This window comes from Artemia sp. Qi Xiang Cuo, chromosome 6 (genome assembly GCF_049724085.1).
Source record: "Artemia sp. Qi Xiang Cuo chromosome 6, ASM4972408v1, whole genome shotgun sequence".
NCBI lineage: Eukaryota > Metazoa > Arthropoda > Branchiopoda > Anostraca > Artemiidae > Artemia > Artemia sp. Qi Xiang Cuo.
In genome coordinates, this window is record NC_142799.1 from 51,189,536 (window position 1) to 51,261,624 (window position 72,089).

Sequence of the window (72,089 nt, forward strand, 5' to 3'; positions counted from 1 at the left end):
AATAGATAGCTCTTTTGAAACTACTAAAAAATACTTTAGCGGAAAGGGCTAGGTATTGACTAGGGGGTGAACCCCCTCATATACGTAATAATTTCTGTTTGTTTTAAGTTTTAATGTTGCTCCTTACTTTCACTTAAAAAAACTAGTTTTTTTTATTTAATTTCTGATTGTTTTTTAAATAATGCTGGGAAATCCGGCGCCCCCTTCATAGAAATGTCCCTTCCCCCAAGGAAACATCCTCCATGGAAGGATCCTCACCCGTAACCCCCTCCTCCAACACCCCCGCCCCTCATAAAAAAATCCCTCCTGAAACGTCTTTATACTTCCCATTAACCAATACTATATTTAAAAAATGGGCAAAGTTCATAACTTCCAGCCCTTCCTCCGGCAACTGTGGGGGATTAAGTCATCCTCAAAGACATATTTATTAGATTTTCGACTATGCTGAACAAAATGGTTATCTCAAAATTTTTATTGGGTGACTTTGGAAAAAAAATTAACGTGGGAGGGGGCCAAGCTATCCTCCTATTTTTTTGGTCACTTAAAAAGGGCACTAGAACTTTTAACTTTCGTTCAAATAAGCCCTCTTACGATATTCTAGGACTACTCGATCGATACGATCACCCCTTGGAAAATAAAAAAAACAGCAAACAAACAAACATAAAACAAAAAAAAACAAATAAAGACGCATCCGTGATATTTCTTACGGCAAAAAAATACAAAATTCCACGATTATGAAGATAGAGTCTGGAAATTTCTACAATATGGCCTTAAAATATTTCAAATCTGATGGTATTATTTACGTTAAAGTTCTATAACTTTTAGAGGTTGTTTCCCCCTTTTTTCGAAAATAAGTCTCGTATCCTCTGGCGCCTAACTTTTGATGGGCGAGACTAAACATGATAAAACTTTAATATATATTTGATGGATTATGATCTATGATATATTATAAACATAATTATATATTTGAAATCAGCATAAAAATATGATTCTATTGATGTATCTATGGGTATCAAAATTCCGGTTTTTTGAGTTTCGGTTACTATTGAGCCGCTTAATCAGATTATCATACTTCCTTTCATTGCTGTCGACGTTTCTTAGTTATCAACAATTATATTTTTATTTAATAATGCAACCAATGACTCAGGCAAAACTCGTTTAAAAATAGCTTTTTTCATACTTTTGGCTAGGACAAATTTATATTGGGCTAGGGCTACTATCATCTCTTCCGCCCCTCACCCTTACAAAATTTAGCAAGTAGTCTTTAGCAGATTGTCTACCTTCTTACCCTTTTTGAAATAGAAAACATTATGGGATAGTAATTTACCTGATTCAGCGCTATTTCAATCCTCTTTTCGATACATTTTGTTTTATTTCACCAAAATGTTCTTCTTTCCTGTCAGCCCACACGTATTTCCAAAAATTTTAGTTTGTGATGATAATGACTGTTACTCTTTAAGAAGAAAGAAATGATGCTATAAGAATTTAACACAGCAACAAGCCATCACAGACCAACACAGCTATGCACGCTCCTCTTCCACCAAAATCTAGTCACAGCTTCATTCATTTTAATCACAATGAAAGTGACTTAGTCCTATGTAATGAGCAACATTAAAAATTGAAAAAAAGACAGATAATTCCGTATATGAGGTGGGGGGTTCTGCCTCGTCCTCAACGCCTCGCTATCTTTACGCTAAAGTTTTGTAGTGCTTTAAAAAAGCTTCTTATTCCAGTTAAACGGCCCTTGGGTTTCAGGAGATTTTCTAAAGAATTAGGACAAAAAGTCAAATTTTAGCGTATAGAGGTAGGAATCCCCCGGGGAAACAAAATTGCCCCCGGACAATTCCTTCTAGAAAATTCTCCTTACTTTCATTTAAAAAAAAGTTTTTAATTAGGCTAATTTCTGGTCATTTTTCAAATCATACCGGAAATCCCACCTCCGTGGAAAATCCCTCCATAGAATTCTTCCAGCGGAAAATTCTCCCATGAAAAATTGATCCCTGGAAAATACCCCATCACCACTGGAAAATGAGCCCAGACAATTCCCTCCCCGCTGAAAATGTTTCCCCAGGGCATTCCCCAAAACATTCTCTTCACATGACCAGCCAAAGAGACAGTAAGACAAATAGAAAGAATTCAGAAATTCACAGAAAATTTCCTCCCTACGGATAATTCGCCCCGTGGAGAATCCCCACAAATGATATAACGTATAGTCCTTTGCCCAGGTGCTGTGGGGGTTATGTCATCTCCAGAGGCATAGTTATTGGACCTTTAAACTATGCTGAACCAAATGGCTTTCTCAAAATTTGATTGGACATCTTTGGAAAAAAAGGAACTCGGCAGGGGGCTAGTTGCCCTCCAATCTTTTTGGTAACTTACAAAGGGCACTAGAACTTTTAATTTCCGTTCGAATGGGCCCTCTCCCGATCTTACAAGACCATTGGTTCAATACTATAGTCCCTTGGAGAAAAAATAAACACACGCATCCGTGATATTTTTTCTGGCAAAAAAAAAAAAAAAAAAAAAAAAAAAAAAAAAAAAAACTACATTATTTATCTACAGCTTCAAACTGTCTACATTAGGGTTCTCTTATATACTGAATTTTCATGGCGTGATCTTCATTAAGATCGCTTCACTATTTGGGGATTATTGCAAGAGGTAATCCTAGTGAAAGGTTATCCTTTCACTAAGTAATTTAGTCGAACCAATGCATGGATTTGAGTCAAGCTCAGTCTGTCTGTAAGCCTTTTCCACTTGGGAAACATTATCCATTATCATTTTAATTTATGAATTTTGCAAGCGTTTCTAATGAGATATACTAGAAAACAAGAAACATGATTCCTAATTTTACCACAATTTAGTAATGTACAAAATTAACCCATAGCTAGTTCTCAAAGCCAGGCCAAAACCTTTGAAAACGCATTGACCACCGTAAAGATTTCGGCACGCCGGCATGTGGCCTAAAGGCTTGACAGCAAAGGCCCGCAGGAAAATTGCTGTGCCGAATATTTTTATGTTGGTAGCTTCACTATACAAGAAGGATTTTTCATAATATTTCTTCTATGCATAACATATTTCTTATATAGCTTTCAGTAGCTTACAAACTAACTGATTTGAAAAACACACAAAATGCGATGCTTTAAGTTTTATCCAAGTTCAAGAGAGTTGCTCGGAATACTGCTATTTGAGTTGTAGCTAATAACTAAGGTACTGCAGCTAATGCAGGCTTAGTAGTTTACCATTTAAAACCTAGGCATACGCATAGAATTTTCTCCTACAAAACTAGCTTTTTAAAAGATTCTTTCCACGTATGATATTTCGTGCAAATAAATCGCAAAAAAAACATTTAGTTTGTTGTCGGTCAATAATTTAATATGTCGATATGTCTACTAATCTTTACAGACTTTTCATTTATTAGAATATATTTCCTTTATAAAGGATATTTGTACTAAAAGCAATTATGCACTATGAAACATCCTTATATTTAGAACATATGCCTTCTTAAACAGTGTAATTAAGGTCCAATAAAAGATATTTTTATGGCTATTACTTTGGTTAAAATCTGCTAAAGAAAATAAGATTAAAACAATTAAATAAATAAACATTCTAGTCTCTTTTGTAGAAAAATTAATGAAGTTCTATCTACATAAACTTCTTCGGTGCCACCTCTTCGAGGTCTACGCGTGAAGTTATTTGCTTCAAAGACGGTCAGTATTCTACAGTGGTTGGAAACATCATTCAGAAACACACAAAACGCCATAATTACTATTTAAAAAAAGGAATGTCAAGGAAAATTGCAAAGTTTCAGGAATCCTGACGAAAAATTAATTGAAAACTTCAAATTAAAAGAAAACACAGAAGTTAGGGTAATACACTGCCATCTTGTGAACTCACTTCAGCATTAGAATCTCTACTATAACAACGGTACTTGAAGTCATTAGCACCTTTTTCAATTGGTTTTTCATCTCTTTTCTCCGAAAAACTTTCATTAGGCGCTGAAGGTCTTTATACAATTTAGAGCAGATAGTTATTAATCGGGTAGCTATATTTTTCTTCAAAAAAGGTGGTGTGAAAACCAAAAGGTGCTGTGAGACATCACTCAGAAACGTATGTTTCATTGATTTCATTGGTCGTATATATATTCTTGCATAAAAAAAAATGAGATTAACGATTTTGGGTAATTTCCACCGACACTGGGTTTCATGGCTCCTTTAAAAAGAAAGCAAGAAAGCCTGGATTTGAAGATGTTCATCCTATCTCCTCTACTACTATTAATCTGAGAGAATTCGGGAGCCTAAATTCACATAAATTTCTGGTTATCTTGTTACCTCGCTAACCTCGCTTGTTACCATCGATCTCCAAAAGCATTTGACCCGCTAGTAAAACTGGTTACCTCTTTCTTACCAATAAAAAAATAAACAAGTTTTTTCAACTGAAAGTAAGGAGCAATATTCAAAACTTTAAACACACAGAAATTATGCCGTATATGTGGGGGACTGTCCCTTTCTCAACCCTCGCTGAAGTCTTAAAGTTCTTTAAAAATATTTCTCATTCAAATTCAACAGGCCCTATGTTTGAGCAATATTTTTGAAAAATTGTGACAAAAAGTCAAACTTTATCGTAAACAGCGAAGGTTGAGGAAGGGGAATCTCCCCTCACATATGGAATAATTTCTGTATGTTTAAGTTTTGATGCTGCTCCTTATTATCAGTTGGGAAAAACTTGTATCTTTTTATTTAATTTCTGACTGTTTTTCAAATCATGTCAGGAAATCCCCCCCGGGTAAAATTTCCCCTGCAAAATTCCTTCCTGAAACTCTCCTTCAATAGAAAATACCTCCCCCCCCCCAAAAAAAAAAAATTGGTGAATTATGGAACTTAGTCCTCCCCCCAGGGACTATGGGGGTCATGCCATTCCCAACGGCATAGTTATTGGATCTCAAGCCTATTACCTCCAACTAATTATGTATTCATGACTACACATATTATGCTACTATGGCGAGACAACTTAGCTAGGAAGAGGTTTTTCAGCCCACTGAAACAAACGAAACCCAGCAGAAATTATCCATTCCTGAGAATCCAGTGCAAATGCTGTTTACTAGGCTATAATTTCTTAGAGGGGCACCACTTTTCAAGGTCACTCTTCAATTTCTCAGCCTACACCTATCTTGTCCCCTCCCCCTTGTTAATTTACTTCAAAATATAAAAAAAATTTATCTGCTACATTACCAAAAAATCCCCTAAATAACCTCCCTAGTTATAAACTATGCCAGCTCCCTCGTTTGCTTCGTTTTTGAGTTTATTGGCTTATTTAACTTCTTTATGAATTTTACTAGTTTTACTTGTTTCTAATCTTTTTGCCGTGCTATGACTTGCTTTTTATTTACCTAACTTAACAGAAGAGAATTATCTAATATTTAACGAACGACTAATCATTCTGTCTTGTAAACTGTTATTTTATTCTTTGGCCCATCTTATACGATTTTTTGCTTTAAACTATTTTATGCTTTCTGACGTCAAATTGTATTCCCCTTCTTCTCAAGCTAATCGTCTGTTTTTGTTTTTTCATTTGAAAATGCAAAGCCAGCTTATCTGGGCGTGTGATAGTCTTTTTTAATATCCTACAGCGTCTCCCAAACAGCACCCTGAAATAATCTGTAATAACCCTTGTTTTTTTTTTTGAAAAATGCGGAAATATTTATTGAAAAACAACAATATATACAAGAAACATAAATTGATCGTTTTTGCAATCCAGTAAACTAGAACTCTACACGCTATAACAAAATTACATGTCTGTTCAAGATATGGACTAGTTAAACTTCCCTTCATTCAAACATAAAACAACCCTTATGACCTTTAATGCTGGACTCCCCTTCTTCGTCCTCTTATTTGTCTCTGATTTCAAGTCTGATACATAACAACTGGTAGATCACAATTGAGACGAGGATAGGGATAACGAACTTTGCCCTGAAAAAGATCAATTAAAATCAAACGATTATAATCAGGAACCCTTTTTGTACAATCAACAAAAGGACAGTCTACGTCTTTTGGACCCATCAAGGGTACGAAAAAAAAACGAACAGTGCCTAGCAAAAATTTTATATCAAACAAACGTAGTGTCTTCCGCATGTAAATGCAGGATGGTGAACTCTTCAGACAGACAATAGTTCCGATTTTAACCACCAGTTGCCAGTCGCCTGAGACCAGTTATCAGTGATAGCTAGCAATTCGCTTAAAGCCGGTGAACAGTGGACTAAAAACAATGTATTTATTGTTCACAGTCCCATGGAAATTTTGAACCTAATATTTGTGCATGGTTTCTACAAAAAAAGTACAACACATCAAATAAATCTGCTCGTAAGCTATTCCAGCCTGACTGTTAAACAGGAAATTTATTGAATGACTCAAAAGTACCCAAGTTAAAGCTCTATGGCATTTGTGTTGAATTGCTGAACTATTTTTGGACTAATTTTCAAAATATGATTTTATCTTCAGGTTAAGTAAAACCACACGGTTTACTACAAAAGTAGATTTATAACCGGCAATTTGCATCTTTCAGTCCTGAACTTCCTTTTCGCTTCCCTTATTTTTCTAGGATATGGAGAAAACTTTAAAGATTTATGGAACTTATAATTACCGTAAAATGCTGGTTCTCTTAGATCGTAGTTAGATGCTATCAAAATAGGATAAAGTGTTCAGTCATTTTGGTTCCTTGGGATCATTATTCTTGAGATGTTGTTCTTTTTTGCAAAGATTCGGATTATTTGCTCGGAAACTTGCTCCTAATTTTGGCTGCCTTTATAGATTAAAGTATGTATTCCCTTGCTTCGTTATTAAACTCTTGTATCATTCCCTCGTTGAATCTTAAATAATTCCCTCGTTGAATCGAGACATATCTTAAACATTGTCCCATAATTTTTCTAAAAACATTTGTGGTTCACTTACAACCCCTACAGATAATCCAGAATAAGACAGTAAACAATTCGTGGGTCCTTTATTCTTCGCCATACATAGCTTCAAAATCTATTGGAAAGCCAAACCCTCTTTTTTAATTTCTTTATATTCTTTTTCTCAAAGAACCAAAGATTTACACTAATGTGATATTATGACACTCAATCCCCAACAAATTGTTTCTATGATACGGCTATTCTTAGGGTCCCCGTCTCTTCTGTAAATATTAAATCCAAGAAACTTCATTTTCCTCAATTAAATTAGAAAGGGCTAGAATTTCATTCAGGAATTAGATCCCCAATGTTGTAAATAAATTTAATCTGCCTGATATAATTCCAAAGAATCGTTCATCAATGAAGAAATACGTTTCGAAAATTATTTCTTGTCGAGGTTTGGGGACAAACGAATGACTGATTTAGTTTTTCACAGGAAAAGGGGCAACCACACCTTCAATTGATGCCTTTGCTTAATACTAACAATTCCCGAAGAGCTTTGAAATCCAAAACGTCACTATTCAATTTGATTCTAGGAATTCCGAATTAACTCCGAAAGTGAATTAACTAATTTTTACATACTTAGTAAACAAGAAGATAGTTTATCTTCCTAGTGAAAATGCTATTTTGTGACAACCTTACAACTGTAAATAGTTCCAAAAAGACAAGATAACGTTATTAGATTCACTAGCTTCAGAACTATTCACTCACCAAGTCAGAAGCCTGATATTGCTCAGGATTTTTCATAAAGAAAGACTAGAGAAGTTTTATTCCTATTTTGCATATATCTGATATATCTGGCATTTTTCAATCTAGAAAAAAATTCAAACCAAATTTCAAAAAATATAATTTGGTAAATAGACAAAACTGAGACAAAACTGAGACAAACTTGACAAACTAACAAACTATTGACAAACAAATAGACAAACTTGATAAATAGACAAATCGAATGATTACAAAAATGGTGTCGCATGTTCAAACAATAAACCATAGGCTGCACAAAATAACATACCAAAACTTACGCAAGGACCTGTTATAGAAACAGAAGTTTCTATATCAATATGATAATAACACCAGTACTACGTGTTTCCCCCACCAACACAGTGGCAAACAGTCTTTTACCAGTAAAACTTCCTTAGAGTTTCGACATTGACCCCCAACAAGAAATACCCAAAAGCTCTGTTTTGTTTTTTAAATATCTTCCTGATTTGGATCACCCGACCTTTATTTCTAAAGAAATAGAAAATAAATTCAAAACAGGAACCTGAAGTTTGAAACACACAGTACTGAGAGCGTTTTTTCGACTGTTATTGTGTTGTCTTACGGAAGGTGTTCATTTTTCGGTGATTGGTATTCATAAATCGTTCTGTACATAAGCAATGTATTTGCCAGCTGTATATCTACATTTTTTTTTTAATTAGTAACTAGACATAAAAAATAAAAAGTAGCATTTTAACAGTACCATTGCCTTCTTGGAGGCAATGGGCCTTGAAAATTTGAGCCTCGATCCAGGGGTAGTAGGTGCACCCCCCTCATAATAATAACAATAGTTCCTTAAAAAGTAGTTCAATTCTAAATAGAAAAGGTAGACTTGAAAAACTCTATACCAGCTTTCAGAGGCTACTGCCTCAGCTCCTTAGTGATTTAAGCTTAGCCCCTTACGACTTTGAAGAAGGCACACTGTCTGGCGAAACCAGAGAAAGATGTTTATGGTCGTTATTCTTTTCTTCTTAAATTCAGTGGAGAAATGAAGCCAACATATCACAAATACTATATTTGAAAGTTTTAAAGGATAATCCTATAAAGATGAAAAATTTAGAAAATCAACAAACAAGGTAAACAGGAATATTTAAACAGGATAAAATAGATTCAGAGTAGGGATTTCTTAGCCCCCCCCTTCCAAGAAATTAAACTAACGTTTTAAAATTGTTTTTAAAGTAAAGATTGCCCCCCTCCAGGATTTTGAATATCCTCTTTTTTTGTTTTCATTGAAAAACACCTTTTTTAAAGTATTTCCATTGAAAAAAAAGAAATCACCCCCTTCTAAGATTTTGAAAAATACATTCCCCCCCCCCCCCTACACTTTCCTGGACACACCCGAGAGGTAGCCTGGAATTTTTAACACATATTATCAACTGCCTGGTTGAATTGTCTCATGTAAAACAGTATGACAAATTGACCAGTATGTCACTAGCCACTTTCAGACTTTTCAACAGCCACATCAACCGCATGTAGTCGGTAGATACTACAGCAATTTCATCAACAGACAAAAGTTCTCAGATGAGATCTTAGTTCTCTTTGGGTATCTAGTAGTTTTCTTGCATAATACTGCCATTCATTTCAACTCAAGACGCCCCTTTTTTATTTTGTTTGACCTTCGTGTTTATTAAGTAATGCAGTTTGAGCTGCATGCAGAGGAACAATAAGAGCAAGCACATTTTAGCTGTCTATAATTGCGAAGTTTTATACACATCCTTTTTGAGCTGAAACACCGTATATTGCTATCAGCCCCACTTTTTTGATTGCTGGCGTCTGATCCCCTAAATTTTGACCTTGTTGAAGGTGAAAAATGCATATGTTAAAGGCTTGACAAGCTCATAGAAGTATTCGAAGATGTGAGGACATCTCATAAGTAGACGTCCAAGTAAGAAGACGAAGATGTCTTTCTTTGATGAATGACTACTAACGCCTCCTTTTCAAATCGTCCTGATTCAGAGCTAACAACGGAGCGTCATTTTCCATATAGTCCAGTAAGATCACACTACAACTGCACAAAACGTGTTTTAAAACTTGAGTTTTTTTACTTTCGGGCGGCAGAGATATGCCATAAGAAAATTATGCTATTAAAATCTATAAAGTTTAAGTAGCTGCTTGTTCTATTCCCTTCTGTTTTATGAGACCATGGGATCTTGCACAAGATGATGTAATAATTTTTTTTTGTGATTCAAATAAAACAAATAATAATGTACGATTATTAATCCTGTTCTGTTGATTGGTTGCGTCTGCGAATTCCTTAGGCGTTTTTTTTTACATTTTTCAAAAACTAAGTATTTATTTTCAATTTCTTTTGATCTCAGCCAGTAGGACTACCTTCATTTGCTAAACAGTCGCTTTTTGTGGGAACCTAATTCATTATGAACGATTGAAGAAGAGAATGTGCCCAAGAAGAAAAACATGAACAATGAACAAACTAAAAACAAACAAACCTGGGGCCGCAATCTTCTTTGACTGACTCTCCTCAACCTAGGCTTTTTCCCACTCTGCAGTTCTTCAACGTAAAATTCGTGAGCCAGATCATCATCTTCATCAAGGAACATTGACCTGCAAAAACAGGACAACTAATAATTTAGTACCAAAGCAATAGTAGTAAAAAGTGATATTCTATTATGCTAATTCTCTCCAGTCTGGCTTGTAAAAATGTAATTTGGACACTGGATTTTTAAAACAAATATCTGAGTTAAATCACCATGACTAACCTTTTTTTCCAGACAATTTCATGCATTATCCTGAGAAAAAGCATTAGGATACTTTACAGCCTTCATACATAAAAGCTCGCAATTTGAAACAAAGCCCAAATCGGAGGATTTTTTTTCCAAGAAAGCAGAGGAATGTAGAAAAAAAAAGAAATGAAACAATACAAAAAAATGAAGTCTCGATTTTTGGTGGAAGGTCCTTCACACAAATCCTTGGGCAAATCCCCTGGCACACCTATTTACAATGACAGTTAAACAGGCTACTGCAAGTAGAAGTTTCAAATGCTATGTTCTTTTTTTAGCGATTGTTGTCGTCATATGAAGCAATTTTTTTTTTCAATTTAACAGTTTTATACTTTAGCCATATTTAAAAAGCAATCAAAAACCTAGTAATAGCCTTCTCGGCAACACCGTTCCAATACTATGACTTTCAAAATATTGAAAAGGTGAAACTTTTCCCGCATACTTTCACCATAGGATGAATTTAAAGTCAGAACATAGCAAATATAGAGCTGCCCCAATTCTCATGGCACTTTTTTGGCGAAAAGAAATACCCTACCAAACCAAAGAGAAAGTATAAAAATCAATGACACAGTCCTTCCAACTGGAATGATTAACAGCAATCTTAGGAATAATGAACACAATCTTCAGCCTGCTGAATAGATTTTGAGCTTCAGTTTAGGTTAATTACATCTTTAATCAAATGTATAACTTAAAGGGACATCTTATGGTTCTATTTGAGGCAAGCAGCCAATCCCCCTATCATGCACTTTGGTGCAGATATAGTACAATTCCTTTCTATCAAGTTCTATCCATTAAATAATATCTCAGAGCCCAATAAAATTATGTAAACTAATATATTGCTCATTTAATCTTAAACTGATAATTTTAAGTAAAGAGACACTTACCCTGAGCGAAATAGTATAAAGGGATTTGTCAATAGAGAAGGTGAAGTTTCAAAATCTGCAGGATAATCCTTTTTTGATGGAGGCGATCTAGACCATAAATTGCCCATCTTCAATTAGATTGAAAACCATCTGAAGGAAACTGAAATAAGAAAATATTAGCCTATAATATGCAGTACAACAAAAATATGTGGTAGGCAGGATGTAATGACAGTGGGAATAGAGGAAATTCCTCTCTAACATCAGTTCTAAAGACTCCTTCTTAGAGAATATGAGAAATCGGGGGCAAAATGGATTTTTTTTTTGCTTTGAATTTCCCCTTTCCACAAGGCTCAGATCTATGCATATGTACCTAAATAAGAAAAAATGTGTCTGGCAAAGAAACAGATGCATCTTGTTTTGGACTAAAATACTAGAGTCAATAACATAAAAGCTGGTACAGTGTTGTGTAGCTAGCTCCTTATATTGCCCCTTCTAACTTATGGGTACAATTACTAAGCAAACCTGGAATGTTTGTAGCTTTTTTCCCTTAATCATCTTTATCCAAGGAATATAAGAAAAAAAGGCACTTGAAGTCTAAAAATAGTCTCCTTCTGGCTTCATACAAAAAACTTTCCCTTGTTTATTTGCTTCTAATATATTTCTTCTTCCTTCTAATTATAGTTACAATTCCTCATACTGAAACAGGTTTCAGGGTCAGGGCAACCATTACCAAACTACAATATTGTACCTATTAGGCTTATGCTAGAGTTCCAAATGACACGTTCATCCTTACAGCAGAACTAAGGCTATAATTAAAGTTCCAAAATGTTATTAATAAAGAGCCCCTTGATTCTAAGAAGTTGATCTTGCTCACAGTCTCAAAGACTCTAATTCTGCCTTACAGCTCATTAGCCAAGTCCATAGGTCAGTCAAAAACTCTTCCATCACAAAGGAATTAAAGACAACAAAGCAGCCGATTTACTTGCAAACAAAACAACTGACATCCACATAGACCCATCATAAATTAAAACTCTATTCAATACAATTCAGGGAAGAATTCCCAATGAGAATCCACCACAGCTGGTACTCATTTTCCCATCACATGAAAAAAATACCCTATACTTCAGGATTCTAGCTCGTAAATGATGCATTGATCCTCAGAAAAGAGGAGTTTACTTGGCAAAACAAGCAGATCCATACAGCAGATTTTGCAACTCTACTCCAGATTCCCTGAACAACTTGATTTTGAATTTCTTTTCACCCAGCAAGGTGTAGTCAATATTAAGAAAGTCTTCAGTAAGGCAAACCTCCAGCCTAACTTCAATGTGTTGCTGCTCTCAAGCCTACCAGCTAACACTGAGAGTCAACTAAACAGAAGCAGACCTATCTTTAATTTCTTGCAACATAATAATATTTTTGAGTAGATTAGACAGATAATAGAAAGATTCCTGATCCATCATCACCTGCAGATGGAAAATTGTCGTGAAGTCAAAAGGAGACCAAAGTAGACTCTAGAAGGCTTGGTCATTTCAAGAAGAAGTATCTAAATAAACAAATATTCTCCTGGAATGTTATTTCTTCATTTCCTAGCAGCTTGATATCAAGTACAATTGTGCCTGGCTTTATTTTTAGTCTTGATAAAATATTTCCTCTTCTTTTTGTGGACCTTTCAATACTATTGCAGCTAAAGATGAGGTGTGGTAAAGTCTTGGAGACTGAAGATCAAAATCTACAATTTGAATCTCCTCTTTTTCCAATTGTATTCTTCTTTCCTAAGTCTTAATGAATCACTTTAAAGTAAATCACAAAATCACTTTAAAGTAAATCAATAAATTAGGCTAGACATTCGCTTTACATTAGTTTTAAAAGCTAATGTTGAAATAAATCAATAAATTAGGCTAGACATTAGTTTTACATTAGTTTTACAAGCTAATGTTGAAGTAAATCAATAAATTAGGCTAGACATTAGTTTTACAAGTTAATATTGAAGTAAATCAATAAATTAGGTTAGACGTTAGTTTTGCAAGCTAATGCTGAAGTGAATCAATAAATTAGGCTAGACATTAGTTTTACAAGCTAATGTTGAAGTAAATCAATAAATTCGGCTAGACATTAGTTTTACAAGCTAATGTTGAGTTATATTAAATAAGTAAACCAAAAAGTCTTCGGTATAACTTTGTTCATACTTCTCAATAATAATATAATGTATTAAAAGTCACACGGAAAACATATCATACTCCATGTTTAAGGAAACACAATTAATTAACTTCATTTTTATTTTTCTGGCCTCCCCCAGGCCATTCAGTGTTTCCCCAGGTGGCGATAGGGGAACACCCTACAGATATGTAGGGTACCTCCACAGGAGGCACGCACCAAGGGGGTATCATGTCCCTGGGGATCCATAATAGAAACTGGGGCACCCTCGACGGGGTCATAAATACAGGCGAAGGAGGAAGAAGGCCCCTCAAATGTACACTCAAAAGGGCCCAGTGGTTTGTCCACAAGTCCCATGAGTTACAAACCTTCTCCCAGTAATGGGTTAAATTGCATGGTGATGCAGAACACCATCGCGGGAGGATCCTCTATAGGAGGACAACTTTGGCAGGGTGTAAGATCCACATCTATGGACAACGGCCTCTGCAAAGGGCTGCCTCGACCCTTTTGGGGTACCTGCAAGACAGGGGACCTTGCAGTCAACTCTACTCCCACTTGAGGAGTGGCGCCCCTCAAGGAAATTATAGCCTAGTAAACAACACAGCATTTACACGGGATTCTGACTAATGGATAATTCTTCTAGGCTTAGTATGTTTTGACGGGCGTCTTTGGGCTGAAAAATCTCTTCCTAGGTAATTTATCTATTATGGGCTGCCTCCCCATAGTACCATAATATTTGTAGGCATGAATATATAATGAGTTGAAGGTAATAGGCTTGAGATTGTCTGTGCAGGATTTTGACTCTTGTTGATAGAAGAGCATTGCCAAGTGCTGAAAATCATGTTGTGACCAAGATGGGCCCAGGATTGCACAAAGCCTCCAATCATGGAGGTCCCAGGGAATTCTTGCTGTCCGGTTCTAAGCCGGCTTAAGCACTTTGGTGTAGACTTGAGAAAATATGTGATCTCTGTCCTGCACTGGTATCTGGGATCATTGCTTTTCTTGAGTCAAAAATAGTTTCAATGATTTAAAGAACATGAAAATTGGAACTTGGAATGTTATGATGTTAAAAAATGACTATCGTATCGACATTTTGACTGACGAATTCAGACGATTCAAACTGGATTTATTGGGAGTTTCAGAAACTCATATCTCAGGGGTAGGAAGCATGAAATTAGGTGATATAGAATTTTTTTACCCAGGTAAGAAGGATGGGGAACATAGACGGGGAGTAGGGTTCATGATGAATATAGATGCTGTTTAGTCTTATTTAAAATGGGAGGGTATTGATAATAGAATAATAATTGCTCATTTTATGACTAGAAAGTTCAGGGTATCAGTTACAGTAGTATATGCCCCTGTAGAACCGACTGACGGAGATACTAGTGACTCAGATGATTTTACTTACAGTTACAGGAGCAAATAGACAGGGTCCCAGGTAGAAATATGATGTTTTTACTAGGAGATGTAAACGCACAGGTTGGTAGAAATAGGGATAGATGGTATCCTAGCATTGGTAAGTTTGGTGTAGGAAAAGGAAACAGTAATGGATACAGACTTTTGCAATTTTTAGGCATAACAATCTAGTAGTAACCAATACGGTGTTTGGTCATAAAATGGCTCCTAAGTTAACATGGTATTCACTTGATGGTAAGATAGCAAACCTTATTGATTATGTTATAGTAAACCAAAGACTGGCAGGATCAATACAAGATACTAGGGTATATAGAAGTGCTGTTATTGATGTTAAAAGTAAAGATCACCATCTAGTAGTGTCTAGGGTTAATTTAAAGCTGAAATATTGGAAGGGTAACTACCTGCAGGGAAGTTATGATGTAGGTAGACTCCAGGATGAGAATTTGAGAGAAACTTTCCAGGAACAGTTGAATACTAAACTTCAGAGTTTAAAATTTGATAATGTGGAAGATGGTTGAATGCTGCAGCTAAGAATATTAGCAAAAAAGCTTTATGTTTAATAGAAAGGAGAAAGTACAAGAATTATCTGAGTGATAGATCATATAAAAACAAAAGTAATGTAAAGAAAGTGGAGAAAGCATTAAAATATGAACTAAGGAGGTGTGAAGTGGAGGCCATGGATAAAATTGCCAAGGATCTGGAAGATGCAGCTAGATGGCATAGTAATAAAATATTGTACTGGCATGTTAACAAATTGAGAGGGAGTAGTCAATCCGGACTTGGCCCAGTTAAAGATAGGAATGGGGCCGCAATTAGCGATAAGGAAAAAACTAAAGAGAAATGGGCCGAACATTTTGAGAATTTGCTTAACTAAGATAGAGTTGCAGGAAAAGATATAGAGGAAAATGAAAAATATATGATACCTTGGATGTGGAAAAAGATTTGTTTTGTGAAGAAAAATTAGCAACAATACTAAAAGGATTAAATAATAATAAGGCTCCAGGTGCTGATAGTGTGGTAAATGAGTTTCTTAAATATGGTGGCTCTGAGGTTAGAAATATGTTACTGAAGATTATGAATATGGTTTTTGAAAAAGGGGAACTGTCTAACAATTTTAAGAAAACCTTAATTAAGGCACTTTATAAGAAAGTTGATAAAAGTGAGTGTGGTAATTATCAAGGCATTTGTCTGGTCTCTGTAGGTAGTAAATTAAAGAGCAATATTATACTTTTTAAACTGAGAGATGCCATAGACAAAGTTTTAAGAGAAGGACAGTGCGGTTTTAGAAAAGATAGAGGATGTATTGACCAAATTTTCACTCTTAGGCTAATTGAGAAGTGCCTGAGTTTTCAAACACCTTTGGTCCTCAGTTTTATAGATTATGAGCAAGCATTTGATTCTATTGATAGAAGAGCTTTAGTAAAGGTTTTATACTTGTATGGTATACCCAACAAAGACATTTAAGTGATTAGTGCTGTTTATGAGAATAACACTACTGTGGTTAAGGTAGGAAATGAGGTTAGCAGCTGGTTTTGTATTAAATCAGGAGTTAAGTAGGGTTGTGTTCTATCCCCCTTTATATGGATTATTTTGATGGACTTTCTTTTAAGGAGTACATGAAAGACAATGGGAGAACACAGAATCAAATAAGGAGAAAAAAGTCTCCAGGAATTAGATTTTACTGATGATCTAAGCGTCCTGAAATAAACTATGAGCAAAATGAATGAACTTTTTGAGGATTTGTGAGTTCAGGGTGAATAATTAAGCACAAAAAATAATACTAAAAAGACTTTAGTCACTCAGACTAAGAATAAGTGAAGGTGAAAGGGTGATATTGGGAAAAAAAAAGATTGATCAGGTGGGCAGTTTCACTTACCTTGGTAGTATCATTAGTAAAGACGGTGGGAGCAGTGAAGATGTTAACAGTAGAACAACCAAGGCTAATGATGTTTTTTCACAGCTTAAACACGCTTGGAAGAATAGGTATATAAATGTGCAAACCAAGATCCGAATATTGGAATCTAACGGAACGACTGTGGTTACATATAGCTCTTAAGCCTGGGCGCTCCGAAAAGCCGATGAAGATTTGCTAAATGTTTTCCAGTATAATTGCTTAAGGATTGTTCTGGGTACCAGGCTGACTGACTGTATTTCAAACAATATGCTATACAAAAAATGTGGTTCAATACTGCTCTCTAGGGCTATAATGAAAGAAATGTTGAGGTGGCTAGAGCACATTGTGTGGATGAAGGATGACAGATTGCCAAAGATTGTCCTTTTTGGCCAACTGTCTATGGCTAAACAGAAAGCAGGTTGTCCTTGTCTGGGGTGGGAGGATGTCATAAAGAAAGATTTAAAGGAAATGGGAACTTCCTGGATGGGTGTAAAAAGGGAGGCTTTGAATAGATTGGGATGGAGGGGGAAGAGCGTGCATAGCTGTGTTGGCCTCAGGCGACTTGGTGCTGGAGTGAGTTGTTAGTAGTAGTAGTTTAAATTTTGAGTAGCACCAATAGTACCAATTCTATAACTGTTTTAAGTGGTGTTCCCCAGGGGACCATTCTTGGGCAAAGTCTCTTACAACTTCTATATAAATGATGCGCCTAATCTCCTCTTGAACCTACTCATTCTTTATGCTGATGATTCAAAACTTGTTGGTAAAGCAGCTACACCCTCTGACCTGCAGTCTATCCAAAAGGACCTTGAAATTCTTGAGACTTGGGCTGATACATGGCTACTCTCTTTAAATGCTGACAAATACTATTGAATCTCCTTTGGTAATCATGATCCATATTAGCTATATCCTCTCCAAGGTAACCCCCTTTTTGCAGTCTCTGAAGAAACTGATCTTGGAGTCATTGTTGATTTTCAACTTAAGTTCAGCACCAATGCAAAATCTGTATTGTCGTCTCCCCTCCAATCTCTTGGAATGATCAAAACTCTGTTTTTAGAGTTTCAGTTACTATTGAGATGGGTTGCTCCTTTCTTACAGTTTGTTACCATTAACTGTTTGCCATTGGTATCAGAGTTATGTTTTTAAGAGTCTTGGTTGCTATTGAGATGCACCACTCCTTATTACCTACATGAGGGGAGGGGGAGGATAGCCCCTTCCTCAACACCTCAGTTTTTATGCTAAAGTTTCTTAGCTCTTAAAAAAAATAAATCTTTTTGTTCTTTTCAAGTGTTTATGAAGCTCTTCAAGGCACTATTTTGTCTGCACCTAGAGGTTTGAATGTCCCTGGTGTCACCCTATTTCAAGAAGGACAAAGAAATTCTACAAAGAGCAACCAAAATGGTTGAATGCCTCAAACAAATGCCATACAAACACCATTTATGTCACTTGAAGCTTCCTACTCTCACATACCAGAGGAAACATGGCAACATGATTATGGCCCACAAAATTATTTCCAAAAATATTCTCCCTGCTCTCCTTCTCCCCCCCCCAGAACATTATTTGGTTTTTCCAACAAAATCTTCAAGAAATCTCTGGCCAGCAAGTAATAAACTTGTTTAATCAACTCTCTGAAGATACAGTGGCTGCTGATTTGATGAGTGCATTCAAGCAAAATCTTGACAAAGAATGGCTACAGCAAGATTTCCTGTACAACTGGGAAGCTGTTGAGTCCTCAACCCAAGTGTAGCAAGCAACCAAACCAAACAACCTACAGAAGTCATAACAAAGCATTACTACTACTACTACTAACAACTCACCACAGCACCAAGCTGCCTTAAGCCAATAGATATACGCATGACTCTCCTCCGTCCCAATGTATTCAAAGCCTTCATTTTTACATCCACCCACAACGTTCCTATCTCCTTTAAAGCTTTCTTTATGACGTCGTCCCACCCCAAACGGGGACGACCTGTTTTCTTTTTAACCCTAGATAGCTAGCTGAAAAGAACAATCTTCGGCAATCTGTCATCCTTCATCCGCACAACATGCCCTAGCCACCTCAACCTTTCTTTCATTATAGACCTAAAGAGTGGTATTGAACCGCTTTTTTCGTATAGCCTATTGTTTGAATTACGGTCAGTCAGCCAGGTACCCAGAACAATCCTTAAGCAATTTCTCTGGAAAACATCTAGCAAATCTTCATCCGCCTTTCAGAGTGTCCATGCTTCAGAGCCATATCTGACCACTGTCAGCACTATAGCTTCGAATATTCTAATCTTGGTTTGAAGACTTATCTTCCTATTCTTCTAGACTTTTTTTAACTGTGAAAAAACACCCTGAGCCTTCGCTATTCTAATTTTAACATCTTCACTGCTCCCACCTTCTTTTCTAACAATACAAACAAGGTAAGTGAAGCTGCTCACTTGATCAATCTTTTCCTTACTCAATGTCACCTTTTCATCATCACTTATTCCTAGCCATAGTGACTTGGTCTTCTTAACATTAATTTTTAAACCAATTCTTACACCCTCAACTTGCAAAACCTCTAAAACTTCATTCATTTTGCTCACACTTTCATCTAGGATGCTTAAATCATCAGCATAATCCAAGTCCAGGAGACTTTTTCCTCCCCATTTGATTCCATGGGCTCCCATTGCCTTTTCTGTGCTCCTTAAAACAAAGTCCATCAAAATAATCCATATAAAGGGGGATAGAACACAACCCTGCTTAACTCCTGATTTAATACAAAACCAGCTGCTAACCTCATTTCCTACCTTAACCATAGCAGTGTTATTCTCGTACATAGCACTAATCACTTTAATGTATATGTCTGGTATACCATACAAGGATAAAACCTTTGCTAAAGCTCTTCTATCAACAGAATTGAACGCTTGCTCATAATCTATAAAACTGAGGACCAAAGGTGTTTGAAAACTCAGGCACTTCTCAATTATTAGCCTAAGAGTAAAAATTTGGTTGACACATCCTCTACCTTTTCTAAAACCGCACTGCTCTTCTCTTAAAAATTTGTTTAAATTTGCTACCTACATAGACCAGACTAACGCCTCAATAATTAACAAATTCATTCTGGTAACCCTTATGATAAAATCGCCTAACGTAAACTTTCCAACAGTCATCAGGTGCTTATCCTTTTTCAAAAATCATATTCAATATCATGAGTGAATTGTTTAGAAAACAAGTGCTACCAAGTGTATAGGGCTCATTTACCAGTTTATTAGCACCTGGGGCCTTATTACTCTATAATTCTTTTTAGTACTGTTGCTAATTCCTCCTCACAAAACAAATCTTCCTTCACATCAAAGGTATCACAAACTTTTTCATTTTCCTCTATATTTTTTCCTGCAACTCTATCTTGGTTAAGCAAGTTCTCAAAATGTTCGACCCATCTTCTCTTTTAGTTTTTTCCTAAGTCCGGATTGACTACTCCCTCTCAATTTGTTAGAGTGCCAGTACAGTATTTTACTATTATGGCGTCCAGCTGCATCTTCCAGATCCTCGGCAATTTTATCCATGGCCTCCACTTCACACCTCCTCAGTTCATATTTTAATGCTTTCTCCACTTTCTTTACATTCCTTTTGTTTTCATACGATCTATCACTCAGATAATTCTTGTACAAGTCCTTTCTCCTTTCTATTAAAAATAAAGCTTTTTCACTAATATTCTTATCTGCAGTTATATCTTTCTTCCCTAATAAACCTTCAGCAACTTCACAAATTATTTTTCTAAAATTATTCAAACCATCTTCCACATTATCAAATTTTAAACTCTCAAGTTTAGTATTCAACTGTTCCTGGAAAGTTTCTCTCAAATTTTCATCCTGGAGTCTAACAACATCATAACTTCCCGTGGAGGTAGTTACCCTTCCAATATTTCAGCTTTAAATTAACCCTTGACACTACTAAAAGGTGATCTTTACTTTTAACATCAATAACAGCACTCCTATATACCCTAGTATCTCGCATTGATCCTGCCAGTCTTCGGTTTACTATAACACACTCAATAAGGTTTTCTGTCTTACCATCATGTGAATACCATATTAACTTATGGGCTATTTTACGACCAGACACCGAGTTGGTTATAACTAGATTATTATACCTGTAAAATTGCCAAAGTTTGTAGCCATTACAGTTTTCTTTTCCTACACCAAATTTAACTAGGCTAGGATGCCATATATCCCTATCTCCACCATCCTGGGCGTTAATATCTCCCAGTAGTAACATCATATTTCTGCTTGGGACCTTGTCTATTTGCTCCTGTTACTGTAAGTAAAATTCATCTGAGTCACTAGTATCTCCGTCAGTCGGTTCTACAGGGGCGTATACTACTATAACTGATACCCTGAACTTTCTTGTCATAAAATAAGCAATTAGTGTTCTATTATTAACAGCTTCCCAGCCTAAACAAGACTTAGCAGCTTCTTTATTGATCATGAGCCATACTCCCTGTCTATGCACCCCAACCTCCCTGCCAGGGTAAACAAATTCTATATCAACTAATTTCATACTTCCTACCCTTGGAATATGAGTGTCTGAAACTCCTAATAAATTCAGTTCGAATCATCCAAATACATAATTCAAAATGTCGATACGATAGTCATTTTTTAATGTTGTAACATTCCAAGTTTCAATTTTCATGTTCTTTAAATCATTGAAATTATTTTGGCCTCAGGAAAAGCAATGATCCCAGATACCAGTGCACGAAAGGGATCACATATCATCTCAAGTCTACAGCAAAGTGCTTAAGCCAGCTTAGAACCAGACTGCAAGAATTCCCTTGGACCTCCAATTGAATTGATGTTTTGTGGATTCCTGGAGCCATATTGTCACAACATAGTTTTCAGCAATTGGCGATGTTCTTCTATCAACAAGAGTCAAGATCATGCAGAGACAATATCAAACCTATTACCTTTAACTCATTATATATTCATGTCTACAAATATTATGTTGCTATAGGGAGGCAGCCCATAACAGACAACTTAACTATGAAGAGGTTTTTCAGCCCGAAAACTCCTGCCAAAACAGACTAAGCCTAGAAGAATTATCAATTAATCATAATCCCATGCGAATGCTGTGTCGTTTACTAGGCTAAAATTTCCTTAAGGGGCACCACTCTTCCAGTGGTAATAGAGTTGACCACAAGATCTCCGGTCTCGCAGGTTCCCCAAAAAGGTCGAGGCAGCCCTTTGCAGAGGCCGTTGTCCATAGATCTGGATCTTATGCCCTGCCAAAGTCGTCCTCCTATAGAGAACAAGGACAAGGACATTACAAGGATGGAAAATCCTTAGATTCTCTCCAAGCTGCAATTTAAGGTAAGGTAATAGGTTCCATATTTTGTACTGTTTTCCAATACAATAGTCATTACCCTGACAATACACCCAGCCTCACCCCTGATGGTTCCACATATATCTCTAACAATATATTGCTCTATTGTTTTGAATATCTCCTTTGTTAAAATAGGTTTGTTGTATTTTTGACTTGATTAAATTGAGTTATGCCTGAGTGATTGATTCCAATATTGAATAAAAATATTAGTTGAAATTATTTTAAATATTAGTTGAAATGAATAAAAATATTAGTTGAAATGTTGATAAGAATCAAAAACCTTCATTGTTTTGGTATTTTCTTTTAGTTGTGTAGGTGAGAGGGGGGCAAAACCATACACATCAATATTTTTGATCCCTACAAGGCATACTTCAGAAGATACAAACTTCCTTTTTACATGTATAGATAGCTTAATTATTCACATTTCTTGGAGATTTTTTTCAATGACTTCCATCAGGTTGTTTCTTGGTGAGACCCAAAAATGTATGACCTTTTCAAGTGTCCAAAGTCATCCCAACCACAGGGTGTATTTACTTGATACACACATGGGGCATTACCAGATATTCATTTATTAATGCTTTTAATAATGTATTCAGATAATATTAATATTTAATTCAGATAATATACAAGTTAAATGTAATATTTAATTTATTTTATGGGAAATTAAGCTAAATACAAGAGCTTTGACAGTTCACCCAAATCCTCCTACTGAAACCAGTGCAGGAAACTTCATGATAATTTCTTGAAAGGCAGTTTCTGTACAATCTCAACATTCCAAGAAGATGAACTTCCCACCAGACTTGTATAGGTAATTTATTTTTGCTACTCTGCCACTTATTTTTTCAATTTCACCAACATAGTAAACAGCAGAGTTTTGCTTCTTTCCCACCATTAATTTCACAAATACAAAATTTCCATGAGAAAGTTTTTATCAGTCTCAAGCTCACTGATACTTCCACTATGGAAAGACTTGCCATCCAACTAGTTGTTGACATGTATATCTATGTTTGTAATACTGTCTCTAGTTTTTGTAAGTAATGAATGAAAACTGAACTTTTTTTAGTGTCTTTTTCCATTTCTTAGCAAGCCTTAGCTTAGTATCTGCTTGTAATGTTTTTTTTTCTGGCCTTTCTGTCAGAGTTATACTTATGCCTTTCCTGCAACTTTTGCACAAACCCATTTACACTTTTTCTTTGGATATTCTCAGATTCTTTCAGGAGTTATGGCCCTAAGAAATTTTGGTGTTAACTGCTGTTGATCCATCAAGACAGGAGATGAAATATGAACTGAACCAGGGTGAAGAACATCTGTATTGGAAGGATCATGGGCATTCTGTTAAGCTAGGTCTGGGTAGTTTGTCACTTCAGCTGGCAGAAAATCAGCTTCTGTGAAATCATTCAAATTTATAGACCAAATTCCTGTCTTCTAAAAACCAAATGTGATGTTTTGAGAATTCAGCTTTTCCAGAAAGGGATGCTTGCACAACTTTGATATTTCATGAATTGAAATTCTCAGGACTGGGTTATCCAACAGTCAAATACTCCCTGATGGCATGTTTCAATGGTGCATACACTGAAAATTTGGGGGTTGGAGATGATGGGTACAATGGGGAGGAAAAGTTAGGGGGTGGATGACATTACCTTTGCACAACGAAACTACTTATACTGAAATATGACTTTTAGGGTTGTCAAACAAGAGTAAAACAGGGTCTTTTTGCTGAGGGTGACTTCTTTTAGAAAGCATTCCATAGAACAGAGGACATTTCGTAGATCATCCATCCACTGCAATGGACTAAGTCAGTGCATTCTGGTGGTCCATCTCAATACATCCTCTCTGGAACTTTGACTCTTGAAAAAACAGACAATGGTGGAATCATCTGATCAGATGCAGATACAAAGCATTACAGGGACTCCACCCTTTGACTATTGGAAAAAATTAGTTCAAGTAAATAGTCTTGAAGCCACAGAACTAAGTCTTCTCCTTGCCTAAGATTGTAAAGCACACTTATAGAAGGAGAAGACTTTTAGTTCTGTGGCTTCAAGACTATTTACTCCTGAATTCAGTTTGTTTGATTTTCCTTAGCTGTAGTGCATTTGATAAAAGCACATACTGCCAATTTTTGTCAGACTGGGAATGGTATGTTTTTTGTTTTCTCTTTATGTCAAGTCATTAGCTAAGAAATTATTCTGAGGAAAAGTTACTTGCCAAATAGATGGCTAACAAAAGTGTTTATAGGGTAAGTTTATTTCTAGCTAGTTGGATAAAGAAAGTATTGTTGGGGAAAAGTTGCTAGTCAACTAGTTGGAAAATAAATTGTTTTCTGGGGCAATGTTTGTTTCCAGCTAGTTGGCAAAATTAAGTGTTGCTGGAGAGAAGTCATTGGTCAACTAGTTGGAAAAAAAAAGTTTTGCTGAGCAGAAGTTACTAGTCAACTAGTTGGAAAATGAATTGTTTTCAAGAGCAATTTTTGTTTCCAGCTAGTTGGAAAAATAAAGTTTTGCTGGGGAGAAGTTATTAGTCAACTAGTTGGAAAAGGAAAGTTTTACTGGGGCAATATTTATTGTCAACTAGTTGGCAAATTTAGCTGTTGCTGCAGAGAAGTTATTAGTCAACTAGTTGGAAAAATTAAGTTTTGCTGGGGAGAAGTTATTAGTCAACTAGTTGGAAAAATTAATTATACATTCTAAAAATGAGACAAAAATATTCCTCCAGAAATAAACAAAGACAAATAAATGAAGGAACATATACAATTTATATCCATTAAATGTAAGATAGAAATGAACAGAAATTCAAATATTTAATCCATTTTCCTTAAACAGACATGAGGAATAACCCTCCAAGCTTAGACAAATTCAATCTCACTTTTAGGACCAGGTATAAGACTAATTATCCTGGGAATTAAAACAAAAAATCCCTAGCTTCAAAAACCAATAGATAACTCAAAATATATATCCCATTAAGAGGTAGACAGGGAGAGAGATGGAAGTTTTAACACAATAGTAATAATAGTGATAATTAAGTTTGAAAAAAACCTATATTACTAACATATTTTATACTATTCAGAATAAATTCTAACTATTATTACCTTAATTACCTTAAATCACAGCTTGGAGTGAAATAAGGACTTTCGATCCTGTTGAATCACTCCTTATGATGACTGTTGTAGTTGGTTAAGTTCTGGTGGAAGATTCTGGTGCTTCCCAGTCAATCTTCCATGGTGTATCTTTCCACTCAGCATCCAGATGGCGTTTGAAAGCATCTGTTGATTCAGCAGCCACAGTGTCCTCCTTGAGGTTATTCCAGAGGTTCTCGATCCGATTCGAGAAGAAATTGCATCTTGCTCCAGTTGTAGCGTGATGTTTGCGGATTTGTCTAGGGTGTCCTTGTGTTTTGTGGGAGGTGTCAATCTCCACGATCTCATTTTCTTAATTGGTTGAGAGGAGTTTGTGCGCCTGGATCATGTCTCCCCGTTTCCGTCTATATACTAAGGAGGGGAGGTTGAGTTCCTTCAGCCGTTCACTGTATGTCTTGTTTTCCATGCCGACAATCATCTTAGTGGCCCTTCGTTGGATTTGCTCAAGAACTGCCTTGTCCTTTTTGAATCGAGGGGTGGCCAGTATCATCCCCACCTCCAGTCTAGGTCTTACTAATCCCTTATAGAGTTTGGTGATTACGTGTTTACTCCTACTGGTGATGCTGTGTTTGATGATGCCTAGGGCTCTACTAGCATTGGTTGAGATTTTCTGTGAGTGGGAGCTGAATTTCAACTGGGAGTCAACGATGATGCCAAGGTCACTCTCCTCCTGGACAGGCTCAATTGTGTGGTGACTTCCAGAATTTTGGGTCATGAGGTACTGATGTTTGGGGTTTTTGTGTCCGAAGTGTATGACCTTGCATTTTTCTGCGTTGAATTCCAGCAGCCATCTTTTGACCCAGGAGCAAATGTGGTTGAGATCAGTTTGGAGGGATTGGATGGAAGAAGAGGTGTTGGCAGGACCTATGAGTTTCGAATCATCCACATATAGGGTGGTTTTGTTGCTGGTGATGAGGGGTAGCTCATTTATGTAGATGTTGAACAGGGTGGGGCCCAGGACGCTGCCCTGGGGAACCCCACTAGTGACTTTGATTTCGTCAGAAAGGACATGGCTATTTGGTCCAGTTATCACTTTCACTTGCTGTGTTCTGTCCCTCAGAAAGTCCTCTGTCCAACTGACCACTTGTGGACTAACAGATAGAGTAAGTAGCCTGTGAATGAGGTATCGGTGACAAACCTTGTCAAATGCTTTGGCTAAGTCTAACAATATAATATCCACAGGTAATCCTCTCTCTAGTAGGTCAGTTACAAGACTATATGACTCAAGAAGGTTTGTGTCCACCGATCTCTTTGAGCGAAAACCATGCTGACTACTGCTGATAAGTGAGTTGGCCTCAAGATGATTAATGATACGCTTGTTTATGATTCTCTCCATGACCTTGCATGCCACACATGTAAGGCTGATAGGTCTGTAATTTGCTACAGAAGTTTTGCTACCCTTCTTGTGAATTGGGATGACTATTCCCTTCTTCCAGTCCCCAGGAAGCTTTCCTTGTGCAAGCGACAGATTAAATAGTTTTACCAGTGGGGCTGATATTACAGGGCTTAATTCCTTCATCAGTCGTGGGCTGAGACCATCAGGTCCCGTCAATTTATTGGGATCGAGGTCCTTAAGCTGTTTGGTTACTTCTTCGATTGTGACTGGTGAGTGTACCATCGGGAAGGGAGTGTGAGCCTGTTCTGCTGGTGGGGGGTTGATTGGGGGTCATCCAGGGAGAACACTGAGGCAAACTGCTGATTAAGCAGGTTTGCTTTTTCAGAGGGGCAAGAGGATATAGAGTTGGTGTTGACCGGGTCTGGTACGGTGTGTCTGCCTGGCTTCTTATGAGAGATGTATTTCCAGAATAATTTTGGGTTTTCCTTGACGTTTTTGGCCAGTCGTTCTTCGTAGTTTGAGGTCAGTTTTCTAGTTTCTTTTCTGAGGAGGTTCCTTGCAGTTTTGTACTGCTCGTACAAAGCTGTAGTCTTTTGTTTCATGTACGTCTCCCAAAGTTTTTTCTTCCTGTTGCGTAGTTTCTTGATTTTTGGGGTGAGGAAAGGTAGAGTTTTGGGTTTCTTTTTCCATGTTACGCTGGTGTGTTTGGCTTGGCTCTCTAATAAGGTCTTTTTTAGAGTTAGCCATGAGGCTTCGACATCTTCTGATATAAGTGTTTCCAGGTTAGCATCTAACAGCTCTTCCACCATCATCTTGTAATTTGTAAAGGATTGCTTGGTATATTTTGATGGTTTGGAGTTGAGTTGAATGGATGAAAGAACTGGCATGTGGTCACTTGAGCCAATTGGACTGAGAGTGTGTGTGTTGTTCACCTTTTCTGGGTCATTTGTTATGACTAGGTCGAGTATGGAGGGATTTTGTCCTGGGCGCATTCTTGTGGGCATAGTTACTGTTTGGTCCAGAAAGTTGTCGGAGAGGGCTTGTACTAATGGGTTTTGTTCAAGGCTTGACTTGGTCATACCTTGGCCATCTACCCAAGACACATTTGGGAGGTTGAAGTCCCCTGTCATGAGCAGGGTTGCCTTTGGGTAATTGCATAGTATGAATTGCGTCATTTCGGCAATTGCTGTTTCAGAGGACAGCTGGCATGGGCTGCTGGGGCTCCTGTAAATTGAGCTTAGGACAAACATTTCGTTAGGTAGGGACAGGGAGACCCATGTAGCTTCAACCCAAGGTAAGTAATAATTTGGGACAGAAATTTCTTTTACCTGGAATTCCTTGGAAGCTAGAACAGCCACTCCTCTTCTGCAGTTTGGATCAGACAGATTGCTGAAGATGTTGTATCCAGAGGGGCAGAATGAGTCTTCTGTCATTTGAAATCTTGAGTTCTTGGGGCAAATTTCTGTCAGAGTTGCAATGTCTATCTGACTTAGTTGGAGCACTGTTGCCAGTTCCGGCATCTTGTTGGTAATAACATCAACGTTTGCCGTCATAATGTTCACAAGTTTTTGGGTGTGTCTGGGCGAGTTTTTATTCTGCTCACTAATATTCTCGCTTTCGGTTGAAGTGGGTGAATTGCAGTTTAGGTACACAAAGCTGCTAATGAGAGACAAGGCAGAATGGCATGGGGATGTAATTGTTAATTCATTGTTCATACATTTACACAAACTTGCGTTTAAATTATTATTATCACTAACACATGAACAATTTACAAGGGGGATGAGACAGTTGGAGGTAGTGGTTATTTTTGCATTCTCGAGCATCTCTCCATCGGAATTGCTCGAGTTTGACCGTTTTTTGTGATTTTGCCCTTTCTTATTACTAGGTCTGTTTCTCCGTTTGCCTGTCTTTTTTTCATTTCTTCCAACAAGGCTTTTCTAGCGTTGCGATCTTCTTTGGAGCTGTCGCCATAGAATCGAATCGGGTCTTTAAGCTGGTAGGACGCATCCAGGATATGCTTCTTGTCTGTGAAGCTGGCTACCGTGAACAGGACTGGTGGGTGTCGCAGTGGTTGTCCGGCCGTGGGGGCCGAGGCTGTTAGTCTTTTCACGTTGAAGACTTTGGTCGCTAGTTTGTAGTTGTCCTTGAAATATTTAGCAAGGAAGTCTTCGTCACTTGCTTGGATCGGAATCCCGTATCCGACGACGTTAAGTTTGCGTCTCTGCCTGTCTTGCTCACTTCTGACTGTACGGCGTATATGTTCGTCAAGTGCTTCTGGTGCAAGCCCTGTCACTTGAGCAGTAATTGCCGATTCAACAATTGCTTTTACCTCGAGAATTAGTCAACTAGTTGAAAAATAAATTGTTTTCTGGGGCAATGTTTGTTTCAGCTAGTTGGCAAAATTAAGTTTTGCTGGGAAGAAGTTATTAGTCAACTAGTTGGCAAAATTATGTTTTTTTCTGGGGAGAAGTTATTAGTCAACTAGTTGGAAAATGAAAGTTTTGCTGGGGCAACATTTATTGTCAACTAGTTAGCAAATTTAGATTTTTCCTATAGCCTACAGATAGGCCAAATTTTTGGTAAATATATACCAAATCATATTATTGAGTTAGGAATAAAGTGAATACACTATTTGATGCCTTTTTGTATGCTGATTACTAATATAATAATCATTTCTATTGGAAATAAATTTCATCCCCCCCCCCTATATATGCCAATTTAGGGTATATATTTCTACATTAGGGGGTGGGGTGGGGTGAAGTTTAAACTTACCTCCCATTTACATCAGAAACAAAATTTGCCCCCACCCCACCTAATGTAGAAATATATACCCTGAGTTGGCATATATAGGGGGGGGGGCTGAAATTCATTTCCAATAGAAATGATTATTATATTTGTAATCAGCATAAAAAAGGCATCAAATGGTGTATTCACTTTATTCCTAACTTAATAATATGATTTGGAATATATTTACCAAATTTTCCAACTAGATGAGTAAAATGTTTTTAATTATAAGGAGATTGGATAGTACCATTCTATATAAGCTTATAAACTAATTTTAACCAATAGTCAAAGAGTGGATATCCAGCATTACATTGTGGTATTTTCCCCTCTTTCTTCCAACATGTTCTGTGCCACCTGTGCAAGGTTTAACTTTATAACACAGATTTCTAAAGGTCATCAAAGGTCAGGACCAACTAGAGGGCAGAGGAGAGGAGGCAGGTACTTTAAAATACCTTACCTGGACATAGCCTACTTTAGCCTTTAGATCCATCCCTGAAAGATTCATTTTCCTAACCTAACCCCTTTCCAAGATAGCCAAAAGTAGCTTAAGTAGAATTTTACCCCAAAATTTAAATCATCTCAAAATAGTAGGCCTATATCATCCAAATTCCATTGTTATCATTCGCACATAATTATGTTTCATTAAGTAAAGGCTGAAGCTAGGCTACCTGTTTATTTAGTGCATCATGAGATGAAAAACAATAAAGATATATATTATTATGGCTATATATGGGCCAATAAGAGTGAGGTGCATTGTCAGAAATGTAAGTAGGCTATGATGTTGAAAAAGAAAATGAAACAGGGCTATTTTTATTAAGATGTCCTTCTTGTGGAGCTGCTTCTATATTGGTACCTTACTGGTAAATATATAGGCCTACCAAATCATATTAGCCTATTGAGTTAGGAATAAAATGAATACACCATTCAATGCCTTTTTATATGCTGATTACAAATATAATAATCATTTCTATCAGAAATGAATTTCAGCCCCCCCTTTATATGCCAATTCAGGGCATAGCCTATATTTCTACATTAGGGGGGGGCAAACTTTATTTCTGGTGTAAATGGGAGGTAAATTTAAACTTTACCTCCACCCCCCTAATGTAAAAATATATACCCTGAATTGGCATATATAGGGGGGGGCTAACATTCATTTCTGATAGAAATGATTAGGCCTATTAGCCTATATTCATAATCAGCATAAAAAAAGGCATCAAATGGTGTATTCACTTTATTCCTAACTCAATAATTTGATTTGGTAAATATTTACCACCTTACTTTTGATTAAGAGACATTTCCGTAAAGGGCTATAGGTCTGGAGGAAAAACAAATTCTCTAAACTCACCAAAATAGATCAGTTACCCACTACAGAATTGCATTTATACCTTTCTGTTCTTCTTGTGAACAGAAATTGAGATTACCAACTGCAAAAGTTTGAGAAAATAAAATTGACGTCCAGAAAGAGTGATTTTCGCTCAAAGAGAGTGGAGTCCATGCGTGCACTATTCCTCCCCCTCTTTTCATCATTGCCACTTCATTTAGGAATTACTATAGCTTATCCTATTGCCATTAAACATTAATACAAAGCAACTAAACTTTTTTTAATGCCTTTGAAATAAAAGTTAGGACGACTCCCTACTTGAATGAACCCTCTATTAAAAAATGAGTCAGATAATAAATCTCAATTTTTTTATGATCAAAAGGCAACAATCTACTAGAAATTTTCATTTTTATCTTTTATTGTTCAGACCTTTAACTAAACTAAAATAAGAATTATTGCTGACATAAAAGTAATCATGTCAACAACCGCAGTTCAGAGTTCAAACACAATCCCTGGTTTCTGCCGTAGATATTCATGTACGACCAGGTAACTTTCTATTTAATTTTCGGTCCGCCAAGAACGAAACCTTAGTCGTAGAGGAAATTTTTTCGTCTTCCTCAATTGGATTTTTTTGAAAATTTCTTCCCAGATTCATATAATACATGTAATTTTCTGGGAACATAACAAGAAAATGGACTGATGTTTGTAGAGATTTATATATGCATGTAGCTTTCTGGGCACATGCACTTCAGCGTGGCAAATTAAATAAATTAAGCATATATTCAAACAAGTCTTTAAACCCCATTCTTTCTTTTTTGCGGAATTTTTTTTACCGATGACCAAAAAGACAAACAGATCTTCTAAACATTATTTTCTAGCCATCACAATATCTTGTTGTCTTTTTCAAAGCGTGAACCACTGATTAGCAATTGAATTTCCCATTTTTCCAGGTTCCACCTCAGCGTTGCCTATAAAATTTTAAAAGCATTAAAGCAGAGGGACAAGGGTGTTCATTTCTCCGGATAAGACAGCATTTGGTCTCAAACATTTATGGTTTTCCACCGTCCAATCGTTGTGGTCTATCCGCTTGTTCATTTTAAAGCACATCTCTACGAACCAATTGGGATAACTCAGTGGGATACTATGAACCTGCTTAACACTTAATAGGTCAGTGTTTTGCTGGCTTCACATGTGGCGAAGTGCATTTGGCCTCAACTTTAAAAAATAAAGCGCCAAAAATAACCTTGGGCTATTCTGTCTTTGAATGGATCTCGAGAGCGAATTAGTTTTCTTGTTGAATAAAATTCTTAAGTAGCGACAAGTAAGAACACCGCAAACTCTCAAAAGCCTGTGGATATGTGTTTTAACTACCTGAAACTGTTTATTCAGAATATCGACCCTTTCTAGGACAAACGAAAGAAAGCACAAACTAATTCTTATTCTTACAAGAAGGTATCTACTTTTGAAGCCGCTTCTTTTGATCCTCGATCTCCAGGTGGGTCATCTTCTCTAGAGTCTTCCGAAGGACAAAAGCAGTGGGTTTTACTGCTCCAAAATTGGTTTAACTAAATATTTTAGGAAAATCCATCGCGTACTTGCGGTCTGCAGCAACTTATGGTTATCTACTTAATAAAATCCTGATATCGTTTTAGCTCGTCCTGCCTCTTTGGACTGTATGCCACCTAACCTACAATATTGAATTTAAAATGTCAAATCCTTCTGGCGACTTTTTAATAATCCTATCGATTGTAAATGTTACTCATGTTATATATATAGTAGTTTGAAGAGCTCTTAGAAAGAGAGCCATTCCAGAAGATGTGTTTGGCTATTAGCCTTAACATTGTCCTTCTGTAAAAGACATCCGAAGCATACCCATAAACAAAGAAAAGGTTCAGCTATAGGCTGGTGCAGGGTATTTTTGCCGAGAAGAGCCTTTAGGCCCTTCTAAAGTCACTAAGAAAATTGTTTTATTTGTTTGTGTTAGACTAATAGAATCCCTGTTAATATCAGCTGTCAAACTGTTATTTGTTAGAGGCCAATGTGGCTAAAACCGTATTTTCCCAATTTACCCTTTTCTGTCGTTGTGGCAGCATGGGCTATATTCAGAATAAAGTGTTAGGTATGTTTCTGGCTGGAGCTAAACTTTTTGCAAAATTTTTATCAACTTTGAGAGTAATAAATCAGACATTACAAAAGTTATGTTCTGGTGCTTGCTTTTGCACTAGCTTTTAAATTTTTTTTTGATTTTTTACATTTATGTAAGCTGATAAGATGGCTGATAATAGGATTCTCCACTTGATAGTTAGTCTTCTCGCTCTTATATAATAAACCGGAAAGGCGACTAGGGCAAGGCAGAGGTAAGAGAAAAAAATACCGACGAACAGTTGTGTATTTTTACTAGAGTTATTTAATTGGAAATTTTTCCGTTGGATCTTTTACTATCATTATTCTATAAAAGGGGTATAAAAGAGAGATTTTAGCGGGAAATCGGAAAAAACAAAGATTTTTCCTGTCATTTGAGTGAAAGATTGAAATGATGTAAAAAAGTTCGACCAAAAAACACGAAAGAGTAACGGTTGAATACACGTACTAGTATTGCAGCTTTGCCAACAAGTTAAAAACAAAAAGGCCGTACTTTTACTCATTTTTGTGCTAAGATCTTACATCTTTTGACAAAGAACACTTAAAAGTGAAATATTAGCACTAAGATCTTACATCTTATAGAGTTCTTTTGCAAATGTCTTAAATCATTCTGCTCGAATCAACGGTCTAAGAGCAATGATGAGTATATCATCAAAATTCTTTCATCAATGTTCTATATGGCGCCTTTCCCACTTTTTGCTAACATCAGTGAGCTTTAAGATCTTAGAACAAAGATGAGTTAAAAGAAAGGAAATCTTCGCAGAAAGATGTGAGATCTTAGATGTAACATCTCAGTGCAAAAGAAGGGGCCTAGTATGACTCACATCTGAAGAAACGTCACTAAAATTTGAAATATCAATAAAAATCACTAGGCAAAACAAAACCTATAGGCGAAAAAAAAAATCACAATAGTGATAAACCACTAGGGATTGGCAATCCTTCAATTTATAATGAACTACAGGTCTGTTTTGTTGACAAAGCCTCAATCTAGTTCAGTCCCCACTTTCTACGTTTTATTAAGGAATGATGCTAACTTTAGTTAACTACAAGGGAAAGGAATAAAATGATTTCTTCCCTGTCTAACCAAGTTGAGGAATAATAAGAAATTGCTACTGTAGTAAGTTATACAGCATCGCATATTTGGACGCGAAATAATGGGGCTACGGAATGTGACGGGTAAAGGTAGTAAACATTATGGCTGGGAGAAAGGGTGTCTGATTCCTCAAAAGCGTGTTATTAGGGATACGTTTGAAAACATTTCGTGAAAGGTATTAAAGATTAAAATGGAGTGGAGATTACTCTCCATTTATTTGGAAAGGGAGTTTCAACTAAACAGCCATTAAGGTTGATAGGGAGATTAAAGCTCTCCCCTTGATTTAAAAATATTTTCAATTTGAAATTTAAGGGCAGAGGGGATTCCCCTAGGAACAATATTTGTCCAATAAGAAATCTGCTTCAAACAATTAAATATTATGATCAGAACATTATGTTTGGCATTTCATACACCTCTCCACGCGTCACAAAAAAATATCTTAAGCAATAGAAGATAGGAATAATTATGCAAGTAGGCTCAAGACAGAATAGGTACCAACATCATTGCAAGAAAATTCACGAACACAGCGTCAATCAAGAAAAAGGTTCGAAAGAAGACATCGAGGAAAGAAAGGTGATGATGATCATGTTGTTTTTTCATACTCTTCACAAAATAACATAGAAATTCATTATAATAGACATGAAACGCTTGAACCACTTTTTAACATCTGGAAGGAGTGCTAATCGTAGAACACCATATAAATATCGGAAGGACTTTGATTAAAATCCCAGTTTAAAAAAAAAATATCTGTAGGATATCACTTCTACACTTCAATATTACAAAAATGCATGATTTAAAACTATATTACATTAACAGCCTAGAGAGTAAAGTGAAAGCAAGAGGAGTAAACATCATAGTAGAGTTTGTATGAACATTCCAATGGGATGAGAACGAGATTAGATTTATAATAGCAATGATATGCACTTAAGTTTTTCTGCAAAAGTGAATATAATGAACATAACCACCATACAGGACAGATCGAAAGCAATTGTCAAACAAATAGAGGAGATTGGATTGAGTCATCTATTAAAAGCAATAGCAATTAATTACAATTCTTTTTTTGTGTGTGTACATTTTTGAATAAAGCTTCGAAAACACAAGATATTTCACAAGTTTAAGCTGCTTACAATAATTGTTTAAGCGCAGTTAGACAAATTTGAACTTCCTCTAGAACTCACAATTTTAACTAACTAGACTGATAGTACCTGAAATTTAAATATAAAATAACATTTACTAGTATTCTTCAAGAAAAAATATAAAAAGTCGATTTATCTTAGAAGTTTGTAAGGGCAATATCATATTATATTCAAGATTTTTTATTTAATGTTCAAAAACTGTCAAGTGACTAAAAAACTCACATTATCCCAGACAATTTATTGTTATGATTTGGTTAATTACGATTGAACACGTTCGACCACGCTGCATTAAACAGCTAAATGACCATTGAAAATACATTCCTGATTTAGATTCGGATAACAATAAAAAAGATCAACCATATTAAACCAGTAGTTTGTTCATCAGAACCATATTTTTCCAATCAAGAAGACTTAATGACCTGGTTTGGAATTTAAATCTGTCTAAAGAACATGCTAAAGTTTTAACTTTCAGAGTGCAATATACTCCAAAGACATACAAGACTATAAAGTTATCGCAGTAATTTGTAGTTATACAGCAGAGATAAAAAGTTTCACTATGTTAGTAAATCATAAATAAACGTGAACATTTTACCAATGGCCAGGATAATATCCCTAGAGTGAATTCAAAATTATTTCCACTGAAAATTAAGTTAAAGGAAAAATTTCTTTAAAGCTATGGATAAATTTCTGATGAAATATTGGACTTAAAGTCAAATTCCCCGAATTTATTGATGCTAAAAAAAGAAGGGATTTGTGGAGGACTACCAGGCCGGTCATTAATGGCTGATGAATATTCAGAAGACCAAATCCTCCTGAGAGAGCAGCCTGGTAGTCCTTCAAAGATTTATATGCAATTTTCTTGGAAACCAAAAGGAAGAAAATTATCACGAAACAAGGGATGTTCTTCCGTATTCTTGTGTAGCTAAGGAATGCAACGTGTTTTAAAAATTCACTTTTTGGAATCTCATCGAATTCTTCCCTAAGAATTTTGAAGCTGTCACCAACAAATTTCTACACTGGAAAAGAGGTGCCTAGGCAAGTGGATTTCCACTTTTAGAATCTATGATTCTGATTTTGTGACAGAGAAATCGTTTGTTTTTGTAGATCAGTGTCATCATCCTTGCAGTGTCAGATGCAACTAAAGAACGAACACTTGACCATAGTTAGCAAAAATTTAAAATCACGTCTTTAAAATGTACATACCAAGATCCATCTGTGAATTTATTGCTAAATTAGTTCTAACTCCAAAGCTTACGACTACGAGAGTCTTAGCAATTGCACTGCGTTGTCGTAAATGATGTCATAAACGTTTCCTCAGTATGAGCTCATAATTATGATGTAAGATTTAATTTCATATTTATATAACTAATATTTTTAAGTTAAACTAGACAATTATAAAATAAAAAGATTACGAAGGTAGACATTTTTTTATATATTATTTCATGAGAATTAACTCTTTATCCTTGTACAAAAAATAAAAACAAGAAAACGAAGACCATTTCTTTTTAGATTGCATTGACGTTTCACTATTTTCAATTTACACAAAAGAAGCCTCTGAGCCGTAATATTCAAATGAATAACCAAGATACTCTAACATTTCAATTAAAAAAACCAAAGACTATAGTTTTAGAATTTAGATGCCAACAATGTATTTTTGACGGCATCATTTTTACTGGAGAAAAAGAAGAAAAAGAGGAAAAGAAAAATCAGCCAATAAGTGAAGATTTTATTCAGCATTGTGACTTATTCAATATTGACGACTGTGAAAACATTGAAACCATCAAAATTACTCCAACAAGAGGATATCCTAGTGCTTTAATAGCATTTAAAACGAAGCAGGTTGCTGAAGATACTTTTGAACGGTTAAGAAATAAAGTAAGAGGATGTGTGTTCCTAAGTTCTGAAGAGGGTGAATATGGAACAGATGGCGCAGAAAAAATAATAAATAGGAGCAAAACCATATACTTCGCAAATTTGCAACAGAATTTCATTAGCAAAGAACAAATAGAGAAAATACTTTACCTCGCTGGAGCACCAAAGCCAGAGGCTATATTATTTTTTTGCAGATACCTTCAGTATTTAAACTATGGGCAGTTGACTTTTAAAACTGAGGAAGATATGCAATTAGCAAGAAAGCTCTTGGAAGATAATGCACATCTCAGTGATGACAGGGATCAAACACTTTGTTTTCCTGATGAGTTTCCTACTGATGTCCATGATTATGAAGATTTGGATTTACAAAATATCATTCTAATAGAAAATATTAGTGACCGAATGAATTGTGAATACTTATTCAATTTACTCAGTATCTATGGAATCGTCAAACAAATATGTTTTTTGGATATTCATCGTGCATTAATAGAGCTAAGAGGATCTGAATGTGTAGCTTCTGTTTGCAAGAGCCTCAATCAAAAATTTCTTTTTGGAAAAAGGATCGATGTTAAAAATCTAAGCACTTATTCCCTTCTTATGAATAAAGGTAGGTTCTCCGAGTATAAATCCTTTTCGAATCCCAAATACATCAAATGCTTCGATATTGACATAGTTCCTGAGGTTTGTCAAGATTTGGTTATACAACGTTTCCCACCTAGCTTCACTTTTATAGACATACAAAATCTATTCATTGAAGCTAAAATACAGCCTCCAATCACAATGCGAGCAATTTCGAAAAATTGTGCCAGTAAAACAGCATTTGTTTGTGTTCAATCGGAAGATAGCGCTTTACAGGCAGTTGCCCTCCTGAACAACAAAAAAATAAAGTTGAAAGACAAAACTTATTCACTAAAGTTGAGCTTCCAGAGAAATAAAAGAAAAAAATTACAAGTCCCTGTGTCTGAAGTAATTGCACATCTTCCAGCTACCATTTCATTAAGTAGCAGCCAAAAAGAATGATGTTTCAGGACGAATCATTTAGGCTTGTTTGAGAAGAAAAAATACGACGTATGATTACATACATCAAAGCACCGAAGCCAGATATCATTGTTTTATTTAGTATCAGAATCAATTTTACTTACGGTGGCAATCTGGTATTCCAGACACCTGCTATAACAGCTAAAACCTATATTCTCATAAAAGAAGCTTTAGAAAATAAAGAAGAACATGCAGTATCTGTCACATTTAGCGCTCCTAGCATGATACCATACCAGCGTCTGTCTTTCGAGAATGTTCTACTGATAGACAGTTTGAGCGATCAAATTAATTGCGACTCCCTGTTCAATATTCTCTGTATATATGGCAAGATTAAACAAATACGCTTTTTCGAATTTAATAGAGCATTGGTCGCGATCAAACACCCAGAGAACAATCGTATTATATCTAATCTAAATGGCAAATCACTAATCTAATCTAAATGGCTAATAGAGTCGTGAATTTAAGACACCAAAAAACAGGTTTTTCCACAGGCATACCGTAATGTGTACATCAAAATCGCGCATGTGCGAAGGCGGATAGGAATATTGTGTGGTTTTAAATTTACTTTTTTATAACGGAGAGTATAGCCTTTGTCGATACTGTGTATTCTTTCTACTGTTAGTAAGCCGAACAGTCTTTTTGAAGCTACGTTCAAAAATGGCAAGAACAGGTGTTTTACTTTAAACGTGAAGGTTTTTAAACGATCAAAAACAGAAAATCAATGCAACCACTGTGGAATAGATAATGGGCGATGTTCATACAAAATTCAAATCACGCTGCCTCAACTGTCTGAGGACGTTAGGAAAATCTCTAAAAGACCACAGACAACGGCTAGGTGAAAAAACAAGGAATGACCACAAAGTAAAATGTTCTGGGAAATAAGTTTTCTGGAGATTTTCGGAAGATTCGGTATCTTCTTTTTTGCCGAGAGATGGATTAGAATTTCGGTAGATCTCCCGAAAAATCGAGAGAAGTGGAAACACTGAGTCCAGCCCGAAAATGCAAATTAACTCCTATTACTCACCGTTTTCCTCGCCAACAAGAAATGTTACTTAATTTTTATATCTAACAAACCGAGACTGTCTGACATTGCTCGGAAATCATTATAATGGTCTATTATACATTTTTGGCATTACATCACTAATTTAGTGCAAATATGTAATCAATGAAGCTCAAATTATGTCCTGGCCTTCAGAAGAATGGGGCGTCAAACCCACTCATCTTAGTTTCTGCTCGTTTTGAGCTAGATTTGGTTATTTATTGTAATCTCTAATCGTTTTATGTTCCATTTAGGCTATTATTAGGCGGTTAATTTTTGGCAGTTTCACGTTTGGAAAATTATTTGACGTTATTTCGGCTCATCTTTGGTTTAATGTAGCTCTTTACTTTTCTTTGAGAAACTTATTTCGTGGAAAGTTTTTTAAGTTTTAAAAAAAAAAGAATGTTCTAAATCTTTTCGGTTTTGTTCTACAAGAATCCATAGGTTGGCTTACTGTTTATATTTTGGAAAAAAAAATTCAAAAGTTTTTAATAACATACATCCTTTTGAAACTCTGAACACACATAGCATTGTTAAATTTTGTTTTATCAATCGTAGTTACAGAATTAGTAGTATACAAATAGTGCCTTTTGGTTAGTGCAAAATCCACCACAGCATACCCTGGAAGTTCCAACTTAATAATGTAAGCCGTTCCTGAGATATTGCTGTTACACCCTTTTGACAGTCTACATGCTAATAGTTCGTTTTTACTTAGCTGAATATCCACCAAAGCATTCCTTGAAAGCTTCACCAATATCCTTAGCTTCAGAAGTAGCCATAGTTGTAGTAGTATCAGTGGCATTAGTAGTTGTACACGCATAGCACCTTTGGTTTTTTTTCAACATGCCCGTCAACACACACTGAAAGTTTCAACCTAACACCATAAACCGTTCTAGAGGCATTGCTGATGCGTCCTCTTAACAATCTGCATGCGCATAGTGGGTTTTGATTTATTTCAACATTCCCCAAAATTTTCACCTTAATACCTTTAGCTGCAGTACCACTAGTGATAGTAGTTGCAGTAGTAGCATTAGTAGCAAGTAGTAGTAGGATGCAAATATTGCCTCTTGGTTAGTCCAACACCCCCCACTATAAGTCATGTAAGTTTCTACTTCATGCACCAGGTCGTTCCTAAGATATTGGTGATACGCCCTTTTGACAACCTGCATGCAGACGGTATGCTGTGATTCAGTTCACCTTCCCCCTCAATATTCCTGAAAATTTCACCTTCATACAGTTAGCCACGGTTATAATAGTAATCACGGTAGTAGTAGTAGGAGTACTGGTAGTACTAATTGTAAGACTAGCAGCGGTATTAGCTTCAACTTAGTACAATTAACCATTACCATGATATTGCCGATAAGCCCTTTTGATAACCTGCATATCAATAGGGCGTTTTAGTTGAACTTCTCCCTCAACTTTTCCTGAAATTTTCATCTACCCTTAGCGTTAGTAGTAGTTGCAATAGGAGCAGTAGTTGAAGCAGCTGTAGCCGTAGTAGTAATGGTGGTAGTAGTATTAGTAGTAGCAGGCACATATTGCCTTTCTGTCAATTGATCTTCCCCTTCATGCATTCCCTGGAAGTTCCAACTTAATACAGCAATCAATTCCTGAGATACGCCCTTTCAACAATCTACACACACATAGTGTGTTTCGATTTAGCTCAAATCTCTTCTCTATATTCACTCAAATCTTCATACACTTAGTCTTAACAGCACTAGTATCATAGTAGCAGTGGTAGCAATAGGAGCAGTAGTAGCAGTGGTAGTGGTGTATTAGTAGGAGTAGTAACAGTAGTACCAACATTATTTAAACTATAACAGTAGTAGTATGCACACGTTGTCTTTTAGCCAGTTGAACAACCCCCCTTCCCCCTCATAATGGCCTGGAAGTTTCAGCTTGATACGGTAAGCCGTTCCAACGATATTGCTGATACGTCCGTTTGACAATCTGTGTCAAAACCTGTGTCACGTAGCATGTTTTAATTTAATTAAACTTCCCCCTCATCATTTCCTCAAATTTTCACTTCAATACCCTTAGCTAGGGTAGTACTCGTCACAGAAGCAGCAGTTGTAGTGGTAATAGTAGTAGCAGTAGTAGCAGTAGCGTTTAATATCTCCTGGAACTTCCAATTAATAGACTCAGTCATTCCTTAGTCACGCCCTTTTGACAACCTGTATGCTAATAACGTGTTTTGATTTAATTCAGCACTCACCTCAATATTCTCTGAAAGTTTCACCTGAATGCCCTTCGTCTTTTTGGACACTAAATATCGAACATGCACAATTTTCTCAGTAAGAAATACTATATGTAAACAATGGACGAATTCCATAACTTGCAGCCCTTGTCCCGAGGGCTGTGGGGGAGGGGGGTGACATCCCAAGAGACATAGTTACTGGACCTTTCAAGAATGCTGAACAGAATGGTGATCTCAAAATTTTGTTTGGATGTGTTTGGAGAACTGACGGTTGTGGGATGGGGGTTAGTTGCCCTCCAATCACTTCTGACTCTTAAAAAGGGCACTAGAACCTTTCATTTCAAGTCCAATGAGCTCCTTCCAAAGTTTTTATAACAACTCCTTACATACGAAGTGCCCTGGTGAAAAGAAAAAAAATAATGATACACTGTACCCACAGTGCTCTTTACTCAGGCAGCAATATTGCGCTGTCTACGATTTAGTGTACAAATTAAATAATAATAAAAAAAAATTTAACTGAAAGTAAGGAGCAACATTAAAAATTAGAAACGAAAAGAAACTATTACGTATAAGAAGGGGGTTGCCTCCTCCTTAACACCTCACTCTTTACGCTAAAGTTTTTTAGTACTTTTAAAAAAGCTTCTTATTGTTCTAATTAAACGATCCTTGGGTTTAAGGAGTTGTTCTAAAAGAACTGGGACAAAATTCAAACTTTAGCGTACAGAGAAAGTGTCGAGGAGCAGGCAACCTCCTTCATGTACGTACTAATTTCTGTTCGTTTCAAGTTTTAATGTTGCTCCTTACTTACAGTTGAAAAAAAATATTTTTAAAAATTTAATTTCTGGTCGTTTTTTAAACAATCCCAGAAAATCTGGCCCCACCTCCCCGGAAATATCCTCAAGACAATTCAATCACAGTAAAAATTTATCCTGGACAATAACCCTTAACAACTCCACGCGTAAAACTGAGACGGAAAAGAGAAAGCAAGACATAAAAAAGAATTTTGTATAGGAATTCTTGCAAATTCCCCTAGTGTATAATTTCCCCTGACAAGTTCACCCCCCTAGAAACATCCCTACCCATGGAAAATTCCCCCGTGGAAAAACACCCCAGCAGGAAATTCGTCCCCCCACACTAACATGTATGCATGCTTCTCAATAACAAATACTATGCGTAAACAATGGGCAAATTTTATAACTTAAAGTTATTCCCCCGGGGCTGTGGGGGGGGTCATTTTATATTTAAAGACACAGTTATTGGGCCTTTCAACTATGATGAACAAAATGACTATCTCAAAATATGTTGTAATCAAACCTTTTTGGAGTTCGGTTTCTATTGACAAGGGTTGCTCTTTACTTATAGTTTGTAACTAGGAACTGTTTAACCCAAGGCTCTCTTAAGTTTCAAGGAGGGCTAATACTCTCTTCAAACTTTAGCGTACAGAGGGAGGTGTTGAGGAGGAGGCAACCTCATTCATTTACGTAATAATTTCTGTTCCTTTTAAGTTTTAATGTTGTTCCTTACTTTCAGTTGAAAAAAACTTGTTATTTTTAATTTAATTTCTGCTCGTTTTTTAAACAATCCCAGGAAATCTGGCCCCACCTCCCGGGAAATATCCTCAAGACAATTCAATCACAGTAAAAATTTATCCTGGACAATTACCCTTAACAACTCCACGCGTAAAACTGAGACGGAAAAGTGAAAGCAAGATATATAAAAAATAATCTTGAATAGGAATTCTTGCAAATTCCCCCAGTGTATAATTTCCCCTGACAAGTTCACCCCCCTGGAAACATCCCTCCCCATGGAAAATTCCCCCGTGGGAAAAACCCCAGCAAAAAAATCGTCCCCCCCCACCCTAAAATGTATGCATCTTGCCCAATAACAAATACTATGCGAAAACAAAGGGCACATTTTATAATTTAAAGAACTTTCCCCTGGGGCTGGGGGGGGGGTCATGTTATATTCAAAGGCACAGTTATTGGGCATTTCAACTATGATGAACAAAATGGCTATCTCAAAATATGTTGTAATCAAACCTTTTTGGAGTTCGGTTTCTATTGACAAGGATTGCTCTTTACTTATAGTTTGTAACTAGAAACTGTTTAACCCAAGGCTCTCTGAAATTTGAAGGCGGGCTACTACTCTCTCCTTCGGTCATTCTTTTTTTTTACATTCAAGTTTAACATTCGTAAAACAATGCTTCTACACTACAGTGACTGTCATCTCTGAGAAGAAAACACGCCTCTTGAATAGTAATTAGGAGCAGTGGCGTAACTAGGGGTTTACGGTTATGCCCTAATGGGGTGGTTAGGGGCAGCATTAGGGGCGGCACTTTTAGAGTCCCCACCCGGTGGCACCCATGGCGGTTACACCACTAATAAGTAGGATAAGTATTGGAATACCAACATCATTTACAGGGTCATCATTTCCACGGTTTTAAAGGCGAGTTCTACGAACAAACCTGTTTTACAGGAATTTTTTCCGTGGAAAACAGTATGGGGGGCCTCTCCCCATGAGAAACAAAAAGGCATTATGGATTTTAGGGGATGGCACTGGGGGATTTCCCGATGAGGCTCATGACGCCCCGTTCCCACCTCTGTGCCAGTAGGCCTTTGATTGTAATCTTTTATACAACACGTTAAAAGATTGTCACAACGGAAGGGGCACTATCACACCCAGGACCAATAATAAAGACGTACACCGAAGATATTCCCGGGAATCAAGAGGGATTAGATAACTATTTCTACCCTTCCTTCACACTGACCCACAGCCCCACCTTCTTAATTGCTGATGTACAATTATAATTGACTGAGTGCAATTTTATGAAAAATCTTATGAAGATGCAGATTTTGTCCCAAATTTGCTTTTTATTTTAATATTATCTTTAGTTACTTACAAAAAGCAGGCAGATATAAAAATTAGGTTTCAAATGAACCCTTAAACAATACTTTATGTTTCAGTGCGTCATTAGCGGCGAAGAAAAAAAGAGAGATACATCACTGCTTCCCATCTGAAAAAGTGACTTGCCTTGTTGCTTAAAATGGGAAACTATATTTTTCCTATATCTGTGGCGTTTTGCAAAAATAGTTTAAGTCCACTTTTCCTAATTTTACAGGAGAACAAAATAAAAATGAAAAAATCTTTCTCAAAAATCAGAATTTAAGAAACTACTACTACTACTACTAACAACTCACCGCAGCACCAAGTTGCCTGAGGCCAACACAGCTACGCACGCTCCTCCTCCACCCGAATCTATTCAAAGCCTCCCTTTTTACACCCGCCCCCGAAGTTCCCATTTCCTTTAAATCTTTCTTTATGACGTCCTCCTACCCCAGACGGGGACGTCCTGCTTTCCGTTTATCCCTAGACGGTTGACCAAAAAGAACAATCTTCGGCAATCTGTCATCCTTCATCCGCACAACATGCCCTAGCCACCTCAGCCTTTCTTTCTTTATAGCCCTAGAGAGCAATGTTGAACCACATTTTTCGTAAAGCCTATTGTTTGAAATACGGTCAGTCAGCCAGCTACCCAGAACAATACATAAGCAATTTCTCTGGAAAACATCTAGCAAATCTTCATCCGCTTTTCGGAGCGTCCATGCTTCAGAGCCATATTTGACCACTGTCATCACTGTAGCTTCTAATATTCTAATCTTGGTTTGCAGACTTATCTTCCTATTCTTCCAGACTTTTCTTAACTGTGAAAAAACACCCTGAGCCTTGCCTATTCTATATTTAACATCTTCACTGCTCCCACCATCTTTACCAATAATACTACCAAGGTAAGTGAAGCTGCCCACCTGATCAATCCTTTCATTACCCAACATCGCCTTTTCATCTTCACTTATTCTTAGCCTTAGTGACTTAGTCTTCCTAACATTAATTTTCAAACCAATTCTAGCATCCTGAACTCGCCAAACCTCTAAAACTTCATTTATTTTGCTCACACTTTCATCTAGGATGCTTAAATCATCAGCATAATCCAAGTCCAGGAGACTTTTTCCTCCCCATTTGATTCCGTGGTCTCCCATTGCCTTTCCTGTGCTCCTTAAAACAAAGTCCATCAAAATAATCCATACAAAGGGGGATAGAACACAACCCTGCTTAACTCCTGATTTAATACAAAATCAGATGCTAACCTCATTTCCTACCTTAACCGCAGCAGTTTTGTTCTTGCACATAGCGCTAATCACTTTAATGTATTTGTCTGGTATACCATACAAAGATAAAACCTTTATTAAAGCTCTTCTATCAACAGAATCGAACGCTTGCTCATAATCTATAAAACTGAGGACCAAAGGTGTTTGAAAACTTAGGCACTTCTCAATTATTAGCCTAAGACTGAAAATTTGGTCGACAAATCCTCTACCTTTTATAAAACCGCACTACTCTTCTCTTAAAAATTCTTCTGCGGCATCTCTTAGTCAAAAATGTAACATATTATTAAGTAATTTACTATCTACAGAGACCAGAGTAATGCCTCGATAATTAACACAATCACTTGTATCACCTTTCTTGTAAAATGGTTTAATTAAGCTTTTCCTAAAATCGTTAGGTACTTCCCCTTTTTCAAAAATCATATTGATAATCTTCAGTAACTTATTTCTAACCTCAGAGCCGCCATATTTAAGAAACTCATTTACCACCCTATCAGCACCTGGAGCCTTATTATTCTTTAATCCTTTTAGTACTGTTGCTAATTCCTCCTCACAAAACAAATCTTCCTTCACATCCAAGGTATCACAAACTTTTTCATTTTCCTCTATATTTTTTCCTGCAACTCTCTCTCGGTTAAGCAAATTCTCAAAATGTTCGGCCCATCTCTCTTTAATTCTTTCCTTATCGCTAATAGACGCCCCGGCCTTAACTATATCTGAGCCAGGTCTGCATTAACCGATTCCTCTCACTCTGTTAACGTGCCTATATAAGATTTTACAATTTTGTTATGTTAACATTTCTTCTAAATCCTTGGCCCTTTGATACATGGTCTATCCTTTACGTTTCCTTAGTTCACTTTCTAATGCTTTATCCACTTTCTATACATTTATTTTGTTTTCATACGATCTATCACTCAGATAATTCTTGTACAAGTCCTTTCTCCTTTCTATTAAACATAAAGCTTTTTTACTAATATTCTTAGCTGTATGTCTATCTTTCTTCCCTAATACACCTTCAGCAACTTCTCAAGTTATTTTTCCAAAATGATTCCAACCTCCTCCCACATTATAAAAATTTAGGCTCTTAAGTGTAGTATTCAACTGTTCCTGGAAAGTTTCTCTCAAATTCTCATCCTGGAGTCTACCAATATCATAACTTTGCGGGAGGTAGTTACCCTTCCGATATTAAATCGGAATTTGAAGTTTAAAGACTATTCCGATATTAAATCGGAATAAGAAACTTGAAGTTTAAAGACTGGTTGACCAGTTAACTTTCATTCATTGACTTTTCGATCGGAATTCGCTGGAAATGTCCAAATTACTGCAATTTTTCGTTACTTAGAAGATACGGGACTTACGCCTTTTTGGAACAATTTGTAACTCAGTCAGAATTTAAGGTAAGCCCATTTTGAATAGACCAATCGATATATCTCTTCGAGCTCTTTCGAACCATATGCTTAACATATTTGGAAAAAAGTGGACTAAGGCCCTTTTTGCCAAACGCCTTGGATATACGGTTTTTGGCAACGGTGATTCCACTGACACTGTCTTCATTTCGATCTGACACCATTTTCGTGAGGCTTCAAGCTATTTTTCAAAATTCCCATAAAGTTGTTTCCGCAATAAACTATCGCCATTAATGTTGATCGAAATAATGGTCACAATTTCTGAATCAGCTTCAAATGGCAATTCTTCCTCACTCGACATTTTTCAAAACTTGTTTTCAAATTTTCGGTTACTGTGAACTAGTGTTCACTCTTCATTGGATTGCGTCAGATGCCGCAACCATGAAGGGGCAGGGATTACACTGAGATAGACTTTTTTGGCAACGGCAGCGTTTTCTTTAAGTCATACATTATCTAGGTGCTTAAAATTTGTGCATACGATTTTCGGATTCTATTTTATGTCAAAAAAAAAAAATAAAATCAATAGAAACTGCTTCAAAAAAGAAAAAATGATTACCAAAACCATTTCCAGAACATTTCCATGTAGATAAATTGCTATTACTGAAAACCGCTTTCAAAAGATCATATAGAAACTGCAAAACTAAAAATCACAAATTATTTATTAAAACAAGAGTCGTACCAATGACGCAAAAGTTAGAAAAAGCTCTAGAATATACAAAACTGGCAAAGGCAACTAATGGTTTTCTACAATCTACGTTACAAAAAACAATTGGATAACTAATATGCCCAGGCTAACGTGTTTCGGAGCAAAGTTTTCCAACAGTATTGATAGTTTTACATAATTGACTGAAATATTTTTAATTGGAAAATAACATTTATTTGTAGGAATAAAGAATGTTATAAAACACTTTTGAGAATGTTGAATTTAATTGACCGTTTTTATATTCGGTTTTTTGTATAGCATTGTAAAATAGCTTTTTGGTCAATATAGTCATGTGAAGATGTTACGCAAATTAATTGATTTTACTATCAGAAAAACACAAATTTTAAATGATGTCGCTGATATAATTTTTATCAAGTAATGGATAATCCAAAAACAAAGTTTACTTTATTAAGAGTGTCTTTATTTTGTATTTGAAAGTGCTCGAACCTGAAGACCAAATTTTGGACTTATGTACGACAACATTACACCAGATAGGTGATTAAATTGCAAATTTGTATTAAAGATAATATAGAATGCTTATTTTGTATTGAATCACTATGTATGTAAAACAATATTATTGGCCAGTACTTTAACTTTCTCTTTTCTCCACGTCTATAGAATCTTTGCTATTACGCAAATTTAGTGCTGAAAGCACTAAATTAGCAGACTGTATAACATTTTTTTTTTGAGAATTTTGACTTCACTCTATCATCCCATTAAATGTCATCTTTCCTTTTTATCTTTGTACACACTGCCGTCAAATTTTGGTTACAGAGAAGAATTGCCGTGATTTATAGGATTTTAACACAGACAGTCTGACCACTATAATTAAAGAGCTCCTCAACCCACAAAAATATAAATTTAATAAGAAGTGAAAATTGAATAGTCACTACAGAGCACTGTAGATAAATTTAACTTTATCAAAACCGATATTTAACTCTAGCAAATTTATATCTATCTACAGTGCTACGGAGCATGGCTGCATAGCAATAAAGACAGCATGACAAAAAAAAAATTATATTCAAATATTAATTTCGCAAGAATTTCGACAGGCAAAAAAAGGGAGGAAGATATATATATATATATATATATATATATATATATATATATATATATATATATATATATATATATATATATATATATATATATATATATCCGAAATTGGTGAATGTCAATGTTCACCAGTGAATATCCAAAATATCTTTTTTCTCCTTGGACTTAGTCAGCGTTGCCAGTTAACTTTCTCATTTTTATGCAAGATTTGATCGTGACAGATTAGGTCAGGTTTTTAACCCATTTCTGAGATTTATAACCTAATTTAACATAACCTAATCCAACCTATCTTTAACTTTTAATATCAAAGCTTATATAAGACTGAAAAAGAAGATTCGCAAAGCTAACTGAATCAAAGAAGAGAAAAAGGAATTTCGAACATTCACTAGTGAATGTCGATATTAGCCAGATTTTGGACACTCTCAGTAAAATATATATATCCTACCACTCATCTCTTTTCTTTCTATATATGCTAAACACAGAGTCAAGATACTTTTTAACCTTCCAAGCATGACGTTGTATACTGTCGTTGACATTCCCTACTGTCCACTCATGCTCTTGTAAACAGTCTGATAGCGTAAATGGTCCTTGGGAGGTCCTTAATAATTCACTGGTATGTGCACATGCGCCGAGATCTATAATATAAGTTAAGAACTACCCTGTTAATAATGTCACGTGCATATTTTCGGTTGTCTCCAGCAGCATCTGGAATTTATTCCTTTAGATTCCAGAGGTAAGGCATGTAGAAATAATAGGATCTGTCTCTAGTTACAATTTTTTTTGTAATCACTACTTTTGTTTTGTGCATCAGCAAATATTGTTGGTATTAACCGTTGGCAGCAATTAAAAAGATAGAAACAAGCCGCTAAAGGTTCTTTCTGGGGTAAAAACCTGTTTACTAGGTGAATTACCGGATATAATGAAAAAAATTGTATCACCCCTTAATACAAAAAAAAGAAAAAATAATTGTTTGCATTGCATGCCGCTTCTATAAGAAGTTTTAACAGAAGGCCTTTCATTCAAATCGAGTTGTCTTCAAGGAAAAGTTGATGATAGTCCAACTATTAAAGTAGACACAGATTTGAAGCTATATTGAGTGGAAGGTCTGACGTTAGAAAAATATTTAAATAGATGATTATCTTACATCCACTTTTATTATATTATTCTCTGAGGTGCTGGCTAAAATAGATTATATAATACACTTAAAGGTAAAAGGACAACCTTAAAAACTTTTCCGGTGGGGAGGGTGCAAAAGATTCCATGAATCCCCCATTCCGTTATTGCTCATTATTAAACTGACGACCCAAGATAGCCGAGTTTTGCAGTTCATATTTTGGCCGAGATCGAGACCAGGCATAATGAATATTGCGCGTAAGTGGTAAATTATTCAGGTCAAAGAGACCTCAATGCTATTGTTATTACCAAAATCCACCAGATAAGCATCAACTATTCTTCATCACTAAGTAAAGAGCAATGTGTCTTCTAATACTTTGAATCTTTATGGCTTAAGGGACTAATATTAAGCCCTTTGCTCCGATTCCCCCTAAGCACCTTCCTCGCTTATTTCAAAGATTTTCAATCTGAATGGTTGAAGGGCTGAAAATAATGCCTCAGGGCCTGTACCCTCGTTTTTTCATTCGTTTTGATAGGAAGTAGATACAGCTATAAAAGGATTTTCAATCAGCCATACAACGGCAGGTCTTGGGTCCGTCAAACATTTTTTTTTTATTGAAAAGCCCGTCATACAAAAAAAGGAAAAGACGGAGCAATAAACGAAAAAAAGAAGAAATACACACTCAGCGCGACAACAAAGGCTAAAAAAACACAACAAATACATCTTACCTACTGGGCCAGTATCGACGACCAAGGATGGTTCAACTTCATCAAACGGAAATTTTAAACACGAATTTGCTTTTCCACAGTTATAATGGGGTAAGCAATGCTGAATTTTTTAACTAGATAAGAGTTGCAGGTCCGAGGGGGAAAACGTAAAAGATATTTTGCGAACCGGAAGAAAACTGAACGAATTTTTAACTTGTCAAATTTTGTGAGCATTTTCCAAAACGGCGATATATACAGATAATGTGGTAGAGTGACAGAGTTGAAAAGTTTCGAAAGAAGACGGCGGTTGAAGCGTAACTTATTCGTTACAAAAGAAGCATATGATAACCCGACTTTACGTTCAATGTGAGCAATTGATAATTGTCGCGTATGCATTATTGACGAACCAATGGGAAGACCGAAGTAGGTGATATGATTACTGGCTTAATCCTACTATTTCCGAGAGGAATATCCCCAGGCGACACTTGCTTTCAGTTGAAGAATACAACTTCGGACTTTCCAGCATTGAACTGAAGACCTAGTTTTGTAAACTCAGATTGTAGCATTGCAAAATCTCGCTAATGCACTGGATAGTGCAGCTCAAATTCAGAATGCTGTCTGCAAAACATACGAGAGATAAATCAAGACCGGCAAAGATGAAAGATGTGGGAACAGCTGACTGTGCATCAAGAACTCCATTATTAAAGAGTGAAGGGGAAGAAACAGCACCTTAACGGGTACCTTTTTCGACGTTGACAAAAATATCAGGGGTTGGTGCGTAGACTTAAGAGCCGTCAGCTTTAGATAATGGGTGAAGTATTAGGCGAACTTTAAGACGAAAATACATGTCTCGAAGGCTCTGATATATGAAGTCACTCCACGTTTTGCTGAATGGAGTAGCATAGCGGCGTGAATGAGAGAATCGAACGCTTTACGAACATCGTACCCAGCTAACACGAGAGTTTTACCTGATGCATCAGCATCGATCAAGGCGTTCGCAACAACCGACAAAGCGTGGGCAAAACCGAGACGTGGCTGGAATCCAAATTGGTAAGGTGGAACATAGCATTTCGTGTACAGATGGTCAATGAACAGAAGTTCGAAAAGCTTAGCTAACTTATTTTCGCTTATGGTGGGAGGGAGGGGTACGAACAAAATTGGCTGGTATTTCCTCAATCCTTATTTTTTCTATTGGGGAAATTTTCCGGAAATTGGTATCAAATTGATTACAGGTTTAAATTTGAAAAGATATAGTCCAAAGTAACCATTAATTTGAATAATTATAAAACTAAAAAGTAAGAAAATATAATATTCGTACAGTCTACAATAGGAAAGGCACATCGTAAAAGAAAAAACAACATTGCTAAAGTACCAAGGACAGTGAAACTGAAATTATATTCTTTGGATTGGTAGAAAACAATGCAACCATATATATTTTTAAAGATCATGAAAGTCGGGAATTCAGTTTTTAATGAAAAAGGCCTCCGTATGCAGTTATGCTGCTTGTTAATACCGGGCACCGAAAAAAATATATATATAAATTTAAATACCAGACATAAACAGACTGGTATAAACACCAGACACGGCACCAAGCAACTTAAGATGGTGTCCCTTTCCTTTGAAGGTGTCGTTTTCTTTGGGGATAAACATATTGTTAATGTTTGAATTTTCACGGGCAAAAAGCAATGCCAAATTCAACTATTTCGTTACACTTATTTATTTTCAAGGTTCAACGTGGTAACACTAGCAAAAATGTGGTGCTTCTTTGAGACTCATAATTTTGCAACAGCTAAAAGAAAATATAAGAAAATCGTGGTTTTCACGAGTAAATAGCCTAAGATAGGTCGAGAGGGAAAAGATGTTTTATTTTGACGCCCTTGGTACTTTGAAGTTTGATTTCGATACCGTCAAATAGCTTGAAGTTCGGCTGTTTACATTGCTGAAAAGAAAAGCAGAGAAAGAGGAAAAGAGAAAAAGAGGAAGGAAGTACGTAGCAAAAAAAAAAAAAAAAAAAAAAAAAAAAAAACTAACCTCTCCCAATATCACGAATAAGGCTTCGAACATAAAATCCTCCGCCACATTGAACACAAATTTCAAATTTAGGAGCTGTGAAAGAAGTACATTCAACCGAATCAGTGAATACTTCTCTTGGTTCTATGTCAACATTATGTCCAAGCCTAAAAGCAAACTTAAATTTGGCCCGTGCAAGATAATTTTTGTTATTGCAGTCATTATCTTATCACATTCTGTATGTTACTTCCCCATCCTTGGAATATTTTTTTTTAAAAGGTCAGATAACAGAGAAACTCGTTCATGCCTCGCCAAGTTTGATAGATAACTGCTTCAACTCCTCCCTCCAAGGGCCCAAAATTCAAGATTAGCTCAAAATAATCAAAATTTGGCTATCCCGAATTTCGATCCTGAAAGCCAGAAATTTGGAAGAGCAAACCTTAAGAAAGCTGTAACTGCATTAAATGGAAAATATAATAGCAAGATAGGAAAGTTTCTTCAGTGCCCTCTACTAATGCATCATGTATAGTCGAGACTTTGAATATAATGTAAATAAAGCTTACTATTATTTTACATTTTTTACTATTTTTCAGACTGAAATTATGGGAAAGCCACTTCACTCAGAACGACTGAAAATTTCAAAAATTGTACCTCCTGGAGACAACACCAGGGGAAAGGACCCTAAATTACGAAAATACGAAATTGCTCAAATATACATTTTAGATGAAAAGGTTGGCATGTCTTGACTTGGTGCCAAAACTAGAAAAGTTCAAACTGTAGGATTTGAAACCGAACTAAGTCCAAACTGTGGAATTTTGCAGCATAACAGACGACCCCCTAAGTGCAGAACGAGCTCAATCCTGACTTGATATGAAAACGAGCTAGGTCTTCATTTGTTATCAACAGAAAATTTCAACTTTGACCCTTGGTCGTCAGTCGGTACATAAAGGCGGCAAGTTCTGATATGACAATTTCAATTTTGTACTCAATTTTTCATTTTTCCAATCCATGAAAAAGGCAAATTGCAATCTACGGAAAAACAAATTTCAATCAAGTATTGTAATTTTTAAGCAAAAGTTCGAAAACATTAGTCGTTAAAAATTCGGAAAAAAACATTATTCGGAGATTAGTCGTTGAAACATGCCTCAACGACTAATCTCCGTTAAAAATATCAAACAGTTCGTGGTAACGAACTGTAAGTAAGGAGCGACCCGGCTCAATGGTAACCGAAACTCTAGAAAACGGGTTTTTGATACCAATAGATATATCAAAAGAATCAGATTTCAATGCTGATTTCAAATATATAACTTTCATCAAGTTTAGTGCAACTCATCAAAAGTTAAGCACATAAGAAAATTTGGCTGATTTTCAAAAAAAGGGGGAAAGACACTCTAAACGTTATAGAACCTTAATGAAAATCACACCATCATATTCAGCGTATCAGAGAACCCTACTGTAGAGGTTTCAAGCTCCTATCTACAAAAATGTGGAATTTTACATTTTTTGCCAGAAGAATCGTATCGACCCAGTGGTCCTAGAATATCGTGGGAGGGCTCATTGGAACGGAAATTAAAAGTTCTAGTTCCCTTTTCAAGTGACCAAAAAAAATGGAGGGCAACTAGGCCCCCTCCAACGCTTATTTTTTCCTCAAAGTCACCCAATCAAAATTTTGAGATAGCCATTTTGTTCAACATGGTCGAAAATATGATAACTATGTCTTTTAGGATGAATTAATCCCCCAAAGTATCCTGAGGGAGGGCTAAAATTTATGGGCTTTGCCCAATATTAACATATTGTATTTGTTATTCGGAAGTATATAGAAGTTTTCAGGAGGGTTATTTCAGGTAGTGGGAGGGAAGGGTGGGTAAGGGGTTATGTTGGAGAATCTTTTCGTGAAGGAAGTTTTCAGGGGGGAAGGGAAATTGCCATGAAGGGGGCACCGGACTTGCCAGAATTATTTATTGGTTATTGGGAAGTATACAACTATTTTCAGGAAGAATTTTTTCTGGAGGGGGGCTAGAGGAGGGGGTTACTCTTGAGAATATGTCTGTAGAGGATGTTTCTTTGGGGTGAGGGACATTTCTATGAAGGGGCGCCGGATTTCCAAGCATTATTTAAAAAACGATCAGAAATTAAATAAAAAAAAACAAGTTTTTTCCACTGAAATGTAAGAAGGAATATTAGAACTTAAAACGAACAGAAATTATAACGTATGTGAGGGGGTTCTCCCCCAATTTAATACCTCGCTCTTTACGCTACAGTTTTTTTAGTGCTTTAAAAAGAGCTATATATTATAATTAAACGGCCTGTTTGTTTATAATTTTTTTGAATAATAAATAGTTTTAACTTTTAACGCGAAAAGCGTCTTATTGACTACGGGGAGAACCCCCTCTTATACGTAATAACATATAAGCAAAAAAAAAATAAAGTGAAAAAACAACCAATACGGCTCAATAGTAATCGAAACTTTTAAAAACGGAATTTTGATGTCAATAAATGTATCAAAAGAATGTGTTAATAATGCTGATTCTAAATATATAAATTTTATTAAGTTTAGTATTACTCAGCAAAGGCTACGAGCCTGAGAAAATTTACTCGATTTTTAAAGAGGGGGGAAACATCCCCTACAAGTGAAAGAATTTTAATGAAAATCACACCGTCAGATTCAGCGTATCAGAAAACCCTATTACATAGGTTTCAAGCTCATATCTTCAAAAATCTGCAACTTTGTATTTTTTGCCAGAAGAAAAATATACGAATATAGAAGTTAGTTACGTAAGTTAATTTGTAAAGACATCCATTTAGCAAAAGAAAAGTAAAATTTTTATGCAAATAAAAGCTGCATTAACTAAACAACGATCAGAAATTAAATAAAAAAAACAAGTTTTTTTAACTGACAGTAAGGAGTGACATTAGAACTTAAAACGAACAGAAATTATTCCGTATATGAAAGAGGCTGTCCCTCCTCAACACCTCACACTTTACGCTAAAGTTTGACTCTGTCTCACAACTTTATTTTTTAAAACAATAAAAAACTTTAGCGTAAAGAGCGAGGCGTTGAGGAGGGGACAGCCCTTTCATATACGGAATAATTTCTGTTCGTTTTAAGTTTTAATGTCGCTCCTTACTTTCAGTTTAAAAAACTTGTTTTTTTTTATTTAATATCAATTAAAAACGAACAGAAAAGTTTTTAAAAAAGTATTGAGCAAGAAGAGACATCATAACCTAGATTAGGAAAAATTAGTCACATAAGCCAAATTTATAACGAAAAGAAATGATCTGAAATTAGAGTTGGACCACAACCCCCCTCAAACACTAATAATGCTATAAGCGTATTTTGCAATTTACCGAAAACAATCACAGTTGCAGTAGTATCTGCCATCTGGTACAGAGTGATATACAGCCCAAAGAAGTTACATTAAATTTTTTATCTGGGAAGAAGTATTGAGTAAGAAAAAATTGCAGCGTAATCAATACTTTAACTATCCCCGAATTTTCGGGGATTTGTCAAAAGAAAAGTTGGCCTTCCTGGAAATCGAACTTCCACAATCAAATATTTTAATGAAATGTCACCAAAACCTTTAGGCACAATTTCGACAGATTCTGTGACCAACATTTGAAAACAATCGCTAATCCATGTTCTTCTAATAATTATTTTTCATCTTTGGAATTAGATTGAAAACCACTGACAAACCAGCACTTCGACGAACTCCTACCAAGCAAAGATTCGACAGAGTCAGTAAATCCCGTAACCCCAAATACAAAAGAAGATTCGATATATAAGGGTGAGTAAACTTGTCATTTATTTCTAGTTGGACTATCCAACTAATTGAGTAATTAATTTAATGATGGAATTGAGTTCTTTCTTTCCAATTTACAGGAATTTTCTTAAATATTTATCTATTAAATTTATCCATGTATATTTGTTTGTTCTTTTTTCCAAGAAATTCAAATCCAAATAATCCATCTTTTCTACATCACATACGATCGAGAATGGATTTACTTTCTTTTTACTAACCTGGCGAGATCAGAAGCTCTTTTACCACATACTTTCAAAGATGAATAAAGGGGAGGTTTCTGCCATATATAACCTTTGTAGTCTGTCAGGCATCGCTCCAGTTTATCTAGCGTGACATGATCTAGAAAAATATAAAAAAAAGAAAAAAAAACAGAAAAAAAAACAACTGAAATAGCAGAATATCAGCCATTATTGACTATTGATATCAATTTTCTGAAAAAAAACTGTTTTATGATATAGTTGATTATAAATAAAACAAGTCAATTTTAGATCCACTATTGTCTAAATGGAGGTCAAAAACTTAAATCTCACACAATGTTTGAATGGATGAAGGGGCAGGGGCAAACAGAAAATCAAGTTTTCTAAAAAGGGATCGTAGTTTACTTGAATAGGACAAACATATGTGCATGAAAGTTGGAAGCAATCGCCCCCTTCTCCCTTGTAGCCATTGACAGTAAACGTCACACAGTGTTGACCATATGACCAGCTTATGTCATGGGTCTACTAATTGGCTTTCTGTAACTTCTTTTCTTTCTTTCTTTTTTTTTTCTCTATAAATATTACATATATATATATATATATATATATATATATATATATATATATATATATATATATATATATATATATATATATATATATATATATATATATATATATATATATATTTAAAAAAAACTCCGTTAAAGTTAAAGAGGCTGAGTCACAAGTTCGAACCTTAAAACGAACAGGGATTAGGAGGTACAGTTGGGGGGCTGCCGCCCCCAAACCCCTCGCTTTTGCAGCCTTTAAATAAAAAAAAGTTTTTTAAACTGAAAGTAAGGAGCGACATTAAAACTTAAAACGAACAGAAATTATTCCGTATATGAAAGAGCTGTCCCCTCCTCAACACCTCGCTCTTTACGCTAAAGTTTCTTATTGTTTAACAAAAAATAGAGTTGTGAGAAAGTCAAACTTTAGCGTAAAGAGCGAGGCGTTGAGAAGGGGACAGCCCCTTTCATATACGGAATAATATATATATATATATATATATATATATATATATATATATATATATATATATATATATATATATATATATATATATATATATATATATATATATTCGTGGTGTTATTTCGATGGTCAATACCATTTTCTTCACAATTGTAGGGGGCTACAATCTATGAGGGGATATCTTTTAGAGGACATAAAAGAGGAAATCTTTAAGAGGACATATCTTTAAACCTGCAAATCCCTTATAATTAAGTAAATAGAATTCCCAAAAAGTGAAGATCAAATTAAAAACTTTGAACAAGTATAAATTAGCTTATTCTACACAACAAACTTGAATTAAACAGAAATTACTACAAATGAAGTGAAATCTAAAGTGAATAAAATTTACAATGAACAGTCAAATAATAGTCAAAACGAATAGAAATTAACGAAAATAGTAATAGTTACCACACTTTTATATTTCTCAAGTGTCATTGGCACTTTATTGATAACCAATTTCGAAAAAACTCTTTACCTGAAAATTTTACAGTATATATATATATATATATATATATATATATATATATATATATATATATATATATATATATATATATATATATATATATATATATATATATATATATATAATGTATAGACGAATGTTAGTAGTTTACTAGCAGTACAGACAACCTCTGCTTGGCCCTCTTCCACTCAGCCGTCTTGCACCAAGGACCAATACAGGCCTCCTACCTGTGCTGTTGAGTTAAAAAATTGCCCGTCCAATCTTTCATTTCCACTATTAAGGAAAGATTTTATTGATAAAATATGTCCTGAAGCTGCAGATGATATTTCAGAGGTGAAACGTTCTTCATCAGAATGGAAAATTGTCGTAAAAAGTACACCCGCTGTCTCCTCAATTGCTGACCAGATGAAAAAGTTTCAACCTGGCCTTTTAGCCTCTGTTAAATCTCCTGGCTTCATCGGTGTAATAAAAGGCGTACCGACAGAAATGAATGAAAAAGATCTAGAGAAAATTATTCCAAAGCGTGTCAAAGCTTTGCAGTGTGGCAAGTCACGTGTCTACAAGATTTACTTTGAACAACGGAGTGATCTCGATTCCTTTCTGAAAAATTCTGTGAAGGTGGGTTATGAGAAGTAAGCTGTCCAGAATTTTATATTCATACCTAGACGGTGTTTCAGATGCCATTAACAAGGAAAGTTTGCTGCTGATTGTAGGAACGCAGAACTGTGCTCTCGCTGTGGTTCCACGGAGAATTCTTCCACCAGGGATAATCCATGTATTCAGAACGTGTTTTGCATTACCTGTAAAGAGTCTAATCACACCTGTTATAGTATATGCCCTGGCAACGCTCAAACCGATAAACGGGCAGCTATGTAGATAAATGGATATTCGTTTTCTCTCTTGGAACATTAAATGTGGTCTTATAAAAAAAGACCTATTCTTGAGAATATACTTCATAATCATGATATTCTGTGTTTTCAGGACCATTTCCTGACCAGCAACGGCTTTGGCTTACTTGACATTAGTGCCTCCTTCAAAACTTTTTCGGTTCCATCTAAACGTAGTACTTCTAAAGGCCGAGCTTCTGGTGGTTTTGCTACTTATGTAGCATCAAATCTTAGTTCTAGTGTTTTCTTTTCTAGTGATAGTTTTTTAGCTGTTTGAGTTGACGAGTGCGTAGTAATAAATGTGTATTCACCCTCTGATTACAAAGATGAAGATTCGGAGAGAGATTTCGCATTAGCAGTTAGTAAACCTAGCTCTTGTCTTCGAGATGTCCTTAAACTGACAATCCCGTGTTTGATCGTAGTTGATTTTAATTGCAGGTTGTCTTCAGCTTCTATCCGTGCTTCTTTACTATTAGGAATATTTGGTGATGATTTTGAAGTTTAACAGAAATTTACTCAGTTTACTTACATTCATTTTTCCTCTTGCATATCTAACCTTGACCACGTTGTGTCATATAACCTTGATATACTTTGTGTTGAGGTAATTTCTAAATTTCAAGTTTCAGACCACCTTCCTATTGCTTCTAGTTTTAAACGAGAAGCTTATCAGATTCCAGTGTTACAGGCTCATATTGTTCACCGGCATAAGTGGTATACTTGTCGTGACTGGAATAAAATTGACACATCTCAGTTCATGGAAAGTGCAGATAGAATGCTAGACATGACCCGAGTTCCATTTACCTTCTTCAAAAGCTTTACAGTAAAGAAATTAGTGAATTACGATTAACTCTTTATATCTACTCCGCAGAAATGTGCCATGCACTTTTGTGTGCTGAAAAAAGGGCAGTTCCTCTTAAAAAATCCGTGTTGGTCCCCAAGTTCCCGGGTGGTCAGGAAATCTAGCGCTGTCTGAAGCTCGTGACCGTTCTAAGTTTTGGTACAAATTATGGAGAGATTACCAATGTCCCCGTCAAGGAATAGTCAATGAACTGAGAAAAGTGTCAAAAAAATATTTTGCTAAGGAACCTGCCCTTCATCGATCTAAAATACAGACACTTTATTCCGAGAAGGTCAGGAATTCACCTGATCTACTGTGGAAGCTATTACCTCGTACTATCTTCTCCAATTTGCCAGACCCAAATGACATTCCTTGGGATATCCGAATAGATATCCCATTTTTCAAATGAATTTTCTGGGCCTGATCCTTTTTTAGAGTCACAATTTTGTGACGAGCTCTGCAACTTCATTGGTGAATCTCCTGACCTTGATTTTGTTGTTACGTGTGACGCTGTCATAAAAGCCATATTCCAACTTAAAAAGAAAGCGTCTTGTGGGATAGATAAGGTGAGCACTCTACACATCATTAATTGAAGTTATGTATTGGTGCGTCACCTCAGCCTTCTCATGCAAATTATATTTGTTACAGGTATTGTTCCTTCGTCGTTCTGCACTGGTGATCTGACTCCGATTCCAGAAAAAGGAAAATCTGAGCTGTAACGTTCGTTTTTCCGTTCCATCACCGTCTCTAATACGATATGCGAATTTATCGAGCTCTTTTTTGTTGATGAGTTAAGGCAGAAATGTTACGTTCCCCCATATCAGTTCAGTTTTCAGGCTAATCTTGGCTGTTCTCATGCTCTTACAGCAGTTTTTATTGCCCTCACCGACGCTGAATCGTCGGGAGAAAGTATGATTGAAAGTATTTATCCTCGCTGGACATGACGTTAAACGTGCGTTCAATTCTTTAATTCATTCGTCCATGCTTCTTCATATGGCGAGGCGAGGCGTAAACCCATCAGTTGTCCGTGTTCTCAGGGATTTATATAGGAATCTAAGAGTGCGTCTAAAACTCCCATCCCGTTTCCCCCTGCAATCGGCTCTTCATCAATCCCAATATAATTGCATTAATTCTCTTGTGCGGCCAAACTCTTCGAATGCCTGGAATATGCTTGTGATTCCTCAGCACCCCATCCTCGTTAAGAAAGGGACTACACAGGGAATTATCACTTCCCCAACCCTCTTCAATTACAGTGTCCTGGATGCTCAGGCAAAGTGTCTTCCTTCGTGCATTCTTGAAGAATCGATATGACACGTATTTTTTATGATGATGACATCTTGCATATCAGCCATATAATTCAGTACAGTGGATAGAAATTCAAAATTCTCAAAGATGAATGTTCAAAAATCGGGATGTATTTTAATCCTGAGAAATCCGATGTTGTCCTTTTCAATTGGCGAAATCCCTCTACTTCTCTTCTAAATCTGGATGGTTTTCTTGTTGAGCCCGCAGACCATAGTACAATCCTTGGGCCTTCTAATTAGCACATCTATCGGCCGCACACGTCGTTTGCTGATTTATGACGTTGAGCGTAAAATTAGCATTTCTTATGCTGGAATCGTAAAAAGCAAACTACGTTTTAACCGTTACCTTCTAGCATCCATTTACAACACCACAGCCCTTCCACATCTGCTTTACATTGCTCCTTTCTGGAAATTCTTTACAGTTACAGATAAAAAAACACCAACGATCAATCTTCTTCAGATTTGCTAAATATCTTTTACATTTGCCCCCTTGGACAAGAAACCGCAACAACGTTCATTTTTTTAAGCTAGTTTACACTAACATTAGCATTTATAAATCTCTTTTCCGTTTTCAAAGTAAGTTTCTTCGTTCATGGTCATCAGTTTGGTCGCAATTGTTTTCTTGTATAAATGCGATGTAGTAGAGGATTTTTTGTTTGTGATATATTTGGATTTTGACGTGTGTTTGTGTTTTTCTTTTGTTTTTTTCTCTTCTCTATCTTTTTGTTACTTTAGTGATTACTTTATCTATGTACCTTCTTTTTGAAGGGCAATAAATGAGTAATAATAATAATAATAAAAACTCAATTCATTGTTAAAAGCATCCTAATATTGAGACAAAGATTCCATTGAAGTAGTATTTGGGCTTTTATAATGCATAAGGAAAAAAAAACATTTAAAACACAATTTTCTTTCAAGTAATCAGCACGTATCTATGAACTGTCTTTTCAAAAATGGACCTTTTGAAAAAGTTGGCACCACCCGTGGGACTAAGTAATTTCCGAAAACCATTTGTAAGACATAGTTGCTTTTTGACTTTACAGACTTCGTAAAACTTTTAGGTATTTCTTTTGCAAATTCACTCTTACTACATATTCGTTGAAGAGTCGCATTGAAAACTTGCCTTAGGATTGTCATCGCCAACTTTAAAAACTAAATACTCCAAATTTTTCAAGCTAATTTTACATTTCATAGAGCTTTATGGCTGAATCAATCCAATTTATTAAAAGACAGAAAGGCAGACGGATGTTTTATACTATCTTTTGTTCCTAATGTCAATATTTTAACCTAATGTTATTATTTACATGTATTTTTGAATCTTGTTGCCCCTTTTTAGCTCCATATTCCTTTTTTATGCTTTTAAGACCATTATTGCTTTACAGCTTTAATGTATTTGAACAATTTTTTTTTCAAACTAATTATTTTTTGACTGATGCATTTAGTTTATTAATTTTTTTAATTTATTTCGTAGTTTCTTATACTGATTTAAATTTTTCTGATTCACTTTTATTGTCGTTATAGAGATTTATATATTTTTTCCATTTTTTTTTCAGTCTTATTTCTCTCACAAAGGAAATGCAACTTTGGCAAGGATGGCTTGTGAAACCCATCTTCAAAATAAAGCTTTAGCTTGTCTTAACAAGGCAAGCACATTTTTTTGTTTAGACTGTCATTCATCCTGTTTATTAGAGTTGAAAGTCTCAAGGATTCCCCTCCCCATCCATCTTGTTGGGTTTGCACCTTTTTGCATGTGTGACTTTATAGTAAGTCAAATTGAGCGTATAATCACTTTATACTTAGGGAAAGATTAATTTTGACCCAATTTAATTTTATTTCAAGACCTCACTTAATACAGGCCCATTAAAAAGACAGGAAAATGAAAATCACCATATGGCATTTCTTTTAAAACTTTGCCTGAAGCATTATCAGTATCAGTCTCCACTCCAAGAATGCCAACTGCATGGTAGCTCTTTGTTCCACTCAAAAGAGCAGGTAATGATCTACATGATTGGAAAGTTGCAACAACTGGAAAAAGAATTGAATATTAATTAGTAAGTGAGATCAATAAGACAATACTGAGTAGATCAAGCATTCAAAAAATGCACTGCAAGCTATTTTAAATTATCATGTAAAAAAAAGTTGCACTTTGACATATCCTTCCTATTGACAATCTAGATTCTTGCTTTCATGATGCAAAATTCAAAAACCCATAAAATGATGTTTTCAATCAGTAAAGATGTTTATAATATAACTGATTTTTTTCATGGAATTAATTAGTCCAAAATACCGATTTAAATTAGAAAAGCTGGAGAATTATTTGTTTCTTTAATATGTCAGTTGTATTTTTATCGCTTACTTTAGAAAACTTATTTTTTTTTACTAAACATTAAGAATTTGAATTATTATGTTTGCCAGCCTTACTTGATAGTCTTTTTATCCAAGGAACACAAAACATAATTGTCAAATTACAAAAAAAAAACGTTCATAACCATACTCTTAATGAAAGTCATAACTATTAGTCTCACCTTAGCTATTATTTTCACATTTTTTTAAAGTCTGTTAGAAAAAGTCAATACAAGTCAAAACAAAACTCACTGCTTTTTGAAAAAAAAACTATTCTACAATTTTCCAAATAGAGTGTCAGTTAAAAACTTCTTTTTTGCAACTGTGTTGCATTAACAGTTTAATATATACTATTGAGCATCTAAGGACACCACTACTGGTCTGTATATCCATCTACAGGCATAAAACTCTTTTACTACGAAGGGAGAGCCAATAAATTTTCAAAAAACTCAGTACTATTTAGAAAAAAACTCTTCTGCTTCAGGAAAATCACAGTTGTTGTGTATTTCACAAATAAAAAAGGTAAAAAATGCCCCAAATTTTGAGGATTTGGCCTAAAAGCTTTCTTTGTTAGAATCAAGCCCCCCTGGAAGAACCTGGGATGGTTCTCTTTAGATGAGCTGTGCAAAGAAAGGAAGGCCTGAACACTTTTTAAGTCAGAAAATACATGCAAAATTAATTACTTGATTAATTGCAAGCAACGTTTAAAGTAAAAGATAACAAAAGGTCAAGTGCTCAGCTTCTCAAAAAGCATTCTAAGAGGAATTGCTTTTGTTCTTTTTTTTTTGGTTTGAAGATGCAAAATAGTGTTGTGTAGGCAGACAAAAATTAGGGTATGTAGAGGTGAAGGGACCAGTGCCTTCTCCACACGCCCTTTTCCTGAGATGGGGTATTGAAATACCAGAATTTTTCTTTATTATTAGGTCATTATTCACGCATATTTTTAGGAAAGAGATATCTGCCTAGGAAGATCTCTCCTCCTGTGTTGAGATTGAGCAAGTAGCACAGTGTTGTTTTTTTATCATAAGAACAACCATTCAAAGAAAAGAACACATACAATACAGATTATAAAAAGTAGAAATATTTGGCGTCCAATAGCAAAATATTTTTGGGTTGATAATAAGGTAAACATAGAAAAATTGAATACAAGGAATCATACAAACAAATAAAAAAGTTGAAGGCTTGGTAGAATCCCTTACCATCTACAGATATATACTTTATTATATTGGATACACATACCTAAAACCCCTTCAGCATCAATATCAAGGACACCACCATGTCCAAGTTTGAGATGATTACAATAATCTTCTTCATTTATCTTGCCTTTTGAGAGTAAATCTGTAAGTATTACAAATACATGTGGTAAGCCAGATCTGGACTCATGTAAAAATAGAACCATGTTAGACATGAGATGATTCCAGGAAGAAACCCTTTACGTTGATTTATTACACGAATACATCGGCTGAGGTGGAGGGATTTCACCAGGAAAAGTTCCAAAAATATCTTCCAATCCCCAAAAAAAGTCCTTACATTATCTTATCAAGCGTTTGACCTATGCGAATAATGGTCAAAAAGTTGTAAACACATTTTAGTAGCTGACAACTCAATTATTTCCCAAAAAAGTATAAAATGTAAACACTTTTTAGCAGCTGATTACTAAATTATTTCCCCAAAAAAATCAATTTTCAAACTGATGTCCATTCTGCTTCAGACACTGTTGACAGAGGCAATGGAATGGCACACATCATGGGTACACCTACACAATTCCCTTTTTATGCTTGTTCCAAAGATAATAATCTTGTCAACAGAAACTTTCCATAGAAAATGGATGTCTGGAGTGACTGGGAAAACAATTAGAAGTTGAAATCTTTTTTAAAATTGAAGTATCTTAAGGAGAAGTATTACAAATACATCTGGTAAGCCAGATCTGGACTCATGCAAAAATAGAACCATGTTAGACATGAGATGATTCCAGGAAGAAACCCAAATTCCAAAGATAATAATCTTGTCAACAGAAACTTTCCATAGAAAATGGATGTCTGGAGTGACTGGGAAAACAATTAGAAGTTGAAATCTTTTTTAAAATGGAAGTATCTTAAGGAGAATTTTTCAGGCTGAATTATCTGCAAGAAATTTTACAGAGGGGCGGGGGGACTTTCAGCAAGGATTGAATTGTCTGGAGGGAATTTTACAGGGGGGAAGTGTGTTATATGTTGGAGGAACTTTCATGGAGCCGTTTCCTGTGAGGGGAGGGAATTTTTCATAGAGGATGAACCAGATTTACTGGCATTATTTGAAAAATGGCCAGAAATTAAATAAAAAACAAGTTTTTTTTCAAATGAATGTAAGGAGGAACATTATACTTCAAAAGTTCCAATATTTTAAGAACAACTCTTGAAATACAAGGGCCATTTAAAATAGGAAGCTTTTTTAACAGTGCTACAAACTTTCGCATTAAGAGCAAAGTATTGAGGAGGGGAGCAACCCCTTCATATATGGAATAATTTCTGTTTGTTTTTAATTCTAATACTGCTCCTTACTTTCAGTTGAATTTTTTTTTAATTTAATTTCATAAAAAAAAATTGAGTAAATATCAAAGGCATTCAAGAATTTATGGAAAGATCTAGCCTGCACAAGTTTTATCATTTCGGTTCTTTAAATTTTTGGTCAACCTTAGCTGACTTAAGCTAAGAACTTAATAGCATTTTCTTTTATCCGGCTTTTTTCTATACTTTTTCGTTTCTTTTTTTTTTAATTTTCCTTTTTTGGAACATAATTTAAGTTCAGGACCAGCTTAATCCAAATATCAATACTCCCAACATCTTGACTGAATTACTTTTGAGCTGGCTGGCAAAGACAGCTTAGCTTTGCATTTAACGTTCATAAATGAACAGAAAGGTTGCCAGATCATTAGCATATTCACAAAAATCAGTTAAACTTGGAAAGCAAATCAAGGCTGCTAGGCCCTCCTTGAAAGTACCTTCTGTCTAGTAGTTATTGGTGCTAAATTAAAAATATTACACAAGTGACTTAAACAAAGTTAAATAAATGACTTAGGATATAGCCTAGCATTGTAAAATATAATACCTACCAAGAAAATCTGGTATATTTGCAGTTTCCAAAATAATTTAGCTAGGATGAAAGTAAACATTTGATTTGATACTTTTTTATGCTCTTTCATAATTCAATAATTGCTTATAGAGAAAATTACACTCTGAGTCCTTAAAGGGCTCAAAACAGCCAATAGTGTTCAAAAGTTTTAAAAACAGTTTCTAAAAAAAAACCTGTTTAGTCAGAAAAAATTGTCATTTGAAGCTGATCAAGGAATGTTAATTATTATTTTCCTTAGTCTTAATAGTAAATGTCATTTTGAAAAAAAAGTTTGCAAATTTGTTTTTTAAAAGAGCTAGTAGCCTCTAAAAAATGATGTTAGTTTTACTGTGATGCCCATTTTTGAGGGGTTGTAGGCTCTTTTAAAATTTTTTACAAATTTGTTTTCAAAATAGCATTTTACTATTAAGACTAAGGATAATAATAGTTACCATTCCTGAATAAGCTGCAAATGACATTTATTTCTCACTAGAAAGCATTTTTTAGGAACATGTTTTTAAACTTTTGGTTACTATGGAGTGTTACCTTTTGGGGCCCCATCAAGAGCTTAAAATGGAATTTCCCCCTGGAACAATTATTGAATTATGAAAGAGCAAAAGAAAAGGCATCAAGTGGTATATTCATATTCATCCTAGCTAAATTATGTTGAGAACTGTAAATTTACTAAAAATCTTTCCGTAAGTTCTTGAACAGGCTTAGATTACCTTTGAAATTAGGCTTCCTTCATCTTTTCAGAAGAATCAAATTTTGTTGTGTTAGAAAATTAAAAATAGCGAAAGAAATAACAATTGGAAATAATATTAGGCAGCCCTTGAGCCTAATTTAATAACTCTACTGTGGCTGCTATTTTTCAAAAAAATACATGATGCATAATATTGATACCATTTAATCCAGAAGAAAATGGGAATCATAGGAAAACAATGTTCTACAACAAGAAATGATAGTTGCCTAGATAGCTACCTGGAGATAAGGAAACATATTAAGAAAACAATTCATAGTTTGTAATATGCAGAATAATGACAGTTAACACATTTTACACACTTTATACCCCCCCCCCCCTAATGTGCAAATATATAGCCCAAATTATATATTTTTCTAGATTTTGTTTGTAACTTGTTTTCTAGATTATTTTTTTTACCTTAAATTTTGTTACCTTAAATCCCACTTGCTGGCAATATGGATAAATCCAGTGTACTCCAGTTAGAGTTAGGGGAGCAGGACATCTGCTGTATGCCATTAAGTGAGCCATGGTTTTGTTCCCCAGTCCTTCTTGAGATTTGATTTGAAGCTATTGATTGTTGTAGATCCTACTGTCATCTTACTTAGCCCTTTCATACCTGAACATTGAAGGAGTGCTTGAAAAATTCTGAAATCTCGCAAAAATAATAATCAACGTAAGCTTAGTTTCAACAGAATTTCAACTTCAATTATTTGTTTCATTCACAAGCTGAAATAGAAAGGGTTACCATGTGGTCACCTTAGGATAAAAAAAGATTCATTTCATTTAATATGGAAGTTCATAAAACAGTTTCTGTCTCCATTCAGACACAACCGAACCTTATATTTAATGCAGAGAATTCGGCTAGTTGCATCCCTCGCACATTTTTCGTACCGGCAGCGTCCCTTATCGATTGTGTTGGACAGATGGCCAGCAGTGTCATATCGTACCAATTCTGACGGCATGCCTGCTTCTATAGTTTTTGTTTTTTGTTTTGTAGGAGCACTGACAGAGGGTTGACCAGCACGAGGACTATTAACACTTCTGACACTATCAAGGATCTGCAAATATCCATCTTGAAGTACATCAAGGACATAGGCTGTCGACCCAGGTCTTTGCACTCTTGCCTATGTAGAAGCCTAGCATTGTTCACAGCTAAGTCAAGGAAATAAGACTATCTGCATCAAGGGCACCAGCAAGGGAGGGGGCAGGGGGCCGTGCCCCCCCCCCCGAAAATTTGGACTATAAAAGCATTTATAAGGAAACCAAAGGAAAGAGAGCAGAATAGGGGAAAACCATAGAAAAATGTGTGTTGTCCCATTGTTGGCTGCCTGCCAATAGATTTTGACCCCATAATAAGGAAAATATAAGTTCTAATTTGTGACTGACTCACCCCTAACCAGGTTTCCAGAAACATTTTTTCTATATGATTTGGTTGGAGAAAAAAACAAAAAAAAAACAACAGATTCTTCGTAGTAATGAATGGTAAATAAATAGCGATCATTGTCGATAACGAAACTATAAGAGCCTAACTATTGATAATATTCAGTCAAAGAATCAGCTTTTTATGGTGATCTTAAATATGTATATGTTTCTTAGTAATTAGTGCAGTTACTAGAACACAAGAAAGTTTGTATAATTATAGAAAACACAAGGAAAACAACCTAATAAGGGGCAATTTCAGTAAGAATATACTGTCAACTTTTGCTTGCATTTCAAGAGTACCCATGAGCTGATATATGAAGCCGCTATAGTCAGAAATGTTTCCCCTGAATGTAATGTTAAGAATTTCGGTATTTTCCCCCCTGAACGGATACGTTTTTTGCAATTTTCATATTTTTTTTTTGTTTCTAGGACTGATTGTATTTATCAAGTTTTCACTTTGAAAAAGATTTAATTTTTTACATTTATGAAGCATAAAGGTTTCAAATATACTGGCTTTTGGCATTCAAAATCTAATTAAAAATGTTGAATTAAAATTTTTTATTAGATTTTCTTATTCTTAGTTTTAATGTTTTACTTTCAACAAGCTACTTTGATAATGCGTTACTTTTTATAAACACTGAGTCTAAAGGCATTAAATATTTTGGTGTTTGATAACCAAGTTCAAAACTGTAAATATTGTTAAAAAAATCCATCAAACGCTACAGCATTGCTCAACAGAACTTAATGCTGGGAGATTATATCTTAGTTTTTGTAAGTAGGCTATTGTTTTTGTGTATATTTTGTAGCTACTTACTCTTTTATATACTTTTACTTTAATTGACATACTTTTTCCATTGCCTTTAGAAAATTGTTTATCTCTAAGCTTTTATCTCCTTTTTTGTTTACTGTCTTTATTGTTTATCTCCTTACTGAAAGTAAGGAGCAATTTAAACTTAAAACGAACAGATACACCTCTCTCTTCAAGCTACTGTTTTTCAGCACTTTAAAAAAAGTTACTTATTGTTCTAATTAAACGACCCTTGTATTTTAGGAATCGTTTTTAAAGAATTGGGACAAAACTTAAAATTCAGCACAAAGAGCGAGATGTTGAAGAGGGGGGAAACCCCCTCATATGCGTAATAATTTCTGTTCGTTTTAAGTTGTAATGTTGCTCCTTATTTTCAGTTGGAACAAAATTGTTTTATTTTAATTTCTGATCGTTCTTTAAATAACGCCAGGATACCTAGCTCCACCGCCACAGAAAAATCCTCCTCCCCGTAGACATATCCTCTGGACAATTCAATCCTGGCGAAAATATACCCCGGACAATTACCCTTAACATCTCTACGCGTAAAATTGGATCGGTAAAGAGAAAGCAAGACATATAAAGAAATTTCGTATATGGATTCTAGCAAACTCACCCAGTCTAAAACTTATTCTGAAAATTCCACCCCCTGGAAACCATCCTCTCCATCGAAAATTCTCCCAGCAGAAAATTCGTCCTCCCCTCCCCACCGGAAAAGTGTATGCATAATTTCCAAAAACAAACATAATACAGGGTGAATTTTATAACAGTTAGACCTTTCTCTAGGGGCTGTAGGTCTTCCTATGATCATTTGAGACATAGCAGTTTGGCCCGTGAATCCTGCTTAAGAAAATAACTATCTCAACTTTTTTATCGGACAAGTTTTGTAAAACGCGACGTGGGAAGGGGCCTAGTTGCCCTCCAATTTTATGGTCACTTAAAAAGGGCACAAGAACTTTTCAATTCAATTAGAATAAGCCCTATCCCGACGTTCTAGGCCCACTGGGTTGATACGATCATCCCTGGTAAAAAAACAAACAAAAAAAAACAGCAAATAATTCTGGTAAAAACTACAAAATCCCACATTTTTGCAGATATGAGCTTGAAACATCTGCAATACGGTTCTTTGATACGCTGAATCTGATGGTGTGATTTTCATTAAAATTATATGACTTCAAGGGGGTCTTTTCCCCTTTTTCCGAAAATCAGAAAAAAATTCTCAGGCTCGTAGCTTTTGATGGGTAAAACTAAACTTAATGAAACTAATATATTTGAACTTAGAAAAATAAGTCAACTCTTTTGATATATCTATTGGTATCAAAATTCCGCTTTTCAGAGTTTCGGTTACTATTGAGCCAGGTTGCTGTAAGTTACAGTTCATTACCACGAACTGTTCGATTAGCCATCAAAATCCAAACAGTATTAACAAAAGTATTGTATTCATCAAACTTTAGTTTCATGAAATGGAATTAAACAAATAGAAAAGGTTTTTCAACTAAAGTAAGGAGCAAGCTTCAAATCTGTTCCTTGCTTTCAGTTATGAAAGGAAATTCTGCAAGACTTTTGATCTTCTACATAACTGAAGCCATCGAAACCTCTACAATAGGATTTTCTTATCGACAAATACATTGCATTTGTTTTTAAATATTGAAGTACTTCAGATAAATAGAAAAAGAAAAATATTACCATTGAAAATTGCTGAAAACTAAGTTCCTAGCAGTATTTGCTACCCCAAAGAAATTTCATGGCAGGGTTGATGATGATCTGTCTTGCCTTTTCTGCCTCTGTGCTGGTAGATAGGGGCGTCCAGAAGGGGGCGGGGAGGGACGCACCACCCCCTAACGCTTTTGGCAATCGGTAAAATATTCGCTGAAGGCCAAAATTTCGGCAGAAGTTTTGCAAAATCGGCCAAAATTTAGAAAAATTCTTGATTTCTACAGAAAATTCAGCATAAATCAGGTAGCAATTCGGTAAAATTTACGAAGATCTCCCCCCCAATAAAACTAGCCTCGGGCCGCTCCTGCTGGTAGATATGGGAATGTAACATAATAGCTATATAGAGAAACATTTTAATTAATTCCTTCTCCCCCTTCCTCTTTCAACATTTATCTGAAGCCTCAATAAGAGTCAGCTGTTTGTCCATTAAAATATACTTTTGTAGGAATCTACCCTACCCCCACCTAAACAATGTCTCACACCCCCTCATTATAGCTGATGTGCAATTACAGATCACCAAACAGAGCATAATTTCATTGCAAATTAAGCAAATCAACTTGGTTGAATCCAGTACTAGTACTACCACCATGTGGCATTACTTCTTTTGCAACTGGAAAGTCTAAAATATAGTTATTGATACTTTTAAATCAATTAGCTTCTCAGGATTTTAAATTGATTGCAAATTCGTCCTTTTCGGGGTAAAGTTGCAGTTTGGTGCCCTAAACCACCCAAACTGTCACCCAACTACCAGTGCTATTTTGGAATCTGCCCCCCCCCCCGGAAAATTTTCTACCAGCACCCTTGATCTGGATTCTGCATGTACCATTCCTTGGACTGTATGTCAGTGCATTAGAGATCCAGAAGCATATCAGACAAGTCTACACCACCTGTTGACTTGTTATACTCACAGACAACACATGGGCAATCTACCTCACCATGGCTATTAGTACTTCTATCCCACCTTTGACACTGGTCAACTGGAGCTACAGCACAGTACAATGAGGCCACATGGTCTGGTTTATTGTCAAACCACTTCACAATGGAGACTTCTGTGTGCATCTCAAGCCTA

At 35.7% G+C, this 72,089-nt stretch overlaps 3 protein-coding genes across 3 annotated transcripts in view; all 3 read right to left on the reverse strand.

Annotated features, from left to right (window-relative positions):
- Positions 1–5,682: 5,682 nt before the first annotated feature.
- LOC148951346 (tumor suppressor candidate 2-like) lies at positions 5,683–30,842 on the reverse strand. The gene is made up of 4 exons (XM_089090245.1): positions 30,706–30,842; positions 11,325–11,463; positions 10,150–10,264; positions 5,683–5,966 (listed from the first exon to the last, which is right to left on the reverse strand). Exons 2-4 carry the CDS (start codon positions 11,429–11,431, stop codon positions 5,901–5,903), a joined length of 288 nt encoding a protein of 95 aa, XP_088946371.1. The 5' UTR covers positions 11,432–11,463; positions 30,706–30,842; the 3' UTR covers positions 5,683–5,900.
- Positions 26,825–28,291, reverse strand: LOC148951347 (uncharacterized). Its single transcript, XM_089091075.1, has one exon. The coding sequence runs from the start codon at positions 28,289–28,291 to the stop codon at positions 26,825–26,827; it is 1,467 nt and encodes a 488-aa protein (XP_088947201.1).
- Positions 30,843–48,645: 17,803 nt separating the features above from the next.
- The window catches only part of LOC148951348 (pseudouridylate synthase TRUB1-like), a 30,045-nt gene continuing 6,601 nt past the window's right edge, over positions 48,646–72,089 (reverse strand). Inside the window, exons 2-6 of the mRNA XM_089090243.1 lie at positions 64,485–64,583; positions 62,790–62,927; positions 56,373–56,493; positions 52,376–52,521; positions 48,646–49,158 (exon numbers count right to left, since the gene is read on the reverse strand). Coding sequence (XP_088946369.1) covers positions 48,965–49,158; positions 52,376–52,521; positions 56,373–56,493; positions 62,790–62,927; positions 64,485–64,583 — 698 coding nt within the window. The 3' untranslated portion in view covers positions 48,646–48,964. The remainder of the gene's footprint in view (positions 49,159–52,375; positions 52,522–56,372; positions 56,494–62,789; positions 62,928–64,484; positions 64,584–72,089) is intronic.

Coding starts and splice junctions, on each gene's coding strand:
- LOC148951346 (XM_089090245.1), bottom strand. CDS start 11,431: ATGGGCAATTTATGGTCTAGATCGCCTCCATCAAAAAAGGATTATCCT. Junction 10,265..11,324: donor TTTATACTATTTCGCTCAGG/GTAAGTGTCTCT, acceptor CTGTTTTTGCAG/GTCAATGTTCCTTGATGAAG. Junction 5,967..10,149: donor AAAGAAGATTGCGGCCCCAG/GTTTGTTTGTTT, acceptor GATCTTTTTCAG/GGCAAAGTTCGTTATCCCTA.
- LOC148951347 (XM_089091075.1), bottom strand. CDS start 28,291: ATGAACAATGAATTAACAATTACATCCCCATGCCATTCTGCCTTGTCT.